At 30.6% G+C, this 69,396-nt stretch overlaps 8 protein-coding genes across 16 annotated transcripts; 6 read left to right on the plus strand and 2 right to left on the minus strand.

Moving 5' to 3' along the window:
• The first annotated feature begins 3,997 nt into the window (after positions 1-3,997).
• On the plus strand, positions 3,998-11,837 carry LOC111294578 (sphingoid long-chain bases kinase 1-like). The gene is made up of 8 exons (XM_022887973.2): positions 3,998-4,915; positions 5,036-5,407; positions 6,946-7,039; positions 7,148-7,185; positions 8,627-8,773; positions 9,105-9,204; positions 10,196-11,106; positions 11,464-11,837. Exons 1-8 carry the CDS (start codon positions 4,451-4,453, stop codon positions 11,611-11,613), a joined length of 2,277 nt encoding a protein of 758 aa, XP_022743708.2. The 5' UTR covers positions 3,998-4,450; the 3' UTR covers positions 11,614-11,837.
• A 3,202-nt stretch (positions 11,838-15,039) lies between these two features.
• LOC111294650 (uncharacterized) lies at positions 15,040-18,774 on the plus strand. Of its 5 annotated transcripts, none has more exons than XR_016328666.1 (3): positions 15,040-15,822; positions 16,537-18,046; positions 18,409-18,774. XR_016328666.1 is itself a non-coding variant. In XM_089745339.1 (2 exons), the coding sequence occupies exon 1, from the start codon at positions 15,309-15,311 to the stop codon at positions 15,810-15,812; it is 504 nt and encodes a 167-aa protein (XP_089601465.1). In that variant the 5' UTR covers positions 15,040-15,308; the 3' UTR covers positions 15,813-15,822; positions 16,518-18,165. The 5 variants fall into 5 exon arrangements, 2 of the variants coding, with proteins under 2 accessions (XP_089601465.1, XP_089601464.1); XR_016328665.1 differs by lacking the exon at positions 18,409-18,774 and having other exon boundaries at positions 16,537-16,677; positions 17,555-18,165; XR_016328664.1 differs by lacking the exon at positions 18,409-18,774 and having other exon boundaries at positions 16,537-16,677; positions 17,878-18,165.
• Positions 18,775-21,371: 2,597 nt separating this feature from the next.
• On the plus strand, positions 21,372-29,756 carry LOC111294661 (katanin p80 WD40 repeat-containing subunit B1 homolog KTN80.4-like). 2 transcript variants are annotated; one of them, XM_022888076.2, is made up of 19 exons: positions 21,372-21,738; positions 21,876-22,024; positions 22,193-22,323; positions 22,632-22,749; positions 22,876-23,102; positions 23,669-23,771; positions 23,947-24,017; positions 24,180-24,254; positions 24,362-24,505; positions 24,611-24,842; positions 25,465-26,157; positions 27,482-27,541; positions 27,620-27,741; positions 27,847-27,981; positions 28,114-28,188; positions 28,296-28,408; positions 28,655-28,771; positions 28,862-28,930; positions 29,069-29,756. In XM_022888076.2, the coding sequence occupies exons 2-19, from the start codon at positions 21,997-21,999 to the stop codon at positions 29,130-29,132; spliced, it is 2,577 nt and encodes an 858-aa protein (XP_022743811.2). In that variant the 5' UTR covers positions 21,372-21,738; positions 21,876-21,996; the 3' UTR covers positions 29,133-29,756. The 2 variants fall into 2 exon arrangements, with proteins under 2 accessions (XP_022743811.2, XP_022743815.2); XM_022888080.2 differs by having other exon boundaries at positions 29,072-29,756.
• Positions 29,757-32,435: 2,679 nt separating this feature from the next.
• On the minus strand, positions 32,436-35,619 carry LOC111294703 (3-isopropylmalate dehydratase small subunit 1-like). 2 transcript variants are annotated; one of them, XM_022888108.2, is made up of 3 exons: positions 35,422-35,619; positions 33,433-34,356; positions 32,436-32,811 (listed from the first exon to the last, which is right to left on the minus strand). In XM_022888108.2, exon 2 carries the CDS (start codon positions 34,221-34,223, stop codon positions 33,444-33,446), a length of 780 nt encoding a protein of 259 aa, XP_022743843.1. In that variant the 5' UTR covers positions 34,224-34,356; positions 35,422-35,619; the 3' UTR covers positions 32,436-32,811; positions 33,433-33,443. The 2 variants fall into 2 exon arrangements, with proteins under 2 accessions (XP_022743843.1, XP_089601466.1); XM_089745340.1 differs by lacking the exon at positions 35,422-35,619 and having other exon boundaries at positions 32,663-32,811; positions 33,433-34,365.
• A 19-nt stretch (positions 35,620-35,638) lies between these two features.
• On the plus strand, positions 35,639-37,591 carry LOC111294692 (uncharacterized). The gene is made up of 6 exons (XM_022888094.2): positions 35,639-36,130; positions 36,209-36,320; positions 36,420-36,513; positions 36,628-36,805; positions 36,901-36,970; positions 37,059-37,591. The coding sequence occupies exons 1-6, from the start codon at positions 35,766-35,768 to the stop codon at positions 37,368-37,370; spliced, it is 1,131 nt and encodes a 376-aa protein (XP_022743829.1). The 5' UTR covers positions 35,639-35,765; the 3' UTR covers positions 37,371-37,591.
• Positions 37,592-38,657: 1,066 nt separating this feature from the next.
• On the plus strand, positions 38,658-42,584 carry LOC111294727 (ankyrin repeat domain-containing protein 2B-like). Of its 3 annotated transcripts, none has more exons than XM_022888122.2 (9): positions 38,658-38,807; positions 38,885-38,931; positions 39,327-39,526; positions 40,352-40,564; positions 40,684-40,832; positions 40,978-41,155; positions 41,238-41,330; positions 42,057-42,196; positions 42,291-42,584. In XM_022888122.2, the coding sequence occupies exons 2-9, from the start codon at positions 38,895-38,897 to the stop codon at positions 42,388-42,390; spliced, it is 1,110 nt and encodes a 369-aa protein (XP_022743857.2). In that variant the 5' UTR covers positions 38,658-38,807; positions 38,885-38,894; the 3' UTR covers positions 42,391-42,584. The 3 variants fall into 3 exon arrangements, with proteins under 3 accessions (XP_022743857.2, XP_022743872.2, XP_022743863.2); XM_022888137.2 differs by having other exon boundaries at positions 38,668-38,718; XM_022888128.2 differs by having other exon boundaries at positions 38,718-38,802.
• Positions 42,585-43,845: 1,261 nt separating this feature from the next.
• Positions 43,846-49,971, plus strand: LOC111294756 (UDP-rhamnose/UDP-galactose transporter 2-like). Its single transcript, XM_022888143.2, has 5 exons — positions 43,846-44,101; positions 45,921-46,105; positions 46,282-46,482; positions 49,133-49,294; positions 49,423-49,971. Exons 1-5 carry the CDS (start codon positions 43,969-43,971, stop codon positions 49,780-49,782), a joined length of 1,041 nt encoding a protein of 346 aa, XP_022743878.1. The 5' UTR covers positions 43,846-43,968; the 3' UTR covers positions 49,783-49,971.
• A 13,210-nt stretch (positions 49,972-63,181) lies between these two features.
• On the minus strand, positions 63,182-64,894 carry LOC111294775 (GRAM domain family protein). Its single transcript, XM_022888150.2, has 3 exons — positions 64,274-64,894; positions 63,811-64,085; positions 63,182-63,541 (listed from the first exon to the last, which is right to left on the minus strand). The coding sequence occupies exons 1-3, from the start codon at positions 64,650-64,652 to the stop codon at positions 63,332-63,334; spliced, it is 864 nt and encodes a 287-aa protein (XP_022743885.2). The 5' UTR covers positions 64,653-64,894; the 3' UTR covers positions 63,182-63,331.
• Positions 64,895-69,396: the final 4,502 nt, after the last annotated feature.

Here is a 69,396-nt window from a genome sequence, read left to right on the forward strand (position 1 = left end):
TTTTAGAATTGTTTAAAATATTTTAGAAAATTTGAAAAAATTTTAGATTTCTTAAAAAAAAAATTTTTTTTTTAGAATTTTTTAAAAATTTTAGATTTTTTTGAGAAATTTTTTGAATCATTATTTCTTTGAATTAAAAAATTTTAAAAATCATTTAGAATTTTTTAAACTTTTTTTAGAATTTGTAAAAATGAAAATTATACTGACATGATATTAATGATGTGATATTGACTCAACTTTTTTAACAAGTATCAGTATTTTATTAAATATTTATGTAACGTTAAAATTTCAGACTAACAACATTAGTCTGAAGTACCAACATGATAACGCAATGAAAATTAAAATATTTAAATTGATAATTTTATTTTTTTGATACCAAATTGACAAAAAATATATAATTCAAAATCATTTTTATATTTAACCATTTTTCTTTTCCAACATCATATCTTTTTTATACATTTCAAATTTTCATAATACTTTTTTTTAACAATTCTAAAGCATTTTTTAAAATAGAATTTTTTTTAAACTGTAGCAACAATATTAAATTAGATGTTAGAATTTGTTTAATATTGCGACTGAAAGTAGTTTTTGCATTTAAAAGGTGCTTTTGACCTAAATGCAATATTAAATAAAAAAAATTTTAACTTTTCAATTTAAAAACTTATTAAATAATAAGGTATTTTTGCAATGAAAAAATGCATTTGAAATTAAAAAAATCATTTTATTATCTTTATATTTTTAATATTTTATTATTATATATATCTTTTTAAATATTATATTCACAATATTTTTATTAAATACATTAAATTTTTAACCACACTATTTTATCATATATTTAAAAAATAATTTTTTAATGCAAACATATTTCAACGAGGCTAAATAGTGCTGATAGGGCATCAATTGTAGTCTCATGATTCAGTGTCAAGGCTCCGGGCCAGGGTGAGAAGTGCTTCCCTAGGAATTGGTAAATTTTATGCACTGATCGAAACGGTTTAACTCTTATTCAGGCAGATGGTAAAAGGTAAATTTGGTTGATTGGTTGAATTATTACAGATAAAGGTGAACCTTCTTTCATTCTTTTACTATCCTCGTATGGATAAAGTCACATTATGATAATAATTTTTATATTTTAATCAAATTTAAAATTTAAACTTTTTATTATAATTTATAAAATTGTAATTTTGTATTATTTTAATTTAATAATCTTAATTCAATCATTAATTTATTAAATTTTTACCATTAAAATGACAACATAAATAAATAAAATCAGTTATTAAATTATACAAATAATCTATATACTTGTACCAAATTTAAAATTTAATTCCTTTAATATAATTTATAAAAATATCGTCCTCGTACGAGTTGAATTTGATAATATTAATATAATTACTAATGCGATTTATTACCTGTAATTAATTTTACTGATGCAATTATTATTTTTTTTAAAAGAATTGAATATTAAAAAGTTTTAAAAATTCTTTAAAAAAATCTTAAAAATTAAAAAATGATGAAAAAGAAAACAAAAAATTATTTTTTAGGCTTTTCAGATTTTTTAAAAATATTAAATCAAAAATTTCTAATATTTTAATTTTTTAAAAAATAATATTTCTTGAATTTTTATAGAAACATAATGTTTTAATTTTAAAAAATTCAAAATTTATGAATTATTTAAATTATTTATTTATTTTTAAAAATTTTTATATTTTAATCAAATTTAAAATTTAAACTTTTTATTATATTTTAAAAAAATATAATTTTTGTATTATTTTAATTTGATAATCTTAATTCAATCATATTAAAATTTTACCATTAAAATGACAATATAAATAAATAAAATCAGTTATTAAATTATACAAATAATTATATATTTATACGAAATTTAAAATTTAATCCACCTAATATAATTTATAAAAATCTCATCCTCATACAAGTTGAATATGATAATATTGATATAATTACTAATGTGATCTATTACCTTTCGTCAACTTTATTGATGCAATCATTATTTTAGAAAATTGAATATTAAAAAAGTTTTAAAAAATTTCATAAAAAATCTTAAATATTAAAAAATGATGAAAAAGTAAACAAAAAATTATTTTTTAGGCTTTTTTGATTTTTTAAAAATATTAAATCAAAATTTTCTAATATTTTAATCTTTTAAAAAATAATATTTCTTGAATTTTTATAGAAACATAATGTTTTAATTTTAAAAAGTCAACATTTCTGAATTATTTAAAAATTTTATTTATTTTTAAAAATACTAAATTTAATTTTTTTTGAATTTTTAATTTTTTTAAAAATGAATATTTCTTTTATTTTAAAAAAATCGATTTTGATTTTTCAAAAAATATTTTTCAAGTTTTAGATTTTATCAATTTTTTAAAATATAAAATTTAATTTTTTCCAGTTCTTTAATTTTAAAATGTTAAATTGAATACATTAAAATATTTTATTTTTAAGTCTAATTTTATTAAAAATTCAAAAAATTATTTTTTAGAAAATAAAATATTGGTAAATATTATAAACGTTTAAAAATTCAAAATTATTTTTTAAAAAAATTAAATATGATTTTTCATAAAATTTATAGAATTATTATTTTTAAAAAATTAAAAAATTAAATTAATATTTTTATTATAAAAAATTCTAAATAATTAAAAAAATTTTAAATTAAAATTTGATTGTTAACAAAATTCAAGAAATATAATTTTTATAAAATTAAAATATTTGAAAAAAATTAAATATAATCTTTTTTAAATTATAAAAAATTCATAAAACATCATTTTTTTAATTTTTTGGGTTTTTTAATTTTCCAAATTTAATAAAAATTAGGTATTTTAAAATATTTTTTGAAAAGATAACAGTTACATTAATAAGATGAAGGAAAGTAATTAATGGCATTAGTAATTGAACCAATATTATCAAATTTAACTTATACGATAATGATATTTTTATGAATTATTTTAAAGTGGTTAAAATTCAAATTTTATACAAATATAAAGACTATTTGAATAATTTCACAACTGATTTCATTTATTAAAATATTCTCACCTCAATAAAATTAACATTATATCAGTAAAGTCAATACCATGTCCATATTGATCGATACATATATCATCAAATCAACTAATATGTCAGCATTTTAATGATAAAATTTTCATGAGATTAATAATTGAATTAAAATTATCAAATTAAAATAATAAAAAATTATATTTTTATAAGTTATAATAAAGTGATTAAATTTTAAATTATGTTAAAATATAAGGACTATATCATAATTTGATCTATGAATATTTTATGATTTAAAATGAATTACATGGGGAAGAAGGTGGTTGGTTGGTTGGTTGGTTTAACAAACCTCTTTTGGGTATAAATTTAAGTCAAGAAAAATCATGATTTGATTACTTTCTAGAAATTTAGAGCATCTATTATTAGTCAACTTAATTATTTATAATCTTATTCCATCCAATAATTACCCATGTTCACAACACAACCAACTCGTCAATCTCGTTTATTTATTAAGTTATTACAATTTAACTGAAAATACAAATTTTTTTAATTTCTTAAAATCAGTTCAAATTAAGTTGAATTTAAAAAAAAAAAAAAAGAAGGAAATTTCTGTTCGTTTCGTAGGCAAATTCTTTCCCCACGGTGCAAGAACTGCACTAAAAAGTCAACAGTCAGAGGTCAATTATTTCGGAATTGATGGATTTAATTTATTTTTTTGATAATTTATTATAATAATTTTTATTATCATTTTTTTTATTTAATTATGAAAATTTAAACAAACAAACAAACAGACAAAAGTCATGCCTGCGTTGGCAATTTAACAAAAAGCAGTAGAATTATTATTGTTTCTTTTTTAATTAAATAATTATTATTTTGCAAAATATTTTATTGTAAAAAATAGTGGAGCTATCAGTTGTTGAATAAAATAAAATAAAAATGAAAAAAAAAGGTGGGCTTGTATTTCTTTCCTGACATATAATGAAATGAGCCCGAAAAGGCCGGGCCTTCACCTTAGGTTGTAATCGACGACGAATCCGCTAAACTCAACCTAACTCATTCTGGCAGCGGCACGATCCGCCGCCTTAGCCGCCGACCTCCTCCCTCTTCCTATTAGTCTCAATTTTCACTCCAATTCCAATTTCCATTCTTTTAAACCCTTTCTACTGACCAAATTATTCACAAATTTCGGTTGCAGCCAATTTTTTAAACTAAAATTTGAAATTTGTATGCTGATCTTACAGATTAATCGTACGATTGACGTCTGATCGCAATTCGAGCTGCCATCATCATCATAATCTCCGGGTCATCTGCTACAGCTGGCTTGAGATTATAAGAAGAAACAAGGAAAAGAAATATTTTTTTGTATGTCTCCATCTGTACATTTCTTCTCCGTGATTGTGAAATTTGGTGGTGACAATTACGGAGCAGAAGCGCGTGAACGGATATGGAGGAGAGTGGGAATCTGTCGAGGAGTAGTAATAGTCCGTCAGTGAGAGTGTCGTCGTCGCCGCAGTCCAAGCAGTCGTTGAGGCGGCTGAGCTTGTGCTCGCAAATATTAACACACTCTTCCCCAATTGTGTTCCCAGAGAAACGTACTAAGAAGCTCAAGGATTCATCCAAGCGTGGCGAAGCCCCTGTCACGGATGATCAGCTTGATAAATCCAAGAGTGAAGAGCTTCGAATCGATATCGGAGGAGGGGATGAAAAATCTGATTTACTTGGTTATGTGGTTTACTCAGGGAAGCTCATTTTGGATAACAGAAAGAATGTCCACACTAATAGTAATTCCTCCGATGTAAAGCAGAATTCTTCTACTGATATTGCCAACCAAGAAGGAGTCGCTGCTAAACTCACTAGCAAGGCATTGGTTTGGGGTTCTCATGTCTTGCCTCTTGATGATGTCATCTCGGTAAACATTTAAACTCTGAAATTGACCATTTCAGTGAATAAGTTTTTTTTTTTTTTTTGGGGGGGGGGGGGGGGGTTTGGGACTTTGCAATCAGTGTATTCAGTTTCTTTATCTTGACAGGTATCCTACAATGTTGGTGTTAGACATTTCACTGTGCATTCTTACCCTCTAAGAAAGGGTTCTTGTGGCCTTTCCTGTTTTATTAAACCGAAGAGAAGTCGGAAAGATTTTCGTTTCTTGGCTTCTACTGCAGAAGAGGCAGTCCAATGGGTTGGTGGGTTTGCAGATCAGCAGTGTTTCATCAATTGTTTGCCTCACCCTTTAGTTTCTTCGAAGAAACAGGCTTCTTCTGAATTGTTTCCGATGGATACTCCTCCTGAGCTCGTTTTCAGGTGCAAGAATCCACCGAAAATGCTTGTTATATTGAATCCAAGGTCAGGTCGGGGTCGTTCTAGTAAAGTTTTCCATGGCATTGTGGAACCAATATTTAAGGTATGTGTATCTTTTATCTTGCCAATTTATATAGATTTTACTTCTGATTGTTCCACTTTGGAATAGGTTGTCCTTGATCGTAATTGCTGTTTTTACTTTGTAATTCTCTTCCTTTCCTCTAGATCTATCCATGAACAAAATCCCCAGTGCATTTTTTTTTAGTGAACTTGCATTGATATCTCTCTGTATCCTATGGTTGTGCATTTTAGGCTATTATTTCCTGCTTTAGGAACCAAAGCTGCTAGATTTAACTTTCCTTCAGATGAATCTAAATCTTGTCAATCCGTGGTTCAAATTATTCTTTAAGAACATAATATGAGCACTTCGACATAACTGCTTCAAGCCACTAACGTGCCTTGATTTGATTTTTCATGCCTTGCTTGTATGGGTAAAAGTTTGGTTAGGATAAAGTGGATTTTTTGAAGTGAAGATATGTTAGCATTCTTTGCTACAATTATAGAAGGTTGAATATATTATTATTAGATTGTCTTCAGCTTGCTTTGGAGCCTAATTATAGTATATATTTAAGGATCTCAATAGGTAGGGTATGGGTAGGGTAGAGTATTTCCCATCTCCATCCCTGAATTTTCATATTATACCCATCTTCGTACCCAAACTCAATGGGTATTTTAAATTTATCCCTATTCCCTTCCCCTCGAGTATTTAATAGGTACGGGTAATCCCCATACCCATAGCTTAAAAAAAAAAAAAAACTAAAAACTAAAATTTTTTTAAAACTTTTTTTTATTTTTATTTTGTATATTAAGGTAATTTTTTTATAAATATTTATTAGTATATATTTTTCAATAAAAATATATTAATTTTAATTAATAAAAAATAATAATTTCTATTATTTAAGAAAAAATATTTATATTAAATATGTATAAATATATATGTAGGGTACGGGTATGGGGTGGGTTTTATATTACCCATCCCCATCTCTGTACATAATAAAAATTTAAAATCATACTTATTTCCATCCCTATTCCCACAATGTAATACCAATCTCCATCTCCATCGAGTTTCCTGTTGGGTATGGGTAAAATTGACATCCCTATATGTATTGTTGATAAATTGCTAAAATTTTAGGATTTTCATGTTTAGTTAGAGTGTTTAAATGTTTGTATAGTTTTTGAAAAGTCTAGAAAAAAAAAGAATAAGTCTGTGGGTATGTTTATTTTGTGTTTTTCCCTGCTGAATATCATGGATCCTCTGCATACGCAGCATTGCATGTAAGATTTTCCTTATAAGGATAGATATCATTGAAGTAAGATATATAAAGGCAGTATGGGTCATGTTCTAAATAATGTGTACTTTACTGATTTGTTTACCATTAAATGATCAAATATTACATTCTTTTGGATGATGATCTTTGTTTTGTTGTGTGCTTTATTTTTTCTGTAACTTCTTGCTTCTTTCCTTTGTAGTGGGATCTCTGCTTTCCGTTTCTTATGTTATTCTTGTATTATTGTCAAGAAGAAGCTATTTTAGAGTTTGGGCTTTACTGAGTTTCACATTGTATATGCAAACTGTGACAGCTTGCAGGGTTTAAATTGGAGGTAGTCAAAACAACATCTGCTGGCCATGCTAAAAAGCTGGCATCTACTGTTGATATCAGCACATGTCCTGATGGTAGTACTACTTTAATAAATTACTTATTATAGCTTTGCTTCTGTTTGTTTATGATTATCAGCATCTTCTCCATTAATATGAATTTAAGTCATCCTACTTCCCTTTTAGGAATAATATGCGTTGGTGGGGACGGGATTATCAATGAGGTTAGTTATTTCAAATTGAGTTAAATTCTCATTCTTATTTCCTTTTTTTTTAAGGTGTTTTCTACTTATATATTTATTTATTTTCTAAAGAATCTTTCGGTCCATTTGTTTTTTCATTTCTAACCATTTCAACACCATCAGTATTATTTGGCTACAGTGACAAGTGAAATTGCTCGTAAAATTACAAGTGAAATTGCTCGTAAAATTCTAGGGCAACTGGTATTCTGTCATGTCATCGTGTGATTCCTGAATCAATTTTTTGAGGGACTGGCCTTTATAACCTTCTATGATAGGATTGAGACATAATTGTAAGGAAGAGTAGTAACTATGTTCTGTATAAGTACATTGTAGTTGCCGTTTACTTGTTATACAAGTATATTCCTCCTGCTTATTTATGGTTTTAAAAAATTTAGAGTCGAAATCAACTTGGAATTTTATCTAACTTAACCTTGTAAAGGAAGAAAACTGCACTTTTTTCTATGTTATGCATCTTTTAGAATAGTTTTTGATATTGCAATATGAACCATCTTTGGTTTTCAAATTAATATGCTTAATGAAGGTCTTGGCTGATATAAACACTTGTCCTCTGAATGTAGAGAGGACTGATTCTCAATTGAGGCAGTATCTCTATCCATTGAAGTTTTTCCTGATCCTCAACATGGTCCAGAGTTTCATCTACTTTGAGCTTTCATCAGCCAAAAATTGGAAATTTGTTATCCCTTAACAGCACACAACCTTTGAAATTGTTAGTTAGCAATCCTTATCCCATCAATAGGGAATGGATACATAGGATTCTTTTATGGTATTTAGAATTGGGCAAAGTCAAATTTTATGTTATATTATTGTCTATTATATCCTTTTTTCTTTGCTGTGTCCCATGTCCATTTTAATGTCCCCGTTACTCCCCCTTTTTCCACTTCATAAAATAGCCAACTTTCTATACACAATTTTAATTTATCCTATGAAGTTTGTTTTTCAACTTATACTACTTTATGATCATGTAATGCTCTAGAATGTCTCTTGTATCTCTTTGAATAAGAAAGATCTTCCATGCTTATGCTCTTATAATAGTTACAACATATCACCTGGAAACCTTGTACGAATTTGTACCGCATACTTGATGTTTCGTTTTCTCCCCTTCACTAAAGTTTTGTCTGTTTATTTAGTTATGTCCTATTTATCATACAGGATTCTGATATTAAGTTTATTATCAGCTTTGAGATAAGTTCATTGTTAATAGTGCATAAACCATCAGATTTTCGATCATCATTGTAGGGGACTGTGTGAGGATTTTATGGTACTGGATAGTCATTCAATTGCTTTGTTGAAAGCATTGTAATAGAATATAAAGCTTCCTTGTTCTTAGAATGGGGTTGTGTTCTATTAGTCTGCTGGTATTTCTGTTTATTAAGCTGGTTACTTCATCTTGGTAATTTTGTAGGTTCTAAATGGTCTGCTTAGTAGAGACAATCAGAAAGAAGGAATTTCTATACCCATTGGAATTATACCGGCTGGTTCTGATAATTCACTGGTTTGGACTGTTCTTGGAGTTAGAGATCCAGTCTCTGCTGCTATTTCTATTGTGAAGGTAATGCTGCTTAGTAAATTCAAGATGAGATTGGCTTTACTTAGGTGGTTATTCTGTTACTGCCTTTATAGATTAATTTTCTAAACTATTTTGAAACATGGGTCTGAAGTTGGTAGTAACACCTTGATGACCCTAACACATTGCGTAAAACGTTTGGCAGAAATGTCTTCATTCTGTTGCATCTCTATTGGTGGAAAAATGCTCTTTTTTAATAACTCTCGCTATAAGGAAATGAGTGACATGAATACCCCATTTTTCTTTTTATAAATACATTAAATATCTACTGGTCTCTCTGTTGCCTACTATTGAGGTTTTCTCTTGTTGGTTTCAGGGAGGTCTTACTGCTACAGATGTTTTTGCTGTTGAATGGATTCAGACTGGTGTTATTCACTTTGGGATGACAGTCTCCTATTATGGTTTTGTCAGTGATGGTATGTACTGGTCACATGATGATTTATCCTGACTAATAAAATAGAAGTCAGTTTCTATATTCAATCAACCTCTGTTCTCTTCTTACAATTATCTTTTTTTTTTTAATTTGTTTGAAATGTAGCCTATATATGCTTTGATGCTTCATAACTTGCCACCTCAATGTGTGGCCAAATTCCTAGCTATGATGCCTGACTTTCGAGTGTGAGTTGCACTTATGACCATGATTTGTCCTTTTAGAATGATTTGAGCATTCATCCTCATATGTTGATGTAATTAGTCAATAATATAGTTGAAGGGTGACTGGTTTTTGTTTCACATTTCCCCTTGTCAAGAAAAAGCTATCTTCTGTACCCCATCCTTTTCTGTTTTCCCATTATAAGTTTGTATCTATAATAGAAATCACTTGTCAGAATTACTACTAGAGTAGCCATCGTCTATTGTTTGCAGCTTTTGTTTGAACCTTTCCGTTTAAGTTGCCTATTTTAGGTTGAGACACCTGGTTCTCCTTTAATATTCTCTGTAATCCTGAATTAGAATAGTTTCATTCATTTATTTGTGTCAGATATTCCATGTACACTAAATTTGGATTCTGATATCTGTCTGGCTTAGATATTTATTATTAACAACAATTATCATCAGGACAATGCTTGATTTGAAGTCTAATTGGTAATGGTTAAATAACAATTCAATGACTGGATACAAAGATGGTGAATGAGGGTGTCAGTTTGCTAATTTTGTATGAGAAGCTTGTATGCTTTTCATCTCTTAGTTTGATTAATTAATAGACCAATCCATGAATGTGAATACAATCAAGGAACATTAGATTCAAATAAGGCATACATGATTTTCTATGTATAGAATGATTGAGTGAAACACTATCTTTTATGAGTGTATATGATGATGTGTGCATAAAATAATTCCCCCATCTTTTATTGTCTCTTAGTGTGGAAATTGTAATTTTATTTTTGTATCTTTTCTTACACGTTGCAGTCTTAGAACTTTCTGAGAAATATCAGAAAGGATTTGGTCCTCTAAGATATTTTGTTGCTGGGTTCCTCAAATTTTTGTGTTTGCCAAAATACGATTATGAAGTGGAGTACCTTCCAGCAGCAAAAGAGGATCGAGAGGTAGTTGACATGTCAGACCTTTACACAGACATTATGGGGAGGTCAAAGACGGATGGCATTCCCAGAGCCTCTAGTTTATCTAGTATTGATTCAATAATGACTCCTAGTCGAATGTCTGGAGGTGAGATGGACACATTTAGTAGCTCTAATGCCAGAACTGAACCATCTGAGTATGTGCGAGGCCTTGATCCTAAGACTAAACGGTTGTCATCTGGAAGAAACAATGTAACTACTGAGCCTGAAGTTATTCATCCTCAGTTACCATTCTCAACGACTCCAAATTGGCCAAGGACCAGATCAAAATCAAGAACAGATAAAGGATGGAGTGGAGTGACTGCAGCAAATGATCCTTCTAGATGTTCTTGGGGTAATGCTGCAACAAATGATAGAGAGGATATATCTTCCACATTGTCTGATCCAGGTCCAATTTGGGATGCTGAACCAAAGTGGGACACTGAGGCTAATTGGGATGTGGAAAATCCAATCGAGTTACCAGGGCCATCAGATGATATTGAGTCAGGAATAAAGGAAGTTGTTCCAAGATTCGAAGATAAATGGGTTGTGACCAAGGGGCCATTTCTTGGCATCATTGTGTGCAACCATGCATGCAGAACCGTGCAGAGTTCTCAGGTGGTGGCTCCAAGTGCTGAACATGATGACAACACCATGGATATGCTCTTAGTTCACGGTATTGGGCGGTTGAGGTTGATGAGATTTTTCTTGCTTCTACAGATGGGTAAACACCTTTCACTGCCATATGTTGAATATGTCAAGGTATGAGCATCAATTTTCCTTTAGTCGATAAACAATCTTGTATTTCAAATATAGCAACTTGATTGTTGAGCCCATAAAAGTCCATCCAAGTTCAAGATTGTTGTTAAAATTGTCAGTGCAGCTGGATTAGCTGCATGTGATGAATTGATTGGTGCTGGTTTGAACATGTGTTTTGCAGTTAGTGTACTGTTTCTTACATAGGGATAGTTGCCCCATTCACTTCAATTTGTTATGGGATTTATAATGGGTGTTTTGCAGATTTTTAATCCAACTGTCGGATCAGTGAACTGGTTCCTATATGCATAAATATCTACACATGATTTAAACCATCTAACAGTAGCTTCCATTGAAATGCAGGTGAAATCATTTAAGATTAAGCCTGGGAAACACACGCATAATGGTTGTGGGATTGATGGTGAGCTTTTTCCCCTCAATGGACAAGTAGTATCATCTTTGCTTCCAGAACAGTGCAGACTAATTGGTCGCTTCCCTAGCCGTCATGTATAATGACCAAGAGATGATGTTTTTGAATTTTTCTGTTTGTCATGTCTTGGATGTGAATGCTCTCTTTTATACTCGTGGCTGTGGAATATGCAGAGTATCCTTATACAAAACAAAAATATCTTCTGTTATATTTTTCACGTTAACCCCCTTCCAGTTTGTTCCATTACATACATGAGGGTTCTGTAAATTTTGTTGGGTTTATGTATCTGTTTTCTGCTGCTTGTTTATTTGCTTTTCTACTCCTCTTTGGTATATATGCGCTTTTCTCTTGTTTGTTTCTATGTGAGAGTTGCTAAATGTATTGAAAATTTACCTTTTTGTTCCTTTGAAATTTCTTTATAAGATATCTTCTGGATCTGAGATATTTACAAAAGAATGTCTTGTCCTTTTATCTTCTCTATTTTCTCAGTTCTGTTTCTGTCTTTCTCCATCACTGCTTCATATCCCATTGAATGAAAAGCATCCAAGTGTGCCATGATGTAGAAGTTCTACAAAGAAGGGAAGGCGATCACTGAGCAAATCGCAATCATTCCTTCTTTTACTAACGTAAGCTCTATTAAAGATGGTGCATGTATAGGATGATTTTTATTGCAGGTTGCAAAGGGGTTGATTTGAATTCAGATTGTATTGGTTCGGATTTCCGTTAGTTTCAAGCAATTTTAAATTTAATTTATTAGATATTAGATGTAATCCTTTTAACATGATTTTGGTTTGAATTATGATGGAATCTCATATTTTTGGATTTGATTTTTGACTATTTGTGCAATTCAGATTTGGGTGGATTCAAGTTCAGGTTTTTTTCCGAAGGGTTTTCAGCTTAAGTTGTTTTGCTTCCTCTAAAAAGTTGTAGAATTTTAGCGTGGTTAGAACTTGGAAAAGAAAAAAATGGAGCCTTTGTCCCTGTCTGGTGGTGGCTGGGGATGATTGGTTGGCGCGATTTTTGATTGTCTTTGATAGGCTGGCTTGGGTTTTTGCTATCCATAAAGATTGGATTGGAGAGTGGGCCAGGTTGCCTTCTCCACCTCTCATAACTCATCCCCTACCCTTGTTGCCCCAAGTATTTGTGGACAAAGCATCTTTTTCGATCTCAAAACGCTGCCGTGAAAAAACAAAAATAAGTAGGAGCTCTTGCAAAACAAAGATTAATAAATTGTGTTCTTAGGATCTCTATTTTTTCTTAAAGGCAGATAAATGAAAATTTTTTAATGCAAAAAGGTTTAAGTTTAGGGGATAATTGAAAAGAAAATTTTGCAAGTAAACAGATCAAATTTTAATTTTACTAAAGATTGTTTGTTTGTAATATTTGAATTATGAATATATTTATTTAAATAAAATTTAAAGAGTTGTTTGTTTGTTATATCTCATCTTTTGAAGTTAATCAATTGAAGGGTAAGTAATACATTAATTAATAGAATCATAATTTAAATGTTATATTAGAGATTTTTAAAATTTAAATATACATTAAATATTTTATTATAATTTAAAAATTATTCATAACATTAATTTTTGGATGAATCAACTTGCCTAAACTCATTCAATTTCTATCTATCTTTACATGCAAAAAATTTTTCTTTTAAATTTTTTTATATGCATTTGATTCGTGAATTCTTAAATATTTAAAGAAAAAGGAATTCTAGGGAAAATAATATTGAAGAGTAATGTGTAATTCTTGGATTTTATTAATTTACGAAATGTAAAATTTGTGTTTGATTTAGAGAAATGTAATATTACCTAATAAAATTTTTTATTATATTTTTTTTTGTGATACATGAATAATACATGACATGTGAATAACATGTCATTTTCGTTGAAATTAAAAATTTTTGAAAATTAATTTCTTTTCTTATTGTCAATAAAAATTGTATTTTTTTGTGTTAAAAATGTTATTTTTACTGAAATTTATAAAATTTTTTCATATTTTTAACAAAAATCACAATTTTATCATAAAAGCTTATCTTTATTGAAATTTGAAAATATTTTTTTATTTTAAACAAAAATTGTATTTTTTATTTTATAAATGTTGTTTTTATTAAATTCAAAAAAACTGTTTCATATATTTTTAACAAAAATCATATTTTTAATCTTAAAAACGTCACTATTGTCAAAACTATAAAAAGTAAAATATAATGTTATTTATACAATTTTAAAATGTGATTAAGGGAGAGCAAGTAAGAAAAAAATTTACTTTCTTTTTAAAGCCTAAAAAATTATGTTCTTCAACCAAACAATAAAATCAAATTATAAATAATAAAATTGTAAAAAAAAAAAATCTTAATTTCCCAAACCAACTTCACCTCAGCTTTTAATCTTTTTCATTGGTGTCAAACAAATCTATAATGTGGTGGCAGTGTTCCACACTACTCCCATCTATCCATGAGACCTTTCAATTATTGCAAAACATAATCGATTTTTTATGTAAAATTTATACCATTACTATTATTAATACAAGTTGGATTAATCAGATTGTAAAGGAGAAAGAGAGCTAATACATCATAGTACAAAATAAAAATTTAATGATCAATAAATTAATACAATGATAAGTAAAATTATGGAGTTTTAAATTTTATTGACCAAATTAAAAATTTATCACAATAGATGTTAGCTTAAGTGATAACGGAATTTGTTTTTCTTTTGATTATTTCAAATTCGTATTAAATGAGATATTATAAATTTTTTTTTTTCATAAATTTACTAATATATGATGTAAGTAAACTAGAAAAAAATGTATTAATTGAAGTCTAAGAGTCACTTATCGTTCAATAAAAAAAAATATAATTTATTATTTAATATAATAAAAAGACACATGATAATTTTTTAATTCATTTGTAAAATTTAAAAAAATTTCATTTACTATGTATAAAATGATAATTTTTATATATTTGAACTTTATATGATTTTAATAATAATTATTATTTTTATAAAGGAAAATATTAAAGTGTCTAATAACTGTAATTAAAATGATATTTAAGAAAAAATAATAATTAATACACTAGTTTTTAAAAATTATGAAAAAATAGGTTAAATATAAAATTTTTAAATTATATTTATATTAATGAAGTTTATACATATAATTTTTTAAAAAATTTTTTAAAAAACCTCTTAGTTTTATATTTAATCCACAATCTTTAAACGTTAACTTCAATATCATATTAATTAATTCAAAGACATATCAAACATACGTACCAATTTTTTCTTTTATAAATATAAGAACGGAAGACATTTTAACATTTTTAACTAAAAAAATTATTAATTTTTAAATTAATTAGCATGCTATTGAAGTCTATATTTAAAAATTATAAATTCAAAAAAATTTAAATATATAAAATTTTTTAATTAAGTATTTTTTAATAAGTACATAGTAGATTTAAAAATTAAAAAAAAAAAAAAACATTTTTAACTAAAAGGAGAAAAACAAGAAAAGCTGATAGAATCCAGGGAAGACTACAACAGACAAAGAAATGAAGTAGAAGGTCTGGCACATCTGCGCTTCACATTTTTTTCCTTACCAAACAGAACATAATTTAAGAAGGTAAAAGGCTCCACGCTCCCTCTATCTAACAGTTAGCTGGGTTTCCATACGTGGATTCAGCCACTACAAAAACTCATTCCGACACGCATATCTGTCACCGGGGATTCGGTCGTACAAGCTTGCATTAGAAAACCCCCAACGGCCCAGGAAAGTAAAAGAAAAAACAGACATGACTACGAGTACGGCCACTTTGGCTCTCTCGTCGACAGCGCTCGCTTATTGTTTGATCACTCGTTCGAGTGGAAGATCATCTCCGGTAAACAAAACGACCATGATGACGTTGAAATCAGCGTCGTTTCCTTCCACTTTAACGGCCCTCAATGTTACTACAAAGGCATGGAGGACCATTTCCTGCCAAGCTGTCTCCGCCGCTTCCGTGGACAAGGACGAGAAAGACGCGTCGGTTTCGGGATCGGCCGAAGCCGAGGAGGCTAAAATTGGGGCCAGGATTAGGGTGAAGGTGCCGCTCAAAGTGTATCACGTGCCTCGCGTCCCGGAGGTGGACCTGACCGGTATGGAAGGAGTGATTAAACAATACGTGGGGCTGTGGAAAGGGAAACGGATTTCAGCTAATCTTCCTTACAAGGTGGATTTCATTAAGGAAATTGAAGGCCGGGGACCTGTCAAGTTCTTTGCCCATCTTAAAGAGGACGAATTGGAATTTCTTGATTAGAATCCTCCAGGCAAAATACTTTCTTTGTCTTATATCTCTATGCTGTCTTTCTTAAAACTAAAAACCAATAATTGCTCACTGTTGTATGTAATTTTTACCTTTACCTTTCAGTTCTACCTGGGAATGGTTTTGTTTATTAATTGGTAGCATTGAAGTTTTATTGCTTATTTGTGTATTTGCTTTGTACCTTTTTCCGCCTTCCAAGTGTTGTGGATGAATAGATATACTAGCATGGTATCATAACTACCCTTAGAATTTGTTCTTATACTGATATGATAATATTAACTACTATTAGATGCTTTCTCCTTTGTGGGAATCCAGGCAAAATGGGCTCCCTTTTCTAATTTCACTTAAATTTCTATTAGTAACCTGTCATGATACCAAAGCTGAATTTTCTAGCCCTTTTGAGGGCTCAGGTGGGCTTCTGTCATTCAATTTATATTAGTTTTCAGTTTTTGTGTGCTCTGTTGCAGTTGGTTGAGTCAAGAATGGTAACTAGGTTTACTTTGATTTGTTCTGTTTATGCTCTCAAACACTAGACTATAAATGAATCCCATGAACTTGGTTTGGTGGTGAGGCTGTCGTTTAGCATTAATGAAAAACACTAAAAGAGTCACCGCTTTTTCTGTGCAAAAGTTGGTCCTCTGTCGATTAGCGTTGTTGAAGATTATTAGTGCTAATCATCCCACAAAACAACCCTGACAGGTTTAATACATATTAACAGGCAAGATGATGCTGAAGATGATTAGTTGAATTTCACTTTATTTACGGCAATGGCGAATTAAGGAAAAGACTACTTGTTGCTATCACAAAAGTGCTTGCCTAGCTGATAAAGAAAGAAAATGTTTTTCGGAGTTTGGTCCAGGTGAATGATTTAGAAACTGGATTTATATTCTAAATTCAGCATTTTCTTACTTGACAATTTTACATGGCATCTCCATTTGGTTTCTTGCCTAAAGTTTCTATTTTTATGGTGCATAATAATAACATGTGTTGGTGATAAAAATAAGAATCGTGCTATCATTAAATAGTGTCCTAAAACTGAGTTTTCTCAGAAACTATCATTGCTATTATGTTAGAAATAGATGTGTTGTTATGTCCATTCATATTGTTCAATACTTGGTATCCTTTCTGCAGACTTATCTAGGTAATTGTATTTCAAACTATATCACTTTGGTCATCATTTTTTCATTACATTGGCATATGTCTGTAACATCATCTTTTAATGAGCTATAAAGCATGACTCTATAAATTATATCTTTCATGTTGCATGTCTGCAGATGCTTTTTCTTTCACTTTGTTAAAGATGAAACTGGCTTTGCAAGTTAGATTTGGAAGATGCAACTAAGTTTTAATTTTGTGAAAACATTTCATTCCTGAATTTATGGCCACAGAGCCACCCTACTTTCTGGACCTAATTCTCCTTCTGTTTTAATATTTGTCTAAGGTAAAGCACTAATGAACCACACTGACTTCAATCCCACCTAATACAAAAGAAAATAGGGGTTGTCTTGAGCTTAATATTATTTCATGAATGCACTCAATGTGATTCATTGCTTTTCTACGGCTATGAATTCTTACGTGGAAGCCTCGCTGTTTTCAGAAAGCTTCTATTTAGTTAAAGCTTGGTTGAGTGTTTCTTTAGTTTGCTAGAGATAGGGCTTTTATCTCAAACAAAAAGAAGGGAGCAGTAGGGTTGCTTGTAAAACCAGTCTTCAGTTTTTGCTTCTTTTTTTTCCCAGGAAGCTCTTTTGGACTTGGAGTTTTTTAGGTGAATTCACCATATACTCAAAGTTGGCTTTCTTTATTGCCTAGTTTGAATATGGTCCTTTGATTATTTTTGTTACCATGCTGGATTTTACAACGGTTAAAGTGTGCACTTCATTTATTGTTGTAAGGAGTTAATGCTGTGACCCATAATGACAGTTTATATTACAACTATTTTTGGTCTGTACGTTCCTGTTACATTTATATTAGCTCTGAAGTTGGATTGTGGTTCTGATGGTTACGTTGAGAGGTAAGTAACCAGTCAGTTTGGCATAATGCTATTTGATTATTGGAACAGATGGTTGCTTTTCCATACTGATGTCTTTGACGTGGTTCCTCATGCAATGGAAATCTGAGTAGTCCATTGCAATGCAACAGTGGAATATGCTGTATATGTACTTCTGAAGCATCCAATTTATACACGTGACCAATTGAGCACTGTGTTTCCAGTGACATTGGCAAGTAAGGTAGGAAATAAAGTGTAAGCTTCCCTGTCTATATGTATTAAGGTCAAGTCTCAAAGTTCTTCTTTGCATGTAAAACTATATATTTGATTTCAATCATCACATACCTCTCTCTCTCTCTCTCTCTCTCTCTCTCTCTCTCTCTCTCTCTCTCTTCCTTCCTTCCATTGGCCCCTTTTGCCACAAACGGATCCGAATTTTGTGCTTTTCAAGCCCTGCTGATTGCATCTTCTGCATTACTGCATTGATAAAAGTAACAGTCAAGGGAAATCTTGATTATCATAATTGTTTTAAGTCTTGCATCACTATATCTTTTATGGTTCAATGCAATTGCACTTCTCTGGTATTTATGCGCGTTATTGCAGTATCAAATGAACGAAACAAGTGGATCCTAAGCCTCGATGACTTGCTATCCGTTGCAATGATCCAATATGGGCACCAGCGGGCTCCTTGCCACTGAACTCGTAAGATTAAGCATTAGCATTCTAAAGAAAAACAAAAGTCTGACGCCGGTGGACTTTTGCAATCATTGCCTTTATTATATTATTATTGAGTTGGTGCAGTTGCAGGTTGATCACAAATGCATTCCATCTTTTACCTTCTTATTTCTAAATTCATTCTCTTTCATCAAATGGATTTCTGGCTCCACCTTTGTATAATCTCCAATCATTGCCACTGTTGTCATGACATTGCTATAGTTATAACCCAAAATGCAAGGGTTTTTTGGTTTATTTTTAAATCCCCACCATCATTTTGGAAGCCATTTCCATTAATGAAATTAGTGAATTACTCTAATAAAAATGGGCATTTGGAGTAGTTGTGATATTAATATTTTATGTGGGTTTAAGAGAAAAAAAAAAGGAAAAGAAAAGAAAAGCTGGTTGAATAAATGCATTTGATTTCTTAATGATATATTTAGTAGTTGAAGTAGGTCATTCCTTTATCCTTCAAGTTTTGAACTTGAAATTGAAGGGAAAGAACGTGTTGACTCAAGGTGGCACAAAAAAGAGGTTAAAAAAAGCAAGCCTGTCCAAAGCACCAAACATTTGGGAGGTCGATTGCATTGCTTTCACTGAATCGGATGATGCATTTTGTGATCGGATCCCTTCTCAAATGAAAGCTTAGACATTCACATTTGAGTAATCGTTTATCAAGTCATGCCAAAGTAACAATTTTGAATAAAAAAAATTAGAATGCCTACCAAGTCTCGACTATTTTATCATCAGTTTTTGTGTGTTGAGTTGAAGTGAGGGAGAGATCTGTCATCAATGTGCTTTTATGCAGATCGTGAAAGAGACAATGAGAAAATGCAGATCTATCATTTGGATGAGGTTGCTTAAAATACACCCTCAATATTACTGCATTTTGCAAATGCAATGCAGCCATACAATGATGGTTTGCTCTAACTACACAACATACCGACAAAAAAAAAAAAGGATAGTTTCGCACATGTAGCAATGTGACGTGTACAAAATAATGGTGTTAGGATACAATGAATTTATAATTTCACCATTCTTTGAAAAGAATGTGGAGAATACCGAATAAGCACTCTAATTTTATTGAAAATGAAAGTAAATTTAAGATAATTTATTACATAGAATTAAAGTTATGATTTTCATCGTAGTTAGAACTTTAACATTATAATTTTCTTGATTGGTTGCTGTAAATTATAAAAAAGTTTAAGTTGATTTATTTTAATAAGTTGAATAACAAATATTTCAGAAAACATTAATTTAATTATACTAACAATTGATTTTTACACTTAGTGAGTATAATTACAATGAGAAAAAAAGTTTATTATCTTAATTTCATATAATAAAAATCAGAAGCTTATTTTTCTAAAGTTTGGAAGCTTATTTGATTATTATTTAAAAAAAACTACTTGAATCTTGCAATTTTACAGGTTTTAATGTCATTATTTTATTTAATTTTATGTTAAATTTATTCAATTATAGTAGTCTTAATTTTGAAAATAGTGATTATCATCAAATATTGTCATTAAAATTTATATATAAAAAAAAAAAACAAAGTTAGTCCTAACAAAGAAAAAATATTTTTTTTATTTTAATTTACAGAGGAATTTAAGGTGGAAAATTGAAATGGATATAAATTAAAGATTTCACAGCCATTTTGTGGTAAGGAGTGTGGTGGCGTGCAATTAGAATAATATGATTGCCATGAATGCAAGAAATTCGAAGTGAGAAGAGAATTAAACCATAATTTTTGGTGGCTCCCACTTTCATTTATATATTAAAAAAAAAGTACTCCGTCCCATATAATATTATTTTATTGATTTTTTTTTGGAGTTTAAGAAAAATTTTAATTCATATAATATTAAACTTAATTTATTATAATTTAACGTTTTATAGCTTTTAGTATAAAAAAATTTAAGTATTAAAAAAATAAAAATAAACATAATTTAAGACATAAAAAAAATGAAACAGTAGGAGTAATAATTTAAAAAAGGGTAAGATATATATCTTTTGCTTGTTGATTAAGGTGAATATTTATTAGATCAGTTTAAATTTGAAATTTTAAAAATTAAATTAAATGATTTTATTTAAAATAATTAATTAAGTTAAAATAATTAATCAAAATAATTAAAATCCATTTGAATCAATAGATTCAATGGGTTTGACTGATTTTAGTTATTAAAAAATATAATTAATATTATCACATAAAATTATTTATATTTATATTTATATTATATATTATCTTCGTTATATATTATATGAAAGAAATGATATATTATATAATGCATAATTTAAAAATATTATATAAAAATATATTTAAACATAAATTAATAATATCAAATAATTAAATTTACTCAATTATCAATTTTTAAAATCTATAATTAATTAAACTAATAAAATAAATTACTTTTTTAATTGATTAAAATCAAAATTAAATAAACCGAACCAAACGAATATATTTTAAATTTTAATCGACTAAATCAATTACAACCTATTATTCTCACCCTTATTGTTTACTAATTAGAGAGGATGAAGTAGAAAAATATATATATAAAAAAAAAAGGTAAACAGGGTTTTAATGAGAAGGAAATGAGGGTGGGGTATGGTTGCCTAGTCTTTTCGATTTTGAGTTGGAGATGGAGGGATCCCCCATTGGGCTGGGCCCTATTTTTATCCCACCAATTCTTTTTATTTTTATTTTTATTTTGTGTTTCATTTTAATTTCCCTCCCTCGCATTCCCTTCTACATTAATTTAAAACAAAAATAAAAAATTCCAAAGCTTATTATTAATCAGTAAAAAAAAGAAAAAAAAATCAATTCATATAAAAGAGTAAAAATAAAAAATAAAAAAACCACCAGCAACGGCAGTGAAACCTGAAAGCCGCCCCTTCTCTTCCTTCTTTCTTCTGTTTCTGTGTTTTATATGTGGAAAATCTTGTTTGATTGAGTTTGCTTTTAAGTTAAAGATTTGGGTTTTATGAAGAAAGATTTGGAGAAATGTGGGTTTGAAAAACCAACAAGAAAAAGCAAAGCAAATCCACTTCTACTTTCTCACTCATTCATTTCAAAAAAAATATATATCTTTTGTAGTTCTTGCTTTGTACAACTACTGGTATTTCTCGACTCTTTTTTTCTGGTAAAAAATAAAAATATAAATTTTAGGGAAACCCAAGAAAGAAGGATTGAACAATGAAGCAATCACTCCAACTGTTGTCTTCTATGTAAGTCTTTGGTTTCGGGTGAAATGTCGTTTGCTCCTTTCCTTTTTTTTTTTTTTTTTCTTTCTTTTTATTTAAATTATATATATATATATATTCTAATGTTTCCGATCTAACAGTGAAAATTGTGGATTTTGCAGTCGTAGAAGATGATTAAAATAATGGAATGAGGATGAGATCTACGGCACTGTTCATCAGATTTTTTATTTGAATGTTTGTTATAGCCAGTGGTAGGGTTTTATCTTCTGTTTCGTTTCCGCCATGACTACCAAACGCGCTTACAAGCTACGTATCCTCTTTTTTAGGGTTTTTATTAAATTATGTTTCCAATTGATTTACTGATTTACTTGATCTGGGTTCTCTGTAACAATTGCCCCCATCACCTCAAACGGATCTCTTTCTTTTTTTTTTTTTAAGTGTTTTTGCTTGGGATATCCTTAAAAACTGTAATAAACAGAGGAATTTGTGGCACACTCTTCAAGTGTGAATTGCCTAAAGATAGGAAGAAAATCTTCCAGGGTTCTTGTGACTGGCGGGGAAGATCACAAGGTTAATCTTTGGGCTATTGGTAAACCCAACGCCATACTGGTCAGTTCTCTATCAGTATTTGCGCAATGCAAATTATTAAATTCGTTTCAAATACCCTTTTTTTGCAATTATGTTATCTGTCAGTAGTCATAATTGTATTTTCACAGTCATTGGTTTGATAAAATTTATTATATGCTCACTAGCTACTAAGGGGGAAAAAGAATGTAAGATATAGCAAACAATAAGGATTAAATAATTTTCATTTATCCTAAAAACAGGATTAAACTATTCTACCACTGATAAAAATTTCATTTTGGAGATCAATGAATTTTTATTGCATCAATGTTGTGTTTGAACGGTCATACCAGAGCTTATCGGGACACACAAGTGGAATAGATTCAGTCAGCTTTGATTCTTCAGAAGTTTTCGTAGCTGCAGGTGCTGCAAGTGGTACCATCAAGCTTTGGGATTTGGAGGAGGCAAAAAGTATGCTTGTTCAATTCCATAGACTTTTTTTCCTTCAAAATATATATGTTGCTGTATGTTAAATGTTGGTCTTATATATGTTAGATTGATTTTTTTTTTTTTTGTTGCAATCTGATACTTTTCTAGTTGTTCGGACTCTGACTGGTCATAGATCCAATTGCATCTCTGTGGACTTCCACCCCTTTGGCGAGTTCTTTGCATCTGGCTCTCTTGATACAAATCTTAAGATATGGGATATCAGAAAGAAAGGGTGTATCCACACTTACAAGGGCCACACTCGAGGAGTCAATGCAATCAGGTTTACACCAGATGGCCGATGGGTTGTATCTGGTGGTGAGGACAACATTGTGAAGGTCAGAGTTGCTATACTTTGGTACATGGTGTTAATTATTTTGTACTAATATGATCCTTTGTTCGTAGACATGTTTTTGCTCTACCATATTCCTTTTTTTAGGGATCTGTGTGGGCATGGTAGGGTGAATATATATAGAAGGGTTTTAATTTCTTATAGTGGTGGTCTGGCTCATGGCCATGCGCTTATTTCTCAGGAATTAGAATTGAGATTGTGGAGTTCTGTTTGAGGCTATGCAAAGCTGAGAGTGTAGGATGAACTAAGGATGAACTAACATATCTTGTTTCATTTGACATTGTTTTTTATTCACTGAGTCAGCCAACTTTAAAAATTTTGGCTGAGGATTTGATATCTGAAGGCTATTTCATTGTTTTAAATGGTAAAACTGTCAGACTGGCAAATAGATTGCATGCTGTCAGTGCCTATTTGATAACAAGTTTCTAATAAACAGATTTAAGTGCACATGTATAGGCAGTATGTAGACACAATACTTTTGCATTTTGATCTTGATTCTGGAAATCTGGATAACTTTTATAATGATCTTTTTCATGTTCTGTATATCAACAGGTGTGGGATTTGACTGCTGGAAAACTGTTGCATGATTTCAAGTATCATGAAGGTCAAATTCAGTGCTTAGATTTCCATCCCCATGAGTTTCTACTAGCTACAGGTTGGTTATTACCTTCTGTTAATAGCTGCTGCTTATTGCTCATTGACTTGAGAACTCATTTTGTGATGTTGTCCTAAAATTTAATTCTTATCCTAAAATCTGTTATGTTGTCCAAGGAGGTTGTAAATCCTTCTTGTGTGTTCTAATTTTCATTATACATCCCTTGCCTTCACAGGTTCAGCTGATCGGACTGTTAAATTTTGGGACCTTGAAACCTTTGAGCTTATTGGTTCAGCTGGGCCTGAGGTACTTTCATTGGTCTTTGGTGCCCTTATTGATTCTCTTAGTAGAATTAGAGATTCTTGTTGAGATCATAAGATCTTCTATGTTTTTATATTGAGATCATAGGATCTTTTATCTTCCTGTTTTATGGAGAACTTTGTACATGATTTTTTCCTTCTACTTTAGACTACAGGAGTACGTTGCTTGACCTTCAATCCTGATGGAAGAACTGTGCTCTGCGGATTGCATGAAAGTCTGAAGGTGAGATCTTTTATAGATTCAACAACTTTCATCAATCTAAAATGATTTACTAGGGAATGATCTATGCTTATTCCAGTTTGCATTTTATTTTTCTTTGCAACTTCTAGGTTTTCTCATGGGAACCGGTAAGATGTCATGATGGTGTGGATGTGGGCTGGTCTAGATTGTCAGATCTTAATGTTCATGAAGGAAAGCTTCTTGGCTGCTCATATAACCAAAGCTGTGTTGGAGTATGGGTTGTAGATATCTCGGTATTGCTCAGTTTTCTACACTTCAACATATTTAATTGGTCCATCTTTCTTTACTGGCAGTTATTATGTTAAGATTTTAATATTGAATTTTGGACACTGGTACAGCGCATAGAGCCATATGCTGTTGGTAATGCTAATCGTGTGAATGGTCATTCTGAACCTAAATCTAGTTCAGGTGGAAACCTCCCTGTATTGAATGAGAACACGACAAAAGCTAGTATGGGAAAATTATCTGTTTCACAAAATCCTGAACCTTTAGTGAAGGAAACAAAATCCCTTGGAAGGTTGTCCCTTTCACAAAACTCAGATCCTGCTAAGGAGTCCAAAAGTTTGACATGTAAGTTACATTTTATTTTAATTTGTTTTGGGGTTTTTGCATTTTCACTTGACTTTCTGTTTCTTGTTTCTCATAAATTTCTTTAGAAAGTGTATCATTAAGTATACCATTTGTCCTGAATGAAACTGAATGAGTTTCATTTATCAAGTTTATCCTTTCAAAAAGGAAAAAAAAGAAGAAGCTAATATTAGTTGAAAAAGGTCTTAGGAGAGACAAGTCAAATCCAACATTCTAAACTACATGACTTTTTTACCAATAAAACAAAAGAAAAAGAAAAAGCGGATTGATTCATAGCACCTGTATTGCAGAAATGCTCAGATGTTCTCTTCTACTTATTTTGTGTCTTCAAGATTTTTTTTTTTTTTGGCTAAGTGATGAACATTTATGGTCTTGCTTTTGGGAAGTAGGCGGTAGTAATAAATCAGGTTGTTTAAAAAGAAAAGGAAGAAAAAGAATATCTGAAAATGGTTAATTGAAATGAGCAACAATACAGTTGCTCAGCCAAATGGTAAACTTGGTTCTTTAAAAGTTGTGAAATATCTGGAAGTGCTAGTTGGAGGGGGAGGCCTGCAACTGTTACCTATTTATCTATCTTATTCTGGTTTTTACATTCTGGTTAAAGCCACAGGAAATGTACCTGGTACCCCTCAGAGGGTCAATTTAAACACTGCTCCAAAGACAACTCAACAGAGTACAGTAATAGTTCCTAGTGTAGCAGCTCCAAAGAGGAGTTCTACTAGGGCTAGTTCAGCTGTCAATGTTCCAATTTTTAGCAAGTCAGATGCCATACCTGTTATTGTCCCTAGAAATGACACGAAGTTGGAGCAGGCCACTGAATCAAGAAAAGAAGTTGGAATATCTGGGAGAAGTTTAGAGCAGGCTGCTGAATCTAGAAGAGAAGTTGCAATAGCTGGGAGAATTTTGGAGACAAGCCAACTGGCTGCTGAATCTAGAAAAGAAGCTGGAACAGTAGGGAGAACTTTGGAGCAGGGGGCTGATGCCAGAAAAGAACTTGGTATTGTTGGAAGAACAATGCCATTTTCTTTGCAGTCAAAGACATCTAGTTTTCGGAAGTTTCAAAATAGCAGGGAAGACATGGACCGGCCAGCTATCTCTGCTCTGTCTGAGACTACAAGTTCAAAGGCTGCTGATTTTAGCTGTGTTCTGGACAGGACTATTTTTCCTGCTGTTACAGGTTCAATTCAAGGAATGTCTGCTACTGAAAGGAATGTGAGGGAAGATAGGTGCATTGGCTCTGGAAAGAGTGAACCAAACTCGGTGATGGAGTTGCCTTCGAGCTACTGGGATGAAAATCGTATGTTTTTAAAACTCTTAATTTAAAGTTCTGCCTTTGATTCTGGCTTTTGTTTTTAACTGCTTTTTCTTCCTGAAATTTTAAGGTTTCTATAATATATTGTTTGCTTCTAACCTCAACAATTTTGTTTTTAGTCTGTAAATTAGGTTATGACTGAAAATCTTTCTATTGAAATGCTTTTAGTAAAGAACTGTGCTTGATAGCAACCAGGGTTTTTCTTGAGACTTAACACGAACCGCTGAAAGAGTGAGATAGAAAGAACAACGAAGAGGCCCTTTTAAAATTTCTAATGATAACTTCTGTACTGTTTTTTTTTTTTTTTTTGGTCAATAACTTCTGTACTCTTTGGTTGCATAAAGAGAGTGTCATGTTTAGGTGCAATGAGCTCCCTTTGAAGGAATATAGGAAAATGTAAAAGAGTCTCTTTGGTATTTGAATATGACTCATTAATCGAATCTTTTAAATTTAAAGTTTATTGATATTTTATTGTTGACAATAATTTCAAACTCACTTATGAGGCATGATATCTCTTACCTTTGATATGAAAAACTGAAGAACTTAGAATATTTTGCAAAATAAAAGACTTGGGCTAGGGCTCATGGAGGAAAAAAAGACAGAAGAAAACTAAGATTAGGGCGTGTGGGAAAGTAACAGTGAAAAAAAATGAAATATATAGGGCCAAGGAAAGAGTTGCATATGGGTCGGTGTTACCTATAAGTTAACCATTAGGTTAAGTATAGAAGTTCCATTAGAGCCTAAATAATTTACCTTCTAAGAGGGTCTTTCTGTTACACACGCACATTGGAACCATGTTAACTAAAGAATTGTACTTCTATGACTAATTCTTGCAGTCTATAAGTTGACTATATTTCTATTACATTTTAAGGCTGGTAAGGTGCAGTGGTAGGGAGGCAGTTTTGTGATTACCTTTATCTCTCTTTAGGTTGTTATACCCTTGGGATTGCATATTTGGCCCTAAGGAATGTTACCATATAGCACCGTCCATGGTATTATTATTGGTCTTAGATTCCATACATTCTACTTGATGGAGGAGGAAAAGCAAAAAGAATGACTGATTTAATTTCAATTTCTGCTATATGCTCCTTAAGTAGATGGAATAGATCTAATTGGGTCTACCTTTAGGGCTATGATTTAAAATTTGGTTTGCTTATCTTGGCACTTGGCTAATTTGCAGGTGTGTTGTCATATTAAATGCATTCTTGATTTGTTTGGTTTTCAATTCGGTCTAGCTTGAGCAGGCTTTTATGCATTTTCTAGTTGGAATGTTCAACTATTCATGCTGAACTTTAATCTTTTGTTTCAGATGATGCACAACTGCAAAAATCACATAGAGATGCATATCCTTTAGAAAGCCAAAAAGGAGGTATATCTGTTAATGGCTGGTTGATATTATGCACAATTCTATGAAGTCTCAACTCATTTTCTCTGGTCTATTATTCAGGAAGAACACGTTCAGCAGTCAACAATTGCGAGAAAAGGGAGAGATCTTCTAATTTTGATGGACCTACTTTGAGTTTCTCTCCAGGGAATGCATCTGTGGCAAACATGTCTGCTTTCATTGCGGTAAAAACAGATCTAAGCTTTTATTAACTTTCTTTCCCTTTTTCTCTATGTTTGCAAAATTTCTGTTAATGCTAATTTAAGCATTCATGTTGTTATTTTTTGAAGCATAAACAAAGAGGATACCCTCCCTCTGTGGAAAAAGAAATGCCTACTGCCAGTGATGAGGATGCTGTTGCAGATTTAATGGAGCAGCATCGTCAATTCATTAGTTCCATACAGTCTCGTTTAACTAAGCTACAGGTGATTCTAGACAAACTAGAAGTCATGCTAATTGATTTGTTGGATGCTTTTGTTGTTCACTTCATAGTAAGATGTCTACAATGTTGAAGTTTTGATAGACGATTGCTCAACCTTGTCTATTATTGGTTATAGGTTGTTCATCGATTCTGGGAAAGAAATGACATAAAGGGGGCAATCAGTGCAATGGAAAAGATGGCTGATCATGCTGTATGCAGTTTATGTTTGTTAATACATCCATCCCTATTCGAACTTTTGTGCAAATCGAATATATTGAAGAGCCACTTCAGGTTTTCTTTTTATGATGCAAATTGCAGGTGCTTGCTGATGTGATGAGCATTGTCACTGAGAAAATGGACATTGTTACATTGGACATTTGTACTTGTCTTCTGCCCCTTCTATCTGGTCTCCTTGGAAGTGACATGGATAGGTAAGAACAGTGTCTTAATCTTGCATTTTTTATGCATTTTTATAGTCACTTGACCTGGGATTTTTATATTCTTTATTTTGGAAACATCAATTGCTTTTCAGTTGTTTTCGTAGCTTTAAGCTTCAATAGTCATAAGTTGGTTAAAATGATAGTATATTAGTACTTGTTTTGTAGCGCTCTGTGGTGTCAATTGTATCTACTAGTATCTGGAGTAAGTTTCAATATCTAACTGTGACGCTTGTGTAGGCATTTGAGTATCTGTCTTGACATGCTGCTTAAGCTGGTCAGGGTATTTGGTTCAATGATATATTCAACATTATCAGCTTCGACAACTGTTGGTGTAGACATTGAAGCAGAGCAAAGGTGTGTCTTCTTGCTTCTTAACTGAAATTAATGTTCAAATATTTAGTTATTGGACTATTGACTGAGATTTCATGCTGCTGATTGTCCTAGGTTTGAGCGTTGCAATGTTTGCTTTATAGAACTTGAAAAAGTAAAGCGCTGTCTGCCTGCTCTTACCAGGTGAGTATAGTGGTTATCAGACGTACATAAGCGTCATTGGTTTAATCAAATGCAGTTGTTCTATTCTCTATGACTTCTCTAGAGATCTCTTTTTCTTTTAAGGTTTATTTTTTCTTTTTGTTTCCTTTTTCTCCATAGAAGAGGGGGATCAGTTGCCAAATATGCTCAGGAATTGAATCTAGCACTTCAAGAAGCATCATGACTGAAATCAACGCATTCAATGCATAGACTAACTTATTCTGTGGTTTTATGGATTAAATTCTTACGTTGCCCTGGAGAGCAAGTTTTGGTACTTGCACGCGGGTCAAGCATCAAACCACTGCTTTGATACATATTGTCTTGTGAACTACTGCTGCACCTTGTACATTTTATACTAAGTGAAGCCTTTTTAACTGCTAAGCTGATTCTACTCCATTGACTGAAATGTGAAGACTGAAGGCTAATTGGGTTGTTACTCTTCTGCTGGTTGCTGCACAGTTTTTTCAACTCCAGTTTGTACCTGCATGGTGAAGAGCAAGTATATCGATCTCGTTTTACACTAACAAAATATGTTGTCACATCAATTTGTACGTTATGGCCTTTAATGATTAACTATTTTTTATTTATCATATGTAATATATAAAAACATACTTGTGTCAAAAGAAGGGACTGCAGGCAGATATGCGGGTTATGTCAATGTGTCGAAAATTCTGAAATAGAGCAATGTTGAGCTTCTATTGGTGCATGAGAAGTTGGGTTTGTCTTTGCATAATTTATTCTGTAAGATGAAAGGAAAACGAAACATAAACTATTCATTTTCCCCGAATAAAATATTTGAGTTGGTCAAGGGTTTTCCGTATTTTTCTCTTCAAATCAAAGCACTTCCTGACATTTGCATTCGTTGGCAGATTTTGATTTTCTTGCTGTGGTTGTAACGTTTTGTGGAAGGCGTGATGGTTAGTGGCTAGTCTTTTTTTGTTTATTGTTTTGATGGAGACTGGCCCTATAGTTGGCTGCCATCTAATGCAGTAAAATGAAAATCATGTCTGTGTTTTGAGCAAGCAATTAATGTGCTGGGTCGCTGTTCTATTGGAATGGTTATGATGATTGCTTTTAAAGCAAACATAGAAACGAGGCTATTCAACTCAGAACCTTAACCAGGATTACCCCTCGCTTGGAGTTAGGTCACTTCGCTCAAGGATCTGGATGGGTTGGTTAGATACGTATTCCCAGCGTATTCAATATTCTAAATATATAATTCTAGTGAAATTTCAAATAAAAACTATTAACGTATATTTTAGAAAAATAAATACTTTAAATTGTTTCAAGCAAAGGCAATTTATCCATTTCTTATCCCCATTGTTTTTTTAGGCCTTTTATACAATATTCTAACAACAATATAATGAATGAGAGCAACTGTGTTTTTTTTTTTTTCATTTGTTCCTTGCCAAAATGTCATTTAAATTCAAGTTCTTTACTCAAATTATTTTAATATTTTTTATTAAAACAAATAGTGTTCTTAGCATCCAAAATTTATATAAAAATACTTGAATGATTTGATACACAGTTGTTAAAAAAACAGAGAATTTTCTTTTTTTTTTTTTATACTTAAAATTATTAGAATTGAACTTTAACCATAGAAATTAATTAAGAATACAATACTCTGTTAACAAACCACATAATTGGTATCTTTTTCTTTCTTTTTGTCAATTGTTAAGAACCCAAAACCAGAATTTCTAACTCATTCAAATAGCAAAACTCTTACATCTCCCAGTTATAATGTAATTGATTTTAATCGAAATAAAATATAAATTAACAAAAATATAATTTTAGACATGAAAAGTAACCAAAAAAAAAAAAAAAAAACCGCTAAATAAATTTGAGGTGTTGTATTTGTTTCATTTTTATTTGGAGTTTGTTTATGAATAAATATGCTAAAAGAAAAAAAAAAAGAGCTTTTCAATTACTAAATTTTAAAACAATTAAGTTTCAAGTTTCTCTTATAACTTAATTTTGTTTGCATTTATAAAAGTTAGGAAAAAATTTTGATTTAATAATTAATGAATAAAAATATAATTGATTTTTTTTGAAAAAAAAATTATTAAGTACAAAAAAAGTTAAAAGACTTGGAAAAACAAAAGGAAATAAGAGAGTTAAAAAAAAAAAAATTTAAATAGTGGATGGATTGTCATTTGCCAAATATGAAAATAATAGTGCAAGAATTGATTAAAATGTCTTGTATAATATAATTGTTTTCATGTTTGCTTTGGTTGTTTTCATATTTACTTTCAAATATTTTTAATCAAAATTAAGGATTAAGGATTATTTTTTTGGTGTGATTGTATTTCTTGAGACTTGCTATTAACATATGTTCAAAAACTTTAATTAACTCCAATCAGTTTTTAATACTTTTTTAAATGCATAACTTATGTTGTTTATATCTCGTTGATATAATTTTTTTATTTTCTTATTTATTTAATATTAAGTTAAGTTTAATGTGTAATAAATTTCTTGGAGAGTGACTTTTTTTTTTTTTTTTTTTTTATGAATGGGATATTTTCATTTGTTAATAAAAATTTTTATATTAATATTAATATTTTTAATTCATGAGTATAAAACAATAAACATATATGTTTAATAAATTTTAGAAATAATGATAGAGTTTTTATTTTTAAATATGTATGAATCAAATTTGAATTATAAATAATATTATAAATATTTTTTAATATATTATTTACATTTATATTGAACTTTATTAATCTAACGGTTTAAATTTTTAATTAAAATTTTTAAATCATTTTTAATAAAGAACTTAATGAATTTTACTTAAAAAATCTTATATAAGTTTTATGTGTTAAACAATGGCGACCATGTACTCAGAATGATTCTACTGCATCTCCGATTGGTTCATGTCGAAAGATGGATCGGTGTGGCCACATTGCACTGTCAATACGACTGAGTTCCAAGTAAAGAAAAAGGTGAGTAAAATTCCTTATGAAACGTATATAACCACAATTTTAACACGGGAATTTTAAGTAATTCAATTTGAGATCGTGCATATTTGCAATCAAATTTAGACATACAGGTAGCTTGGTATGTTTGATATGAGATAAAGGCTTTGGGATTCTTACATGTCAATGTATAAATATAGGAAGTTCTAAAATGGGTTTTCACGTATGATTGGTTACCCTGTCTATCAAATTCCAGTGACAAGGAATGTGAAACAACTATCAGCTTGTTTCCTTACCATCCATTGTTATCTTTATTTCAAGCTACTCTCTTCAAAACCACTTCTCATCTTGATTTTAATAATGAAACCATATGTTATAATCAACAATATGCCAACCATATATCTGGGTTGATTAGATCTTAAATTAAGCATTTCGCCTTATATAATTGGTACGGAATCATTAGCTCTCAATTGTATAACAAAATTTGTCATAATCCTCACTATTAACAGCTGTTTTCTACATTACTATATTGAGTTTCCCAATAGATTTTTTTAAAAATAATAATGCTACAATGCTACCAAAAACAGCAGGTATGAAGCTTTATAATTCAATCTGAACCATTAGATTATCTGCCTATACGTAAAACTTTAACAACATTTAATAACTAAAAGATCAATGACACTTATTTATTCTAAAACATTGATAGAAACTAGGGTGATCCTCAAACAAAGAGAATATTAGACTGTGTGAACAACTGCCTAGATGTTCAGCTTAGAACAGATACAAATATGAAAACATGAAATGACTGCAAATATTTTTCAACAGAAGCGGGATGATACAAGAGAAAAAGGATGAGAGCATCAATCTCAGGTGCCTAAACAATTAGGAGCCAATAACTTGTGTCACCAGTAATCTAAGAAGCCAAAATAGAGTGCTCCTCCTATAAATCCCCTATAAATCAAGAGTAAAAAAATTAAAATTCTGCACAATGCAAAGTGGCAATGGTACAAAGAAGCATACGGAAATAAAATCTTTTCTTTTTTGGATAACATATTGAAATAAATTCAAATATCTGAACAAGCAAATTCATCTTCTTCACAGTTCTTTTAGTTGATGCAACAGATTTACAGAATGCAAACAGCCAGGTATCCATAGCCATAAGCCATAGATGCTGGTTACAAGTGTCAGCATTTTGCATTTTTCTCAGCAGGTAGTAGACAGCATAACCAGGTGTATAAAGACAGTAGGATATGTAGCGCATTCATGATAAGCATCCAGAATGAAGTACTAGTCAATGACTTTATCAAATTGTACTTGGAACTTTCAAATTGTATACCAAATTAGTCCAAACACTAATATTATTAACTCAGTTTGCCTACGTGTCATATATATATGTGTATATATAAACTTATCATTTCTAACAAAGGTTACATATGAAACATAAGCAATCATCAAACTATTTCCATGACCTAGACACGAGCAATCAAATTACATAGCTTGTCCTGTATTTTGCATTCACATCATCTGATACCTCAAGAAACAACATGCATATACAAGAACTCAAAGATGTACCTGCATTTTACTTAAGACTGAGATGGAATCATTCCTGTTTTCCTTGCATATGCAAAGATCCCTCCAGCCTCAATGACTGGCCCTGCATCCCCAATGGGCTTTAATTTATACTCTTTGCCAGTGGTATGATTGATCAAACGACTCTTCCCCAACTCAATTGTCAAAACATCCCCAGTCGTACATTCCTCACATATTCTCACATCTGATTCTAATGGATAAACTTCCCCTGTTGCAACAGAATTCCTGAAAAATATTCTAGCATATGATTCAGCCACCACTGCCTTCACCCCTGCAGCCCCAAGTGCCACAGGTGCATGCTCACGTGAGGACCCACAGCCAAAGTTAGCACCACCTATCACAATGGAGTATTTTGTCTTAGTCTCATTTGGTTCAATAAAACGCGTGGCATATGATGAAGGGAGGCCGACAAGAGCGTATGAGCCCAATTTCTCATACTCATCTGGGTTTGATGGAACTAATGTAAGGTATTCTGCAGGAATTATTTGGTCTGTGTCAATATTATCCCCAATGACATAACAAAGGCCATGGAAGGTTGTTGTTGATGAGGTGTCAGAAGGAATAGAGGAGGGTGTGGAGGTGGCATGTGCAGTAAGGGTGATGGCATGTGCCGCATGTGGGGTGAACATGGAACTGAAGGGTTTGACGGTCAAAGGGGAGAAGGTGGGGACTTTGATGGAGGAAGGGGAGAGAGGAGATGGGGAGAATGAGTTTTTTGATGCCGAGGAGGTAAAGGTGGCTGAGCATGAAACATGAGACAAATAGGCAGCCATTATTGGAATGTTTGGTGTTAATACAGTCTAATACAAGGATGGTTATGTGTTAGCTTTGTGCTGAGAGTTATGCTTGATACCAACTTCAAATTTCACCACGAATATGAAGCAATGTTCTGCGATGTAGAGTATTCTGCAAGGCAATGGTTACGTAAGGAACTGAAGGCACAATCAGACAGTAAATTGAGAAATATTTTCCATAAATATATACCAATATATATACATGATAATAGATACAAATGTATAAACACACATTAAATATCGGCCCACATGTACATATATTCAAAACTTTTTCCATGTAAAAACATAAATGGGCAGAATACACTACTGAAATTATAAACCACAATTGATTAGTATTTATTTTATTTTTTGCTTAAAAAAAAAACCTAGAGTAATCATTCTTAAAAACAAAAATTACATGACAATAAAACAGTGGTTTTTCCCAGTCATAATCTCCTGCCTCTCTCTCGTGCCCAAAAGAGAAGTAAAGAAATTTAAGGTTACTAGTAAAAGTTCAAAGTTTTGAAACTTAAAGAAAAGGATCCTACTCCATGCTTCAGCGTAAAAATCAATATTTGCAACTTTGTTTGGTGATATTAAGAAATGTGAAGGCAACTTCCCCTCAAAGATTGATGGACAGTGCACAAACATAATTAATTTACCTACAAATGTCATGGAATTAAATATATTTATTTCAAACTTTCACTTGTTATCATTTACTCTTTCCTAAACATATCATATGAAATGGCTTCAACTAGTGACTGGAAATTAGCTGCATCCTAACAAAATATTACATGCAGTTCACAAGTACAAAAGGGTAATTAAAAAAAATAGTATTAATCAAAGAGGAGTAACAGCATAGCCGAAAGATTCCTCATTCAGGAGATTCAGATAAATCCAGAGATGGAAGGTGAGAAACAGGAAACAGAAAAATGTTAAATCAGAAATTAGGAAAATTGTCTATAAAATCTAAATTCAATCAAGATTATACTTTCAGCAGTTTCACACCCTAAATTCATGTTATATTAACCAATTGCTCAAACAATCCACTCCTTCATATTACACTACCCATGTAAAACTACCCAAAATTTAAGATAAAGCAAAGTATTAAAGGATTTCAACGACATTATACCACCACAAAGAAGCATGCAAAAGGAGATAGAGAAAAGAGAGGGTCAAAGAAGAGTAAAGGAAATACCTTTGATCAGGGTGGAAATGGTCACGGTAGCTTGATGGCGCATACGGGTTCCGCAGCAAAGTCAGTAAATGGCGGCTCTAAAATGTTCCGAAGGGTTTTTTTCTCAAAGAATGGGTGGATACTTGATGGTAAAAAAAATGACACTGTATGGGTAAGATAGGAAAAGCAACTTTTTTTTATTTTTGGTTTGGAGGGGGTGGGGGGGCAATAAGGGCCAAAAGAGTAGTAAAGGAAGTGAGAGAGCAATCCAAAGTCCAAACGTAACCAACGCCACAAGCCGGGATATGGTAAAGGAAGGAAATTGAGGGGAAGAGATAGAGTGACTGAGAGAACAGAGGAAAAAGATGGCAGCCGCGGCTCTTCATGATGTGGTCCGGCTACGACCGCTGCATTCCCTTCAGCAGAGGAAGGATAGAGGACCCAGATTCAGAGGAAACCTCGCTTTCCCTCGGCTTTACAGTAACAAGCCCCCCATTCTTGGTCTTGGTTATGGCAACCGTAGTTTGATCACTTGCTACCGTGACCAATCCCTTGAGTCTGGTGGCAGCGTGTTAGGGTTGAGCGAGATAAAGGAGAAATGCAGTAAGTGGCAATGGAAAGGCCAGTACTTCATCAATTACCTTGTTTCTTCCTCTTCTTCAAATGCAGAAGCCAATCCTCCTCTGCTTCTTGTTCACGGGTTTGGTGCCTCCATTCCTCATTGGCGCAGGTAACCCAAGTGGAAAGATAATGTTTTTCAATTATTTTGATAATGGTAGTATTTCAACTGTTTTAACAATTCTTGTAGGAATATTGGCACATTGGCTCAGGATCACACTGTCTATGCTATTGACCTTCTCGGTTTTGGTGCTTCAGATAAGCCACAGGGTTTCTCATATACCATGGAAGCTTGGGCTCAGGTATGCAACTAAGCAATTAAAAAGTGGGATGATTTTCTGGTATGGGATCAACGTTTTAGTCAAAATTAATCCTTCTAATCTCAATATGATTGTACACAGTTGATATTAGATTTCTTGAATGAAGTTGTTCAGAAGCCTACTGTGTTGATAGGAAACTCTGTTGGAAGTCTTGCGTGTTTGATAGCTGCCTCAGGTAGTTAAAAACTCTTTCTTTTGGAGGATAGAATATCCTGGGCTTGCTTTGTTGTTTATGAAACAATATTAGAAAACCTTTCTAGTTTTTGATGACTGTACTGCCTGGGACAAGACTCTAGTCAAAACCTGGTTCGAGGGCTTGTGCTGTTAAATTGTGCTGGTGGGATGAACAACAAGGCGATTGTTGATGATTGGAGGATCAAGCTCTTGTTACCTTTGCTTTTGTTGTTTGATTTCTTATTGAAGCAAAGAAGAATTGCCACAGCAGTCTTTGAGCGGGCCAAGCAAAGGTATTCTATTCAGTTCAAACATTCCTTCTCTGAAATTCAATTGTAAATGCCTGCCAGGGTATTTATGTGTACTTTTGTTGTTATGTTTAATGCAGAGATAATCTAAGGAATATTTTATTATCTATTTATGGAAATAAAGAATCTGTGGATGATGAACTGGTTGAGGTACAGGTGTACTCCTCTAGCTGTATGTAGTCTATGGTCTGCTATTAACATCAACTTGCTATTGATGTTTTTTACCTGAAAAATGCAGATCATCAATGGACCGGCAAATGATGAAGGCGCTCTTGATGCCTTCGTCTCAATTATAACAGGCCCACCAGGGCCAAACCCTGTGCAATTGATGCCGAGAATTAAGTTACCTGTCCTAGTTTTATGGGGTGATCAAGATCCTTTCACCCCTCTTGATGGGCCGGTAGGTAAGTACTTCTCTTCCTTGCCTTCACAATCGTCAAATGTGAGCCTTTTCGTGTTGGAAGGAGTAGGGCATTGCCCCCATGATGATAAACCTGACCTAGTTCATGAGAAGTTGCTTCCTTGGTTGGCTCAACTAACTGCCTCATGAAAGTCATTGCTTTTCCGAGAAACAGGTGGGCTTTTTGCATTAGATTTTTTAGAGCATGCATGCTATCCCTCGTAAAATGATCCAAGGAATATACAAATGATATGCCATGTACTCATGTTGTATTCAATCTTGTATATATTAGTAGTTTCATTCAATCATTCGAGTCTTTTCAGAAAGACGCAAAAGGTAAATGAAGCAAGCCATGCACTTTTCTGTACAAATGAGTGTTGCTTTTCCTCTTTTCCGGTCTTCCATTTGTGCTGGATATAGTTCTGCGTTGAATTGTTATTGTTGATTGCATGATGTACAACAGCACGCGTACATATGGTTATGAATTTCAATGATTAGATTAAAAATTTTTCCATCTTCTGTACCAAACACAACGTAAAATGTAATTATGTAAGACGTGTTTTGTTGTATGACAGTGAGATTAAATGGAAAATAGTATCATTCTTATAAAAAATGAATGAACATAGAATAAATTTGATTGATTTTTCATTTTTCATAATTGAAAAAATATAACTATTATATAAGAAAGGGAAATTCTATTTGCAACTTTTTTTTTTTTTCAACCAAATGCTAATTGCAACCAAATTTTAAACACATTTTAAAAAATTTACTAATACAACCAATCGAATAATATCAACATTTAAATTTATAATTTTTTTAAAAAATAAATATACGGAATGTTTTTAACCTTTTTGAAAATGTATATTCGAAAATGCTAAAACGTTTTGGAAATACAAATCCTCTAAATTAAAAACTTTCTTAACATGCATTTTTGTATGCCAAATAAATAATACTTACAAATGTGTATTTTCAAAAATTATTTATATATACGAAATTTTGTTTTCGTAAATTACCAAGTACCTGGAAATACATATTTGGAATTTGCAATTTTTTTTTTTTGAAATTACAAAAAGATTAAGTGTGTGGTTCGATGATTCAAAAGTAATTTAAGCAAAGATAATTATATAATTTTTTTTAAGAATAATTTTGTCATAAAAATTTTAATTTTTTGGTTGCAAAATGCAAACAGATGGGTATTTTCCTATTAGAAAATTTAAACACAAAATTACCCCTTTTAATACAAAAAACCTAATAAATCTTTTTTTTAAAAAAAATTAATTTTACGAAAATCACAATGCAAAATGACAGGATTTCATTGAGAAATTTTCGTGGACAAATAAAAAAAAAAAAAAAAAACCTTAGGCTCCGGTCCATTGGGCCCAAAGGAAAAAAGGGTCGAAGAAAATGAGATATAGCGAGGAAGATGAGGATTGAGATGGCCCACTAACTCATCTCTTCCTTTGGCTCCTCTCCAATTGAGCGTTACTCGTCACAGAGGGTTTCGATTCTCTATTTATTATCTTTTCATTTTTTTTTTTTTTGAAATTTCTTCACTTCCGCAAAAAAGAAGGCAACTCTCAAAGCAAGGTTTCATTATAATTTCTCATCAAAATTTATTTTAAATACTCATTTCTAACACTTTGTTTTTCAATCCTTTAATTCAGCTATTCCCCCATGGCTTCCAATTTGCAGAAGGAATCCACTGCAGCTGGTGAGTTTAATCTCAGATTCGCTTTCTTTGTTCTTTTTCTTTTAAATTGGATTGGGATTTGTTCTGAGATCTATCCGAGCTCCGTCTGGTTAAATGAATTTACTCTTTCAGCTTATTCTAATTATTCCCTTTTACTACTAAGTTTAGGTATTGAATTGATCTGATTTTCGAATCCCAAAAAAAAGCTATCTTTCCTAGGTATTGTCAATAATATCTTGTAATGTATTCCTTTTTACTACTTAAATTAGGTATTGTTTAGGGATTTTATTTGCTAGGGATTAATTAATTTCGTTTTGTTGGAGTTTAACGATGATGGATTCCTATAGGACTTGGTTTGAGAAAGTATAGTAAACTGATAAGTTGGTTGTTCTTCATGTTTCCCTTGTCTTTGTTAGATGAGAAATCGACTTTGACAATGGAGAACAAAAGTCCGAAACCAGAAACATCCACCACTGAGAACAAAACTTCGAAACCAGAAACTTCCACTGGGGTGTCACAACCAGCACAGGCTGGAGCTTCCCCTGCCCCAATGCCTGGACTTGGGTTTGCTCCACCCAATCCGTTTGATTTCTCAGCCATGAGTGGCCTTCTTAATGTAAGCTTTTCTCCTTTTTATTTTAATTCATCTTTGCATTATTGTGAATCGTTTCTTTGAATGAAAAACCCAATAGTCTTTAAGTTATTGATTTGATCACCATTTGATAAGTTACTGATTTGTTTACCTTTTGATCATCTTAGCTCATCTTTTACTATGCATCCTTGCTAATGCTGCAGTAGTAGAACATCTTAAGGTTTACGGTTAATCTCATCGATAGACTGTTTTCAGAAGTGTAATTAAGGGCTGGGAACTTATAGAATAGAACAGTGTCCATTGATGATTTTTGAAGCTTAGATAAAGAGTGTAAATTTGTCTGTAGTTGCTGTTATACAAGGGATATTAAAATTTGTTGGATCTGGATTATGGGACTCAATGCAACATATCCAGAATGGGGTGTCAAGTAGAGGTGGCAAACGGCAGCTTAAGGTTGAGTCATTTTGGATTTGAGTTATTTTGCATCGTTTTGGGTTTGGGTCGTTTTTAATCGGGTTTTCTTGAGTTCGGGTTAGAACAAAATAGGTAATAAATTTGTAATAAAAAAAGTCATTAATTTAAAATTTTAGTATTAAGTTTGGATTATTATGGCATTGGGTTGGATCAGTCTCAGGTTCAGGTTGTTTTGAGTTCAAGTCTTTGACTTTTTGGCTGATTCGAGATTGGGCATGTTCTGAAGTTTGTTATTCTTGTAACTGATTTGAGATTGATATTAATCTCATATTTCTTTTTTTTTTTCCCAATTTTGAGGCCCTAACAGCTTTGTCTTTTAAGTCTAGACACATTCTAATTTATGGCTTATGGATGTTAACCATCTTGGTTTCTTAGGATCCAAGCATCAAGGAACTAGCTGAGCAGATAGCAAAAGATCCTTCATTTAACCAAATGGCTGAGCAGCTTACTAAAACGTTTCAAGGTGCAGCGATTGAAGAGAGTATGCCGCAGTTTGATGCACAACAGTACTATTCAACTATGCAACAGGTTATGCAGAATCCTCAGTTTGTGACCATGGCTGAGCGCCTTGGTAATGCATTAATGCAGGTATATGTGTGCTCAGGTGTCAGTTTAAGTGGTTGCATGATTCTTTTAGTCTTACGCTTGTATTACATTACATGAAAATTACTTCTGGTACATGACATTTTAGGTTCGTCTTTCTTCAGGATCCAGCTATGTCTAGCATGCTTGACGGTTTGACTAATCCACAACAGAAAGAGCAGATTGAGGAAAGGATGGCACGTATCAAAGAAGATCCATCATTGAAACATATTCTAGAAGAAATAGAGACTGGAGGTCCCACAACAATGATGAGGTGGGTGATCAAAATAATAGGAGAGTATGAGCATCATAAATACATAAGCTTGTGAGCATAACATTTTCTTCTTTAGAATGTGTGTAGGATGTGTGCATTCAACTATTTCTTCAGTAAATTAATAAAGAAAAGGTTTCTGGTCTAGGTACTGGAATGATAAAGACGTTCTGCAGAAGTTGGGTGAAGCAATGGGTCTTCCAGTTTCAGGAGATGCAGCCACTTCTGCTGGTAACCCTGCAGCAGATGAAGTAGATGAAGATTATGAAGTAGGAAATGAGGATGAGCCAATTGTACATCATTGTGCTAGTGTTGGTGATGTTGAGGTATGGGAGAATGAATGTTTGTACTTATGTTCTTCCCCTTCCAGATATAATCTAGAAAATCTTGACTGTATTCATGATTTAGGGTCTGAAAACTGCACTGGCCTCTGGTGCTGACAAGGATGAAGAAGATTCTGAGGGAAGGACAGCATTGCATTTTGCATGTGGATATGGTGAGGTATAATAATTTTATATCGGGATGTCTTTTCCCTCCTCTCTCTCTCTCTCTCTCTCTCTCTCCCTCCCTCCCAGATAGTTTTAATGAATAATTGTCTACAAATGTGCAGTACCAGTCTCTAGTGTCTTTGTATCATAAATAATTATTGCAGTCCTTAATGCACTAAGGACCTAATAGCCTTATTGGTGTTACTTTTAGGATAGACAGTCTACTTAATAGACTGTCAAAAGCAGTTTGGGACGGTAGGACTTGGACCCTTAAGGCATCCTTTTGCTTGTAGCATCTCATCTTGTGACCTTTGCAGTGGGGAAAAAGTTTATATATATCTAGACAAAATCAATCAGGCTTTGCTCTTTTTTTTAATGAATTATTATTATTATTATTAGTGTATCCTGGAATCTGTCAGCTACTAACTTGGGCTTGATTCTTGGTTTAATGGTTCTTTTTGCCATCTATATCGAGAATCTCTTTAATAAATGATAAATTTATTTTTGAGATACATTGATTGTACCAAATTTGGACAGGGAAGTGCATAGCAAAAGAACAAAAAAGAAATAGATATAGTCTAGCAGTTTACATGATTTTATAGGAGATTAGATTATTGGGTTATCGGGCTAGTTTTAGGTTATGTTTCTTCAGTTTTGGGAATTTCCTTGCAAACGGATGGGTTTGATATCGTGTTTATTATCCGGGGGTAAAGCAGATAAAGTTTCGATTTTATTTTAGGTGAAATGCGTTCAAATCCTTCTTGAAGCTGGAGCAACCGTGGATGCTTTGGACAAGAATAAGAATACTGCACTTCATTATGCAGCTGGTTATGGAAGGAAAGACTGTGTGGCCCTTCTACTGGAGAATGGCGCAGCTGTGTAAGTAAACAAAATGTCGGCTAACTATTGATGCTGACCTCTTATGATTATATTGATATTTTTCTTAAATGTAATTTCTTCTTTCTTACTGCAGCACTCTCCAAAACATGGATGGCAAGACTCCCATCGATGTCGCCAAGCTCAACAATCAGAATGATGTACTAAAGTTGCTGGAGAAGGATGCCTTCCTGTGAGTTGGGAGGGGGCAATGGCACCTGTATGTTTGGGTCTAGCATGTTATATAGGCAGTCACTATTGTATGAGACAAATTTGCTTTTGATCAGTATGGGGTTGTGATCACTACCCGACTCGTTGTCTATGCTGTCTGGTTGCTACATTTTGGAAATTTTTTTTTTTTAAATTAGTATTTCAAATTTATTTCCTGAAATAGTTTCAATGTGGGGAATGGACCATGTGGACCACACACCAACATGTCCACATGTTCATTTAATCAAGATTGAAGGCTTGTATAATGAAAAAGAACCTTTTTATTTTGTTTGTTTTTGTTAATCAAAGTAAAGAAAAGCATTGAAGGTTCAACTTTGGATGACAAGTTGGTATTCACCAGCTTTTTGGTTTAGGAATGAAGTGCGTATCAAGTGAGGAGTCGGAATTTGTTAACGTGTGCAATTTAGCTATGTAGCAAAGGAGGAAAGCAGCTGGCGACATATGCGTGAATAACATGCTGTCTGCTAGGAGAGCCAAGAGAACAAGAAAAAATATATTAAAGCAGAAAACCACGAGAAAAATTGTAAAAAAAAAAAAAAAAAAGGTCAATCCAATCATTTTTGTCTCTTTACTTTTAATTAATAATAATAACATCATAATAGTATAACCCGTCGCAGGACTTGAAGTTGGACTTGCTGACCTGGCCTGGCCGGTCCCCTTCCCTCCCCTGTATTATCTCTATTATATCTCTTGGTATTTGATACTATATATTTTTATACTGTTGATACTTAAAAATAAAAATTTATAATTAAATAAATTAAATACTTAAATTTGGTTTTCATAAATTTAATTATTTCATGAATCATCAATGCTGTAATAGTCAACATTTACGTGATTTAATTAATAATAAAGCATAAAAATGTCACCTTAAATTATTCGTCAACGTATAAATCTCAAGAAAAACAAATTAAAAAAAAAAAAAGTCAAAGGGAGAAGAGGAAAAAAGCAGAAGCAGAGAGGAAAAAGAGTAAGCCGCCAATTTGCATAGTCCGGAACATATCCACGTCAGCCTTTGCTTTTTCCTCGCATCTCTTTCTTTTCTTTTCATCCTCCCTTGTCTCACCGCCTCCTTTTTCTCTTATTTTATATTTTGAATTTTTTGTTTTTTATTTTTAATTTCAAAGTTCTCTAAAAAGAAATTTGATTTTAATTTTTTTATTTCAAATTGAAAATTAAAAAGAAAACATATATATTTTTTACTTGAACTCACAAATAACGTTTTGTTTACTAACAAAGGTATTAATCCCGTAAGTTATTTTATTTTTTCACTAAATTTAAATTTAAATATTTAATTGTAAATTTCTATTCATTAAATATTAATTTTAAAAATGTTATATTTTAAATATCACAAACGGATTTAACGTTTCCTATTAAGGGATTATTACGGCCGTTATTTTTATATAGTAGATTTTTCTTTTCTTTTCTTGTATCAGCTGGGTTCTGGCCTGATTAGCATCTGTGGGGAGAGAGCTGGAGAGTGCACAGTGGAGTTTCAGATCTGTCTTCGAGTCAAACAAAGCGCCAACATCAGTTTCAATTGAGACATGGGGACAGAGAAGAAACAGTCATCAGCCGTATCAGATGTGGGAGCTTGGGCTATGAACGTTGTCAGCTCTGTTGGCATTATCATGGTCAACAAGCAGCTCATGTCCCCTAGCGGTTATGCCTTCGTCTTTGGTCAGTTTCTCTTCTCCTTCAACCTTCTCTTTTTCTACCTGATTGTTCCTACACTTTTTAAGTCCTGCCTTTGTTAATCTCAGATCTGGAAACTTACACTTTCTCAACCTCAATCTCCCTTCTTGTCGCCAGTCACTGCATGTCCCTTTTCTTTTTTTAATCTCTGGCAGATCCCCTGAATGTTATATCATTATCTTCACTCAATTTCTCAAAATTTTGATTTGCTGATTCTTATGCCTGAATGGGATTCTGGGCAAAAATGGATTCTTTCCTCACAGATGTCTTGTTTCCCGGGGAAGAAAAAAGAAGAAGAAACTCAATTCACTAAAGCTTAATTTTGCATTACAAAGTTCTTGAAATGCAAATTACATTAGATAGACTCCATTGATCCCTTTTTCCTTAATTTTCTTTCATTTTTCAGCGCCGCTTTGCTTTAACTTGGACCATGAATTCTGGAACTGTAAATGCTGATCTTATCCTGAAAGGCTTAGTTATAATGCATATCATTTCAACTTTTAAGGATCTTTTCTTAGGACATAAGAGTACTTGCTGCCCTCTAAACGGAGCTGCCAGTTAGAACTATGAAATCTCCGATGGTTTTGTTTTGGCTGCAAGAAAAGATGTATTATTACTAATGCAAAAATAATTTAGTTCTGCAACATCAACACAAAGCACAGACACACCTCGGAATCTCTAAAACATCCCATTTAAGGGGAGCGGGAAATCCATCTCTGATCAAAACAAAAACCAGAGAGGATGGTGGCTGTCCATACAAGCTGAATCAACACTAACTTCACACCTTTCCATCTATCATTTCTTACCACTACCCCGAACCTTGCTTTCCTTGATTCTGGCAGAAAGCACCATCAACATTAACTTTCTATGATCCTTCACCTGGACAATTCCACACCTCTGGAACCCCTTGATCCTGTTTGATCCCCTTTCGTTGCCTGCATCTGCATCTAGATTATACTGTGCACCTTTTCTTTCTCTATTTTTAAGCCATAACTGCCTCCGTCCACACCACCTAGTTCACCCATATGTTAAGTGCATGTGCTCAACTGTTTCTTCTTCCTACTAGCAAACCAAACAGGTAGGATTATCTGTACACTTCCTTTTCCATAGATTTCTCTTTGTGGGAATAGCATTGAAAGTACTCTCGAAGAAATACCTTGATCTTGCTAGGCACGTTCAGACTCCAAATCTCTTTCCATACTTTGCTGAGTAGGTTGTCTGTTGTTAACATGCTCCATCTCCTTATGACTGTCTATCCAGATCTTACTGTGCATGCCCTTCATCAGTATGAGGCCGCACCATTTTATCAGAACCACTTTGATTACTGATAGGAATCTCTAGTATTGCTTGCTTGTCTTCAGTAATAGCGATCTACCATGTTTGAAGCAATATTTTTTCAGTAACTCTTGGACAACCAAGTCCATGCTTCTGCTTGTAATCCTCTTTAGTTTGTTCCCTTAACTTCAAAAGTTTTGAAAGTTTGATGGGATGATGAGTTGAGATGACTATTAACTTTCCAGAATCTCGATAATCTCTTTCTATTCAACCTCAAAGTTCAATTTAATCTTTGACAATGAAATTAATAGATATGCTTCATCCAAATTTATCAAATCTGAGACAGGCACTGTTTATTTTCTGGTATTGGATTTTTTTTTTAACATTTCATAGTAGTTTGGCCATCTGGACTGGTGTTGCCAAGTGTTGGCCAGCAGTCACACTGGAATGCAGTAGATTTAAGTCCTTTGGTCTCTCTCTCTCTCTCTGTGCGTGTGTGTAAATCTAAAAAAATTTCCTGCTTTTGCAGCAACAACTTTAACTGGGTTCCACTTCTCTATGACTGCCTTAGTCGGTTTGGTGTCTAATGCCACTAGTTACTCAACAAGAAAAAAGGTTCCTTTGTGGGAGCTTCTTTGGTTCTCAATCTTTGCCAATACTTCAATCACCGGGATGAACCTAAGCCTCATGCTGAATTCAGTTGGATTTTACCAGGTAAGTGACCACTAGTAAATGCTATAGCAAAAATAAAAAAGATCAATAGTAAGTTTCTTTCCTAATTACACAATATATATATATATATATATTTATTTATTCCAGTTCAGATCTTCGTCATGATCATTGTGATTTAGATTTCAAAGCTAATACTGACGTTTACCATTATGATACAGATTTCAAAGCTAAGTATGATTCCAGTTGTTTGTGTGATGGAATGGATTCTCCACGGTAAACACTACTCAAGCAAAGTCAAGATTGCAGTCATCGTGGTGGTGGTTGGTGTCGGTGTTTGTACAGTTACTGATGTAAAAGTTAACGCACAAGGATTTGTTTGTGCCTGTGTCGCTGTCCTGTCCACCTCCTTGCAACAAATTGTAAGCATTTCTTATTCTACATGTTTTTTTGTTCCGCTTGAAAGCATTTATCATTTATCCATTCAATCGACTTCTGATTACGGTGCAGAGCCTTCAAACCATTATAGCAGTTTATATCTAATAAATGCTGATATTTTGAAACCATTTTTTTCATTTTAGGCACCGTTTTATAACCTGAAAATAACTTCTAGAAGTAAAATATTTTTCATGAAATTTTTTTTTTGTAAAAAACAATATTTTCTACCGTTTGAAGAATTTTATGAAAAATATTTTCTGCTGTTGGGATGACAGTAACCAAAAATATTTTCCACCAGCATTCATGAAATTTTTTTTAATGATTTTAGCACTTTTCATAAATATTTCATATTTTAATCATAATCTTTTATCAAAGTTTTTCATGATTTTATCAAAAACAAATCCATCAACTCAAAACTCAACCATATGCATATTCATAAAAATTTAAGAAAAAACTCATACAAATTCATATCAATTCATGATACCTACTTCAAATTGATTAAAACCCAATCAAAATCGTTAGATTTGAAGGCTTTTTACTTGTGGGTAGTGGACTTTAGCTAAAGACTTTTGTGGTTTTTTTATTTTTGAAGTACGAAAATTATTTGTGAACAATTAAAGAAAGATTAAAAAACAAAACAAAAGGATGGAGAATTATGGAGATCTTTGAGTTTTTATGGTGGTTGTGAAAAAAAAATAAAAACCTAAAGTATATGGAAGAATTCAAGGAAAAGAGATAAAAATTTGGAGATGCTTATGGGTTTTTTTTGAACGACATGAAGGAAAAATAAAATTTTGAAGCTGAGACAAAGCTTTGGCCAAAAAAAAAAAAAGAAAAGCTGAAACATCTAAGAATCCTTTAATGCTTGATGTCCCACGAACAAAATAGAAGATAGAAAGCAAAGGAAATGGAAGAACAAAAAAGGTGAAGAATATGGTGACTTGTGATTGTGAAAGAGTTAAAAGTTTGAGAGACAGTGGTGGGTTTGTCAGGGGAAACTTTTGGAAATTGTCTTCCGTTACAGACGAGCGGAACACAATTTCCGCATGTTCTGTTTTAATTTTTTGTTGACTTGAAAGTATTTTCTGTTGGCCATAATATTTTTGCCACTCCAAACATAGGAAAACACGAAAAATAACTTGGAAAATCATTGTCATGACTACCTAACGGAGCCTTGGTTTGGTTATTTAAAACATGAGCCACGTCTCATCTACTGTTCTTCAAACTTGTCTATTTCCTGCCATGGCCTGTAGTGATCTAGATTCTTGAGGATCTTTCGTATGATTAATGAATAGAGTTGTTTAAATTAAGATCATCATGGCTACAAAATCTTAACAATAAGAAGATGAGTTACCTTTCTGTATATGCAAAGGATAAAAAATTATTTCTAATTGAAGTAAATTATGATCATTTGTACACGATATCAGTTAACTGATTGTGTTAGAACGAAGGCTATGGCTTGAATAATAAGTGTCCAACTTCCATGGCACTAGTTTATCTTTATCAAATTGTTATTTAGTTGGTTTTTATTCTTTTAGGCTTTGTCAGGATTATATATTTTTGTTTCTATCCTGAGTTTTGGTTTTAGATAGGGAGTAGAGATGATAATGGGTAAAGATAAATTTTTGTTCGTCTTAAATCTGATCCGATTTTATATTTATAATAACTAAACTTAATTTGAAAAAGATTTTTTTTTATTTTTTATATCAAATCGGATCTGATCTGATAAATTTTTTATATTTAACTTAACATTGTATAAAATCATATTCGATTTGATTTGAAATTAATAAAATATTATTTTAAAATATAAATATAAAATTAAATAAATAATTATAAAATAAATCGAACAAATTTACTTAAAATTTTTTTTTTTTTTATTATATGATCCAACTCAATTTAAAAGCTAATTTTAAAAAAAATAAATCAATCTTATGGGTCAGGTCGAAGCCGTTAGACACGGGTTAAGCTGTCATTTTTAGTAGGAAGTGAAGTCAATAAGTACATATATTTGAAATCGAATTGTAATAAAGTCCCGAACTTTTCCCTTAGAAAACTCTTACACTTTCTCCCATCTGTTGCATATCAAACTATCATTTTTCTTTCAAGCCGCATGTTTTAGTAATCAATTTCTAATTCTTTTCTAAATAACAATAACAACAATAAACTAGGCTTTATTTTCTATAACTCTCGGATTAATTATATGAAATACTAAAAAAAAAATTATATTAAATCATAATTTTAAAATTTTTTATGTCGCTCATTTTTATAAAAAATAATATTTTTATTAATTTTTTTAACTCTCATATTATTTTTTATTACTTGTATTTATATCTTTCATGATTTATTTTTAGAAGTTTTGGTCTTTCAAAAATTTAAAAGCACATTTCTCTTAATTAGTATACAGATAAATCTATGTTTTACATGTTCAAATCATCTCGAATGACTTTCTCTTATATTTTTTTCAATTCAAAATATTTTTAATTTTTCTAAAATCTTTTAATTTATGATTTTGTCTCTTCTACCTTTAATTTACTCATATTCATTTAAGCATCCTTATTTCAATTAAGCTTATTTTCTTCTCATGTTATCTCTGATTCTTTTCTACCCATTGATCAATCATATTCTTGTGGCTAGTCAATTGGCTCTTTACAGGAGAAGTACTCGATAGGCTCTTTTGAATTGCTTAGTCAAACAGCTCCAATCCAAGCTCTATCTCTTTTGTTGCTTGGTCCATTCGTTGATTACTACCTCACTGGCAAATTACTGGCAAGTTACAAGCTCTCCTCAGCTGCATTTGTAAGTACTTCTTCTCTCTTCAAAGCAAGGCAGCCATTTTCACACATTTATATATACTTTATCGTACCAATACTTACGCGGAAAATACTGATGTGGCGATGAATTGGGTGATTGGGAAAAATGTGCAGTTTTTCATACTACTCTCGTGTTCCTTAGCAGTATTCTGCAATATAAGCCAGTATCTGTGCATCGGACGATTCTCAGCGACTTCTTTCCAGGTTCTAGGCCACATGAAAACCGTTTGTGTTTTGATATTGGGATGGCTACTCTTTGATTCAGAGCTGACACTGAAAAATATACTTGGGATGGCCCTTGCTGTCCTTGGCATGGTAATCTACAGTTGGGCAGTTGAGGCTGACAAGCAATCTGATTCCAAGGCTATACCAAACCTGGAAGATGCTTCAGAAGAAGATGTTGAACTATTGAAGCAGCAAATGGACGGGTCTTCTTCACTCAAGGATGTTGAGCTTGGTAAATCTCAAGCATAGATTTGTGCTTTTTTTTGCTAAAAATATTTATTTGTTCAATGTTCTAAGCGGTGGGCAGCGGCTGTACAAAATGTTAAATTTATTGTTTTATTAAAATTGTTTTTCCATACATTCTCGATTTTTTTATTGTAGTAAATTCATTTCAGTATAAGATATTTTCTAATGAAAAATACTTATTGCCTCTAACAATTTTTTCTCACAATTTATTTCATATTAGTGGGATGATAAATTTTAATTAATTCATTTAATCTAATGAAAAACTCACCTATAATTTATCCACTAATTATGCACTGTGTCAAATAATATAAATAATTGTGATGAAAAGTTATGAGACTAAGTAAAATAATTACTAGTTTACTGTACAATTTAAGGTTTAAAACCAAGTCTAAATTATTTCCCAATAGTAATAATTGATACATGTACTCTTTTCATATTTTTATAAAATGATTGTGGATAAAATAAAAAAAAAAATCATAAATCTTGTAAGATGGTGTTAAGAGTATGAAATTTATGTATTTATATTATATCTATTTTGTATCAAATATATATAAATCATAAAATTATTATATTATAAGTAATGTTAATATATAAAATATAAAATATAAAATATATATTTTAATTTTTATCAAAATTTAAAAACACACCATTTTTTTTTATTGTTTTCCATGTCTTAGGTATAAAATATAAGGTGAAAAGTTAGAAGAATAACATAAACTAGAGAATACGATTACTAGTTAGTTGTTATGTGTAAAATATATAGATAGTCTTTTAATTTTATGAGTCTTTTTAAGATAATCAATTAAGTATTAATTTTTTTAATTTAATTATTTAAGTTTGAATAAATGTTTTTTTTGTCACTCAACCTTTAATGATTAATGGTGTGTTGATGTCGCACTGCTACGTTAGTTTTCAGATGTTACGTGAAATTATTGACATGACATTATAAATTTTAAAAAAAAATAAATCAATTTTGATTACTTAACTTTTTAAAATTTTTTATTTTGGTCACTCAATTTTAAAAATTTACAATTAAATCACTAACAAATAATTCCTCAACTTTTATAAAAAAATAAAAATATGTGTTGACATTTTTATTTCATTGAATTAAATTATAAAATTTTATTTATTGTAATTATATGATTTAATTTTAAACAATGGATGAATATTATCCAATACAAAAATTATTAAAATAAATACAAAAATTACTAAAATATCATTACTTCAAATCTTTATGATTCAGTCCATTTGAATAAATTCAAATAAATATTTCATATTTGATAATGTCAAGATTCTAATTATAATAAAAGTTCCTAAATTTAATTTCATGCAATAAAATATTAAAAGAAATATAGATAACATAAATTTATTGTAATTAAAACCTTAACATTAGAAAATATGAAATTTAATAATATTTTGGTCTTCATTGTCAATGACTCATTGTCACTATGAATTTATAATGAGTTGGTCATCAATATTTATGAAATTTAATATAATAAATTATTTTATTATTTATTGTATCAATTGAAATATATTAGGATAACACTAAAATAAAGGCATTGAATTTTATAAAAAAATAAAAATAAACATTCAATATTTTTATTGAATGAAATTAAATTATGAACTTTATTTTATTATAATTATACCATTTAAATTTAAAAAATAGAAGAATATTATTCAGTTATCAAATTGACTAGAATATTATTGTTTCAAATATTTGCCATTTAGTTAATCCAAATAAATTTAAGCAACTATTTTAAATTTTTATAATTTAGTCACCATTGTTCATGAAATTCTTAAATATTTAGATATCACCCTCAACATAACTTTATAACGATCTAATCATCGATGGTTTGTAAAATTTATTCTAATAAATTATTTTTAATTTATTTTGTTATCTATGCTTCTTTTAATTACGTGAAATTAAAACTAAATCTTAATATTATGAAATATGAAATACTTAGTTAATTTATTTGGATGAGTGGGATGATAAAAATGTAAAATAACATTATTTTAGTAAAATTTTCAAATATATAATATTCTTTTATTTTTCAAATTTAAAATGGTATAATTACAATAAAATAAAAATTTAGTTTAATTTTATGCAATAAAAATATCAAGTACTTATTTTTGTTTTTTTATAAAATTTGAAGACTTATTTATTAGTGATTAAATTATAAATTCTTAAAGTTGAATGACTCCAATAAAAACTTTTAAAAAATTAAATGATTAAAATTTATTTATCTTTTAAGTTTTATAATGTTACGTTAGTAATGAGGCTTGTTAGATGATACGACAGTATTATATGTCACTTAACAATTGATGTAAAAATGTCACGTCAATACGTTATTAATTATTAATGATTGAATGATAAAAAAAATATTTATTTAAATTTAAGTGGTTAAATTTAAAAAATTAATATTTAAATAATCATATAAAAAAATTCTTAAAATTAAGTGATCATTTTTTAATAAAAAAAAATTAAAGTGCTAAACTATTTTTGTCATTCAAAGTAGTTTATTTATCATCATGTTGCGAATTTGGATGAGGAAAGAACATGGATTGCGCGCTTCACTTGCCCACGTCACCTCACCTTTATCCTCTCCTCTCCCACCACTCTACAAAAGCCCGCCCTTTCCTTTCAAAAACAACCCATCTTCCCCTTTTCCATCACAGTTCCCAGTCAAAATCAACGATCTAGATTCATCCCCGCTCCTCCTGTTGCCGTACCAGAATCCGCAGACACGTAAAGCCTTGTTGATGCTGCTCCCCAGGATAATTTTGACAGTTCAAGGGTGATCATATCGGTGCGCTTGGTCGGCATCTTTACTCGAATTGGCTCTGTTTTATTCAACAACGGTGTCCATGGGATTCGCGACTTTTTTTGGGACGAGATTCCCTATCGAGGTGCTTCCTGGTTACGAAAGGAGCCTCTGGACTCCGTTTGGATCGAAACAGTTATCGCAGACAATGCTTCAGATTCCCAGCTTTTAGTTTTATCGCCCAATTTTCTCTTTACTCATTAAATGTCATTTTGAAGGGGTAAATTAATCATTTTATCGATTGGTCAAACACCTGAGACACATCAAATCAATCAGGTGCTACGCAAAAGAACCAAATTTCTAAACAAAGAAAAACACATGTCCTCCGTCGGCCCAGACAATAATGAATCACTTTGTCATGATTGAATATGGTACCTCTTGATGCATAAGTCATGACGTCAATCATACATAAATTGGCCTAGTCCAACCCTTTTCCACCTCGGCTCTCACGATTGCTCACTTTACTGATTTAAGGTTAGGTCAACAAGATGCAAATTTCAAAGCTCTTGCTCAAAGTTAAATTGGGTACCATTGAGCACACTTCAAGTTGATATAAAATATAAAAAAATGATATTACACTCGACAATTTAATATTTAGATTGCTCAACGAGGGAAACAATTTTTAGGTTCAAAAGATAAAATTGTATTTTTTCTCCTTAGATGACAAACAAAATTATTTATAATTTTTAATATGATCTAACATATCAGATCAATCTGATATTTATATTATCACATCAATTTGATTAATTCATTATTTTACTCAAAAGATTCTTCTTTTTATATTAACTTATCACTTTTTAAGTGAACGATTGACCTTTAGATTAATTTAGTCTGGTAAATCATCCTAATTATAAGGTTGATTGTGGGTAATCTAAATTATCCTAAAACCTCTCATCCTTGATTATAAGTAGTATTATCCAGATACTATATAAACATCTTACACTCTTATACTCTCTATTTCTTCATTTTTATTTCTTTTTTCAATTAATCTTTAACTTGAACGTCAAAACGTAAACATTGAAAAAACTCTCGATCTTTATCTTTAATTATTTTTTTTCTTCTTTTATATTTTCATGATTTTACCCATCAATTCAGAGTTCGACACCAATTATTTATAAACTGATGTTTATGGGTTGTGGCTATCTCATTGATTATCAAACTGGGTTTTTCTGATGAATTACTTTCGTTGGGTTCCTTTGAATTATTCTCTGTTTGCTAGGTTTCACCTTGATTGTTCTTCCCAATTGTTCCCTTTTCAATAAATTAGTTACTATTTATATAGTAATCAAATGCCAAAATTTTTAGGCCTCGAATTAATGAAAAAATATTCAGGAAATCAATTTTATAAGCATATTCAATTTAGATTTCTTTTGTATTTTCTTACAGCCCAAGTCTTTCCAATTTCTTGCCTATTCTTGATTCTTAAGTTTGCAATCTTCCCAAAATTTTTTCAATTTGATTTCTTTCATTATTTTTTGATCTTTTTTTTTACTTTTTTTTACTCTTGACTTTCTAAGAATATAAGATATAAAATAAAAGATAAAAGAAGTAAATGAAATAAATAAAAAAAAAAATAAATAAGCATTATAGGGCCTTTCTTTGGGCTTAAATCTCAAGATGAAATTGAAGCCCACTGATTTTTAAAGGTGGCAAATGAGTTGGTTCGAATGGGTTCGGATTGAATTGTTTTTGGATTTGGATTTTTTGGGTTAGGATTCATTTCGAGTTCGGATAGTTTCGGATATAAATTTTTTTGAATTTGATTATTTTTGAATTTAAATTTTTTCATATTCAAATAATTTTAGATTTAAATAATTTCAAATTCGAATTATATTATATACATTCTATTTTAGATTTGGTTCGATTCAAGTTGGGTAGCCTTATTGTTTAGACGAATTCAAAAAAAAATTTCTAAATTTTATAAGTTATAAACTTATTTTTGTAATTTCGAATTAAGGATTAATTTTATTTTTATTTAATTAAATAAAAATATTACAAAAATGTTAATGTTAAAATTTTAAAAATAACATATTTACATAAATATATATTATATATTAATTTTATCTTTAAATATTATTCATTATTTTTTAGTTCATCATACAAATTCAAATAAAAGCTAAAAAAATTAAATTTCCCATAGTTGAATAATAGATATTATTAAAAAGAATAAGGTAAATTACATAAAATTACCTTACGGTTAGAGGTGAATTTAAAGTGGCCTATAAGGTTTAAAAAGTAATACTTAACTATCTTATGATTTGTTTTATTTTTTTATCCAAAAGTGTTATTTTTTTCTTTGTTTTTATTTTTTCCTTTTTCTTTATTATCAATTCATTCCCTCTCTAAAATTAAACAAATTCTCTTTTTAAAACCAGGCAAATGAAGTTCTCTAAAATAAAAAAAACTTGATAAATGGTAGCAATTTTGATAGTAACCAAACTGGAAATAAATATTGATGGGTAGTTAAATTTTTCGTGAAAATAAGGTTTTTGAAGCTACCATTTAGGTTTTGATCATCTCCTTTCTGCTCTCTCTGCATTGATATTGTGGAAATAAAGAAATTTAGTACTGAATGCATCGAGTATTAAAGGGTTTTTAATGTATTTCTTTATCACACTTTTTATATACAGAGCCGGGATGGGAATCATATAGATTGTATTCACATATCTCGCCAGCTAGCTTTTGATCATCCTTTTCTCAAAGATCACAAAATCCAGGTTCATTCTTCACCTTCTCTCCATTGTTTGGTAACATTTTTTGCCATATAGTTGAAATTTGAGGATTGGTTTTTGTATTGTTGTATCACATAAGGCCCAATTACCATCCAGAAGGCCTTTTTAACGAAAATAAGATCTTTAATATTGAGATACCCAAACAATGCTGAAACTCATAACTCAGTTGTGACATTTGAATGGTAAATGTCCCCAAGGAACCATACCCATCAAAACCCATCAAAAGAAATAAGGAATAAAATGTTTTAAGGGCAAGCTTAGTCAAAGGATATGGTAAAAAGAAGCATAAGGCCATCCTTCAGCCTAGGTTTATAGATCCTGATCTTATCAATCAAAGTGGTCTTTAGGTGGTTTTAAATTTTCATATTAGTACAAGTTTGAGAGAGGGAAACTCAATCATATAACAAAGATGCAAAAAAATAAAGAGATAGAGAACTTTTGGTTTTAGAGAGAGAAAATTTGTTCGGTTTTAGAAAGAGAGAATGAATTGATAATGAAGAAGAAGGAAAAAAAAAAGAAAAAGATAAAAAGAAATGAAAAAAGTAACGGTTTTAGGTAAAAAAATAATAAAATAAATCTTAAGATAATTAAGTGTCACTTTTTAAATATTAGGGATCACTTTAAATTCATCTCAAACCAATAAGGTGGTTTTATATAATTTACCCAAAAGAATATTATTTTGACATTAACATTTATATAAATACAATAATATTGTATGTATACACCAAATATTCAATTAAAATATTGAATAATAGATATTATTAAATTAATTAATATAATGCTAATAACCTAAAGTCAACAAATGTAAATTACTTAAATATAATTAACTTTAATATTAATAAAATATAAAAATTAATTATATTAAAATTATTACTAGTATAGTACACTCTTAAGCTATACTTTAATTTACTATCAATAATAATTAATCATATTCTCACTTAAATTTACTTTAATTTACTATCAATAATAATAATAATAATAATAATAATTAGTATAGTATACTATTCAGTTATACTTTAGTTTACTAATTACTATCAATACTTTAATTTACTAGTTAAGTTATACTTTAATTTACTATCAATAATAATTAATTGTACTTTAAGTTATAAATTTACTAGTATAATATACTGTTAAGTTATACTTTAAATTACTATCAATACAAACATGCTTAAATCTAATCTTAAGTTTTATGCGGCAGGACTAACATTTACTTATCAACTTTTATATTTGCTGGACGCTACTTAGTTCTATTCTGTTGGATTACATGCTCTTGGGATTCATGTTTGTCGAGCAACAGGACCAGAATTGGTATTTAGATTCAACAATAAATTTTGTTATGAATGTTCATCTTTTATTACATTAATGTCCATGAAGCACTATTTTTTTTGCTTCATGCTTTTTACATGCCCAACACATGTCCATGTACATGCACACTTGGTTGCAGTAAATATGTCAATGATAATTTTATTTGTTCAGCATTCTGTTCTTATCTATATTATATTATTATATAATTATATATGCATACACATTCATTAGTCTTATTTTGATATCAACGTATATGGATACTTCTTCTAGAATTTCCATAATTCAAAGTTGTGAAGGTGAGACGCTACAGGGCCCTTAACCCCTCACAATTCTTATTTTCAAAAATAAAAAATTAAAATGCCTAAAAAAATTGAGTACACCATAATATCATATTATGAATCTATTAGTCTATTCCTAAGTCTAAAGCCAACAGTGCACCCCAAGCGTTTCTTTCTTAAATCTACTTTCTTGAGTCCCACCCTTCTTCGTTGAGTCTACTGCCATGAGCCTTCATGATCAGCAAACTCCCAGTCGACGGCAACCCCTTTCAACTAGCGATAGCAACGATGCCCAACAATAACAGCGAATTTCCCAAGCAGTAGCAGCAAGTTTGATTGATTATGTCTTTGTGTTTCATGCTTCCTCTATTTTATTTTATTTTTTGCTGAAGCCAACGAAGTTGCATGATGCTGGAGATAAGCCAAAAAAAAAAAAAAAAAAAAAACAACAATAGGTTAAACTCTAATATGTAGAGTAACATGTTTGCATGTTACTGATGGTTTGTTTGGAGGTTTTCTGATGGCTTTTCTTTCTAACAAAATAGACATGTTTAAATGTTACTGATGGCTTGTTAGTAACTTTGGAATGTTATTTGAATTTCATGTTGTGATACATTTAATTAAATTTCCTAGTGCAAGAGTTATCAAATTTCCTAAAGATATTAATAATGCAACATTTCAAAGTTACGATAAATTTAATTATTTTCTAAATAAATTTGAAGTTATTCATCACAGTGAATGATTAAAGAAGAGATTGTATAATTTAACATGCATACACGAAAAATTTTATTTTATATGTTGTCACATACCTAACTTCTCTTAGGTTTGGTAGGTGACAATAATGTTTCATGTGCACATATTTCCTTATACATTAGGCTCAAACTATATACTCTTTCTATATTAGATTAAATGGGATAATCATGGAGTTTTAATTGGGTAATCTATGGAATGTAAGTCTGAAGTTCTAGCTTGGGAAAAAAATTAAAATTCAATTAACTAATAATGTATTTGTGTTGATTTTTAAATTGTGTTATACTGCTACCATATAACCTCTAGCATATGCAATTAATATATTTGTATGATTTATTTTTATTATATAATACAATAGTATTTCCATTATTCTTCAAATAGGTTAAGATGCATATGTGAAATCAAACTCTAATGGTGATGATGGCCCTAACAGCATAGATTGCTCCATATTACCTACTTCTACTTCTAATTCTTCAAAGAGGCAAAAAAATTCATTGTTTGGATTGTTTTTTTTTTCCGTTTGATCTTGAAGAACGGTTGGTATATCAAGCAAAAAACAATGATACCAAAGAAAGAGCTAGATGCAAGTTTTGTGGGATTGTTATGATTTGTGGGTCTTATTCAGGTATGTCTACTATGTGTTGTCATATGAAAAAATGTAACAAAATAGATTTTTCTGTGTATGGATGAAAAAAAAAAAAATAGACCAACTTGTTGCTCATGAAATGATTGTTGAAAGTGTGATTGCTCATGGATATCCATTTAAGATTGTTGAGGATGTTAAACTTAGAGCGTGTCATTCTTATTTGAATAATTATTTCAAATCCACTTGTAGGAATACTTGTAAGATTGATTGCTTGAAACTACAAAATAAAATGAAAGAGAAGGTTAAATCTAGCTTAAAGAAAATTTCAAGTTAAATTTCTTTGACTGCTGATATGTGGACATCTTGTACTATTGATGGATGTCTTTGTTTAACTGCACATTTTATTGATGATGATTGGAAGTTACATAGTACAGTTTTGAATTTTCGAAATGTGCCACCATCACATATTGCATTTTTATTGTATAACAAGATATATGATTTACTGAAAGATTAGGGAATTGAGAAAAAAATTTTTAGCATTACTTTGGATAACGCTGGCAATATGGATAGCATGCAAAACCTTTTACGTCTTCATCTTGATCAAAAAGGTGCATTGCTATGTCATGGGAAATTTTTTCATATTTGTTGTGTTGCTCATATATTGAATCTTATTATTCAAAAGGGTTTATCAACAATTAATGAACCTTTGAAAAAAGAAAGAGAAAGTGTAAATGTGTGAAAGGTTTTGAAGCAAGAAAGATAAAGTTTTTTGAATATGTAATTCAATCAAATTTGAATTATTCAAGAGGATTGTCGTTGGATGTGGTGACTAGGTGGAACTTTACCTATTTGACGTTAGATAATTTTTTTTTTTTAATTTTTGTGAAGCTTTTGAGAAGTTGAGTTTGTTGGATGGAAATTACACTACACTTCTAAATTCTGAAGAATTTCTTTGGATTGATAAGGTTTCCAAGTTTTTGAATTTTTTTTTTTAAGATTAGCACTTTGTTTTCAGGAAGAGACTATCCCACTAGTAATTTGTATTTTGAAATTGTATGACAAACTGAAAAAAAGTATTCAAAATATGCTTGTGTCTGAAGACCTAGTCATGGTACTAATGGTAAAAGAGATGGACAATAAGTTTTATAAGTATTGGGATGATTACAATATGGTGTTATCTTTTGTAGTCATCCTTGATCCTCGTTTTAAGTTGCAAATTTTGCAATATCTTTTGCCAAAATTGGGTAGTGAATATGAAAACAAGTGTTTGGATCTTCTAGAAGAATTGAAACTACTTTTCAAGGAGTATTAGAATCAGGGTAATATTCCTTCTTAATCATCTATTTCGGTTGCTGATAGTGATCAAAGTAGTCGAACAAAAGTTTATGAAGAAATGAGTCTAAGCTTAATATTTATTTTATTTTTAGCCAAAAGTTTAATATAAATTGCTTTAGTTATAAGATTATTACTTATTTCTTAGATAATAAGTAATTTAGTTTTTTTTCTTTTAGTTTAATTATACATTTGTTATTATAATTTGATATATGGACTTACTTTAACTTTATTATTATAGGGATTTAAAAATTATAACACTGGGTCTATTTCACATAGATCAGAGTTGGATATCTATTTAGATGAAGTAAGAAAATATTGTGAAAAGCAACTTGATGTTCTTGATTATTGGAAGAAACATAAATTTCGCTATCCTATCCTTTCACTCATGGTCAAGGATATACTAAATATTCCAATTATCAAAGTTGCTTCTAAATTAGCATTTAGTATAGGTGGTAAAGTTATCAATAAATGGAGAAATTGTCTTAGGTCCCATAATGCATAAATATTTATTATCACTCATAATTGGTTGTATAGATACGATGCGATAAATAATTAAGATGGTAAGATTTTATTGTCATTAACTATATTTTTATCGAGTTCTTTTTAATAATTATATGATTATTTTTATATATTTTATTAGATAAAGAAGAAGATGAAATATTAGAATTGGGAGGACTTTAGTAATGTTGCATTTGTTGTCTTGTGGAAGAGGATTAATAGTTTTTTTTTACAATGTATGTTGATATTTTATTTTATAATGCACTTTTTTGTTTATAAAAAAAATTAAGAATTTTTTATTAACAATAATTGTGTTACTTCGATTGTAATTTGCAGTGTCAAATTTTAGATGTTTGGGTGACTTGACCTTGATGATAATACATTATTCTTAGGAATTTGAAAATTTGGTTATTTGATTTTAGGAACTGAAGAACATCTTTTATTTTATTATATTTGTTTGGATATTGTGTTGTTTAATTTAATTATTTAACTTTTCTCATTTTTATATTTTAATTTTAAAATAATTATTTTAATTTATAAAATAATGTTTTTTATTTTCAAGTAAAATTAATCTTTGATATAATATGTTTGAAACTTTAAAAAATATAATTTAAAGTTAAATTATTTTGTTAATAATGATATTAATGTTTTTCTTAAAACATCAAATTAAATCAAATATTAAAATTATGATATAATTTTTTATATTTGAATTATCAACATATTAAAATTAAAATTTAATTATATGGAATAAGTATAATGAATCAATGATATATTATAAATGATTATTTTATAATGAAATTAAAATTAAAATTAATGATATTATTTTTTGTTTTATATTGATAATTATTGTAAATAGAATGAGATGATAGTATTAAAAATCATTAGATATAAACATTGAGTGTGTTTCAAATTAAATTTATTTTATAATCTAAATTAAAAATTTAATTTTGTTGATTATTATTGATATAATTATTTAATAATTATCAATAATAACATTTTTAAAATTTAAAATTTTTAAGAAGAAAATATTTTTTTTCTTATTTATTTAAAAAATCATATAATTATGGTTTTGGTTTCTTGGGTTATAATTCGGTTTTTTACGAGTTTTATATTAGATCTATCTCGAATTCAAATTATTACAGATTCGGATTGTATTGTTTTCAAGCTTTTTTTAATTCGAATTTTTTTCAAGTTTGGATTATTTTAGGATCGAATTTTTTTGGGTTTCGGTCTTTTAACTTTTTTTACCAACTCGGGTTGATCCGGGTTGGTTCACAAATTTGTTCGGAAAGATTTTTGGGGTTGGATTGGTTTTGCCATCTCTATCGATTTTAAAGCCCAATGTTAAATTACAATTCAAGGCCCAAGAATGTTTGAAAGATCCTAGCTGTTTATATTTGTAAGTAATGGAAAGATTAGATGCCACCCAATCTCAGAACCAAAGATTTCTAAAAGCGAATGACCTGTATGAATACCTTTAAATGTTGAATATCTATTCCATGGAATGTTATTCTCTTAGAAGAATTTGATGACTTTAGTATTCTTTTGTTAGTGATTATGAAAAGGTAGATTTATTAAAGTAGATCAAATAAGGATCATGATAATAATGATGAAGATGAAAATGATGAAGCCCATGAATTTGCATATTCTAATAGCAAGTAATTTGATTAGCGTGAATTTTAATGTTATATGTAATGCTTATTCGATTTGATCAATGTATGTAATGCTTGGTGGAATTGATTAGCTTGTTTTTATGTAACGCTATAATTTTTGGTTAATTTATCTAATGCTATATTTATATTTTATATGTTCATTTTTCTTTTGCGTGTTTGGGAGATCTACCAAATTTTTTGTTCTTTGTGAAAGTTAAAATGGGATGTCATGGAAAGGACTCCAAATCTTGAGGTGGATATGCAGGGCATCAATGAGAAGCGATTAACCTATCGGGTCAACTTCTTTCGTCGTTCCAATCCACCTAGCCTGCAGTCAATCAACCGACCATTCTGGAAACACCAACTGGGCACTATACAGATGAAAGTCATAATGAATAAGGGGTGGGACAAGTCAGACGACTAAGAAAAAACAAAGACTTACCAATGCTTGCAAATTCAGGGAAGAGAGTGTGAATTACTCCCCTCGAAGAATGGTATGCCATAAATTTGTTTCTTAATATTATTTTCACTTTTGAATGTAGTTTCTAAACAATTTGCTTTAGTTTAACTAATCTTAATATCATTTGCTTGTGGATAGTTATTTTGAGTGATCATCGATTACTTCAACAATTTCAAGTATGATGGTAAGGTAATTTTATTAGTCAATGGCTGGCAAGGAATAAAGTTCCTTCGACATTAAGGAGCTAACGTGGGGTAGATTTCATATGTGAATTTTAATAGTATATATATTCATTGCCTAAAGTTGATTTGTTTGAATGAAAAGCTCTTTCGACTATCAAGGACTTATTGCGTATCAATATTTTATATTACGAAAAATGGGAGTAGGCTAAGTCGAAAACTTCTAAGTTTCAATGTGTATGGAAAAATATTTTCAAAAATTGGTTCTGATCACTTGTTGGCAAATAAAAGGAAAACAATAATGAAAAGGTATGGAGTTGATAATATTATATACCACAGAGGGAAGGACTGGAAATGGATCATAATTCCTATTGTAGAAGGATGGAGTGGAAATGAATCATAATTCCTATTTGGGGTACATTTATTGATAATGTATGAAAAACTTATACATGGCAAAACAAATCCAAGCAAAAGCAAATTGTCGAACGCAAAAAAAATGAAGCATTACACTGATGATTCAATTTCATTTTCTAGTCATCAAAAAAGAATGGTGTGATGTATTTTCTGCAGGCTTTCTTTCATCACATTTTAACTTTATATAAGTTTCATTGTTATATATTTCACTGACTACTATTTTAAATGAACACAATCAATTGATTTGCAATGACCGGTCTCATTTCACTAAGTGTTTAACCACACTCAAGGATGTTTTGGAGGACTCGGTAATTTCGTGGATAATAAGTTCAAGGCTGTCAGTCTACATGACTTCGCAATGATTTTAATCTCTAAAAATCATTAAAATAGATAGAAATTAAAAGTCTTACTCCACAATTTCATTGAAAATTGAAATACAAATTTACAACAGTGCCGAGGTGATCTCCAGCTGTAGGCACACGTACAGATAAATAAACAGATATGTGAAAGAAAAATCATACACGATCCAAGCAATACCCCACTAGGCAACTACCGATTCTGCTGCATTCTGGGTTGCCTTGAAATCTTTCACACTGTTTAAAAGGTGAAACGATGCTTTCTCAAAATTAACAAATCCCATCCACCAGAAGTTATGGCCATCGACCGTAACAATCTGCATATAGCTCTCTGGTGGATTTTCTTTCATGACCACAGGATTAACCGCGCCTATATTCGCCAGAGGTATCATAACCTGTTCAAGACACATATTGTTGGTCAGTACATTACCAACTAATGCAAAATGTAATTAAATTTTGTTAGTTAATTTGGTGTTTATGAAGCAATAGTTATTTGTTTAATTTGCAATTCATCATATGTAGAACTCTCTTCTCTAACCACGAATACACTTTCAGTAATGCCTGATTGCCTATAGCAGTTGTCCATGTATAATTGGTTCGGTACATCTAACTCATCATCATGTCTGTTTATCATTAATCTTTAAAACAAATACATATATCTGACCTTATAGTAGCTCCAAGTCTCCTGACCTGAAGGAGCAGTGAAGGACAAGGGACGATCACTGCAGAAAGCTACCCGAGCATTTGATAAATAAAATGTTCCCGCAACAGGGCCAGTTGTTGTGGAGAGGTAACAGGCGAATGTCTTCTTCAACTTTTCATTTGTATCAGTTGCGAAAATCTGCTTGAAGAGAGACTCAAACCCACCCTCTGTTATTGCTTTTGCTGTCAGGTTTACTTTACCCCATGCAGCTTCCGACACAGACGGCCCAGTTTTAACTGTAATTTCATGTATAGATGCATTTATGTAAATATCTGATCATGTAATTTGAACATTTGTTAAGGTTTCAATAACAAATGTCCATGAAAATTTAATTGAGATTGATCTAATATGTGGACACATTCAGATATCAGATGACCATCCGGAAGAGATAATTGAACTTTAAGAGTTTGCAATATCAACTTACGGTTGTGCCAGATGTTGCGTGCTACGGTCTCGGCCTTCCTACTCCAGGTATTGAACATGTTAATCACAGGTTCAAAAGGATTGTGGCTTGGTTTTTCTGCAGGGGAATAAACAAGGTAGGGCAGCTCATAGATTTGCTGGTGGTCAGTGGCACTCCATAAAGCTGCCTTCTGGTTGTCTGGGTGGGCAGTAGGGGCTGCTGGCGGTCCCATGATGTGCGTACCCCATTTCTTAGTATCTTCTTCCGATGGAGGAGAAGAAGAAGATTGTGGTGCCTGTCTAGAATGTTGATCAGGTTGTGATGCATCTGTTGTGGTAGATGTTGGGGATTGTTCATGGGATCCTTCTACTTTAGCGGTCTCTTCGGGTTTTGCATTCATGGTCTCGAATGGCAAGTGGAGATTTATGACACAAATGGAAAATCTTTTGGTGGATGATTGGATTGTTTCCTAGAAGCTGATATACTTGAAATATGTAGAGGAGAATTCAAGAGATGTGAGTGTAAAATACACGTTTTATTTCCTTTGCATTGAAATATTGTCTAGAAAAAGTAACCTTTTAGATTGCAAGAACGCCCTTAGCACCAAGGTCTTTCTAGAAGGGGTATTTAGCTGAAGAGGTTTGCAAATTCAATCTCAACTTTGGCTTCCTGAATGGTTGTTATTATCATCGGGGGAAAAATCAAAGAAGTTTCCATTGTGGTCGCTTGTTTTCTATAAACAGGGAATTGTTTTGTACGTTATACTGATCTATACCCAAGGCATGTGAATTAAATTAACCCACCCTATAATCAAACAGATCGTTCCCAGAGAACTCTGGTAGAATTAATCGGCTCTGTTTTGGGATCACAATTTCTGATTAATTGTTTCTGCTGCTGATGGAACAATCATCTGTACAACTACAAGATGGGTCATACGTGGGTCCTGCTGGTTTCAATGAACGGTGCCTGACTTAAATGATAGATCGGCTCTTTTGAGGATTAACACGTTGGAGCAGGAATTCATGGCATCTGGCCAAGCTGTGCTCAAGCGGTTGGTTGGAATGATCTAAAATCATCCAGATATATCACACTGCTATAACATATCAATTCTGGTGTATTTCGTTGGTCGAAAAGAAACAAAGAAAGAAAGGAAAAAAAAAAAAAAGCTAAACTAAAATACTTCAAAAAAAAATTCACTGCCACATGGGTTAATGTTCTCTCTTTCGCTTTGCCGTGATACGTTCTTCATATTTTACTCTGAACCCTTTAAATTAAGATAAAGTTTAGTATTAGTTTTAAAATTATTATGATAATTTAATCTTTAAGATGATTTTATTATTAATATGATTTTATCATTTATGATATGAAATAATTTTATTTGATTAAAAATTAAATATTATTTTATTTAAAAATATAAAAATAAATATGCATATTATAATAGCTATACAAATGAGTGATTTCAATGATATTTAAAAACAATAATTTATAAAATATTATTAATATTTTATTTATTTTATAATAAAATTATTTAATTAAAAAATATATTTATTGATAGATAAAATTGTTTTTATAGTATAAAATATGTAAAAAATATTTGAGTTAGAAAATAAAATTAATTTATTAAAATCAAAAGATTATATTTATTTAAATTAAAAGAAAATATATAAATTATTTTTGAATTTTTATAATAAATATTAGTTTAAATTTATAAAATTATAATATAAAATAATTATAATTAATTTTAAGAAGAAGTAATCTTTTAATAGATCATATTAAAAAAATAATCTAATTACTTTTGATGATATAAAATCACCACTAAATAAAATTATTAAGTGATTATTAAACATAATAATCTAATTATTATGCTTAAATCATTTTTAATAATCACTCACATCAAATATTACCTTAAGAACAACTTCTGTTTTCTATTTAGAAATTTAAGAATAGGATAAAATCTTGTTGTACAAGACGATAAGAAAATCAGATTGGCCAAAGCCATAAAAAAAACGTTAATCTGAAGTTTGAATCTTTGAAATTGGTATTTTGGTTGGGGGCACTTTCAGTTCCCGTTTGCTGTTTTGGCGCACTGGTTAGAACAAGTTGTTTTCTAAACTCACGAAAAGTGAGAGAACCTTCCTACTAAATTTCCACTTCACCTGCGTCCCCTACCGTGTTGTACAGAGGCCTTGGCTTACGCCAGCCATTAGAGTCTCAATACTCCAAGCAATGACTTACCACCATCACCATGTTTCTCTGGAGCCCCCACCGTCCCATAAAGTTTAGTATTATTTTCGTTCAATTAGATGTCTTATTGCTTCGGGGCAGGACCAAGTAAGTCCACAGAAGAAGCTAATGGATTAATAATAAGATAAATGCTTAATTTAGAATGTCAAGTTTTGAGCCATTTCTCAATTAAAGATATTTTTTTAATTTAATTTAATTAAAAATTAAATGTTTTTGAATATGCTTAAATTAAAATCTGTAACAAATATAAGTTACATATATCTTACACTAAACACTAGTCAATATTAAATTTTCATTTGTTATTTTCAAAAAAACTAGTAGGCTATTGTGCATTGCTATAGGCAGAGACAGATCTAAGATTTTTCTTTAGTGGGAACAAATTTATTATATAATATATTTATTTAAATTTTTTATTTAATATAAATGTAATGTTTTCTAAATGTAAAACAGAGTTTTAATACAAAAATTTGAAATATTTTTTTATAATATCAAATATAAAAAAAATTTATATAGAAATTAACACAAATATAACAAAAACTTATAATATTAAATGCATAAAAAATTTAAATATCAAATAAACACAAACACATAATATTATCATTTTTCAAATGAAAATAGTACTATATAATTGAGTAAAATAGTTTTCATAAGTAGAATGTCTAGGAATTTTTTTTCATTGTCAATATTAAAAGATATATAATTTTATTTAATTTTAGATATTTCTTTTAAAATTCACATTCTTTTACTAATGATATTTATTTTTGACTAACTTAAATCAAATACTAATTTAATTTCTCTATAATTTTTAAGGCATAAGATAAGATACGAAAATACAAAATAGGACTAATAACAAGCTACTTTTATATATATTTTAACTTTTTTAATAATTTTAAAATTGATACTACTTTTTTTTTTTTTTCAAAATTTCAGATTTTATTAAATTACATCTCTACATGTTTGTTAGGTTACATCACTACAACATTATTTTACATCAAATACATATTATTATAAATTCTAAATAATGTTAAAGTTATAATATTTTTAATCCTCCCCTTTTATATTTTTTCTTTTTCAATTTAGTAGGAGCAAAATGTAAAAATATTAAAACTTTTGTCTAATATCAAAATATATTTAAAAAGGTTATAGGATTTCAGTTGGGCAGTTACCCCCACTACCCTCATTATAAATTCTTCCCTAACTGCAAGGATTCAATTTCAAATGTAAAATAGTAGTATAATTTTTTTGTCAAATTTTATATTAACTAACATACTATAAACTATATATGAAACCACAACAAATGTTTGAAAGCTTAACTACCAGTAAATAGCTCCAACAGGAAAAAGATGCATGAAGTATGAAATCCGGTTTTACAAAACTATTCCAGTAGCACAATACCAAATGCATACAGTATGAAACTAAATACATTTGGTGTTGTGTTAATCGAAATTAAGCTTGTGTTACATGATCCTATATATGCTAGTATATTCATGCAAGTATTTAAAGCTTAACTCACATTATAAATATAAGCTGAGAACAATTATTATAGCAATTAAAAACATGTTAGTGTAAAAAGCTTATGTCAAAATCTTACCATAATTTTACTATATATAGCCACATGTTTTAAGTAGAAGTTTATTAGTTATTATCTAAAAAATGACAACTTTTCAAATATAGTGAAATTGAGACCTGAAAGTTTAGTGAAATAGCTTAATTACTTGAAAAAGCAAGTTAAAAATTACTTGTTGAGCTGAAAGTTACTTGAAAAAAACAAAATACCTGAGCCAATATTTTCGCATTACTAAAAACAATAGGTTATTTGAAAATTTAGCAAATGAGCTTAATAACAAATAAATAATAAAAAAAAAGCAATAATCCACACAAAACAATATTTTCACACAAATCAACATCATTACAGATGTATCCTAAAAGCTATAAAAGTAACAAAGCAGTCCCATAAAATTTTCATAAACACCACTAACATGCGTAAATCATTATAAGAATTTGTAAATAATTCATGTCTAAATTTAAATTTAAATTGATAATACTTAATAAAGTTTGAAAAACAAAAAAAAATAAAAATTCATTTGCATTAATCATTCCAAGCTGACATGTGTCGTAATGGTTTTGTGTTTGCCCGATGAATTTAAAAATCAAATAAAAAATAACGGAGTCGCCACCAATCTTTTTTGATTAGGTGCGATTGGTCACCTACTAAAACATATCATTTTAATAAAGTTTTAAAATTAATTAAAATTTATTAAAAAGATAATTTTACGGTCTGTGAAACAGTCTGGGTTCGGGAGTCAGTTACGTGTGGGGAAGGATTAGCACTCTCACAGCGCCCGTTAAAAACGGTACCAATTAACAACGTGTTATCCTTTGATTTTGATAAAAATAGTCTAATTTTCTATGTTCGAAAAATAATTTCCTTGATTTTTATTTTAAAAAAAATTTATTCTCGAGAAAAATAAATTAAAACCTTTTTGTTGAAATAATTCTTAAAATGTTTCAGTACGTTGGTAACATTAGAAGAACTCTTTCTCACCTAGAGATTTCTTAGGCATCGCTTATTAGAATACCTTAGGATCTCATCTTTGGAGGCTTAAATTTACTTTTCGTAAAAATGTCATGCATGCAATACAAAATATTACCATGTTTATGCACATATTTTATTCTCCTTTGTTAGAAATTTTATTAATTATTTTATTAATATTCTTATTTAAAATTAAAATTTTGAAGAAAAAAGAATTTAATTATATTGAATATTTTCTATAAATATTCCAATACACTTGTAATATTTTACAAAAAAAATCTTCTCACATAGGGATTTCTTAAAGCATCTTTACTCGGAATACTTTTAGAATCCTATCATTGGATAAAATTTCTTTTCTTCTCATTTT

The sequence above is a fragment of the Durio zibethinus genome, chromosome 16 (genome assembly GCF_047325235.1).
Source record: "Durio zibethinus cultivar Kanyao isolate XHJ-2024 chromosome 16, ASM4732523v1, whole genome shotgun sequence".
Taxonomy (NCBI): Eukaryota; Viridiplantae; Streptophyta; class Magnoliopsida; order Malvales; family Malvaceae; genus Durio; species Durio zibethinus.

What these genes read in the sequence shown, in the direction of transcription:
- LOC111294578 (XM_022887973.2), top strand. Translation starts at nt 4,451, where the DNA reads ATGGAGGAGAGTGGGAATCTGTCGAGGAGTAGTAATAGTCCGTCAGTG. An exon ending in CTCTTGATGATGTCATCTCG is followed by an intron (nt 4,916 to 5,035) that starts GTAAACATTTAA and finishes TTATCTTGACAG; the next exon opens with GTATCCTACAATGTTGGTGT. An exon ending in GGGACGGGATTATCAATGAG is followed by an intron (nt 7,186 to 8,626) that starts GTTAGTTATTTC and finishes GTAATTTTGTAG; the next exon opens with GTTCTAAATGGTCTGCTTAG.
- LOC111294650 (XM_089745339.1), top strand. Translation starts at nt 15,309, where the DNA reads ATGACTACGAGTACGGCCACTTTGGCTCTCTCGTCGACAGCGCTCGCT.
- LOC111294661 (XM_022888076.2), top strand. Translation starts at nt 21,997, where the DNA reads ATGACTACCAAACGCGCTTACAAGCTAC. An exon ending in CAAACGCGCTTACAAGCTAC is followed by an intron (nt 22,025 to 22,192) that starts GTATCCTCTTTT and finishes TGTAATAAACAG; the next exon opens with AGGAATTTGTGGCACACTCT. An exon ending in TATGGGTTGTAGATATCTCG is followed by an intron (nt 24,506 to 24,610) that starts GTATTGCTCAGT and finishes ACACTGGTACAG; the next exon opens with CGCATAGAGCCATATGCTGT.
- LOC111294703 (XM_022888108.2), bottom strand. Translation starts at nt 34,223, where the DNA reads ATGGCTGCCTATTTGTCTCATGTTTCATGCTCAGCCACCTTTACCTCC.
- LOC111294692 (XM_022888094.2), top strand. Translation starts at nt 35,766, where the DNA reads ATGGCAGCCGCGGCTCTTCATGATGTGGTCCGGCTACGACCGCTGCAT. An exon ending in TCCATTCCTCATTGGCGCAG is followed by an intron (nt 36,131 to 36,208) that starts GTAACCCAAGTG and finishes CAATTCTTGTAG; the next exon opens with GAATATTGGCACATTGGCTC. An exon ending in TTTGAGCGGGCCAAGCAAAG is followed by an intron (nt 36,806 to 36,900) that starts GTATTCTATTCA and finishes TGTTTAATGCAG; the next exon opens with AGATAATCTAAGGAATATTT.
- LOC111294727 (XM_022888122.2), top strand. Translation starts at nt 38,895, where the DNA reads ATGGCTTCCAATTTGCAGAAGGAATCCACTGCAGCTG. An exon ending in GAAGGAATCCACTGCAGCTG is followed by an intron (nt 38,932 to 39,326) that starts GTGAGTTTAATC and finishes TGTCTTTGTTAG; the next exon opens with ATGAGAAATCGACTTTGACA. An exon ending in GGTCCCACAACAATGATGAG is followed by an intron (nt 40,833 to 40,977) that starts GTGGGTGATCAA and finishes TTTCTGGTCTAG; the next exon opens with GTACTGGAATGATAAAGACG.
- LOC111294756 (XM_022888143.2), top strand. Translation starts at nt 43,969, where the DNA reads ATGGGGACAGAGAAGAAACAGTCATCAGCCGTATCAGATGTGGGAGCT. An exon ending in CGGTTATGCCTTCGTCTTTG is followed by an intron (nt 44,102 to 45,920) that starts GTCAGTTTCTCT and finishes CTGCTTTTGCAG; the next exon opens with CAACAACTTTAACTGGGTTC. An exon ending in CCACCTCCTTGCAACAAATT is followed by an intron (nt 46,483 to 49,132) that starts GTAAGCATTTCT and finishes TCTTGTGGCTAG; the next exon opens with TCAATTGGCTCTTTACAGGA.
- LOC111294775 (XM_022888150.2), bottom strand. Translation starts at nt 64,652, where the DNA reads ATGAATGCAAAACCCGAAGAGACCGCTAAAGTAGAAGGATCCCATGAA. An exon ending in ACGCAACATCTGGCACAACC is followed by an intron (nt 64,086 to 64,273) that starts GTAAGTTGATAT and finishes ATGAAATTACAG; the next exon opens with TTAAAACTGGGCCGTCTGTG. An exon ending in AGACTTGGAGCTACTATAAG is followed by an intron (nt 63,542 to 63,810) that starts GTCAGATATATG and finishes TGTCTTGAACAG; the next exon opens with GTTATGATACCTCTGGCGAA.